Source organism: Triticum aestivum, chromosome 5B, assembly GCF_018294505.1.
Source record: "Triticum aestivum cultivar Chinese Spring chromosome 5B, IWGSC CS RefSeq v2.1, whole genome shotgun sequence".
NCBI lineage: Eukaryota > Viridiplantae > Streptophyta > Magnoliopsida > Poales > Poaceae > Triticum > Triticum aestivum.
In genome coordinates, this window is record NC_057807.1 from 389,341,056 (window position 1) to 389,413,144 (window position 72,089).

The 72,089-nt window shown below is 45.8% G+C and overlaps 1 protein-coding gene across 1 annotated transcript; it reads right to left on the reverse strand.

The window, feature by feature from the left end:
* Window positions 1–23,369: 23,369 nt before the first annotated feature.
* On the reverse strand, window positions 23,370–33,668 carry LOC123112005 (uncharacterized). The gene is made up of 12 exons (XM_044532900.1): window positions 32,611–33,668; window positions 31,370–31,646; window positions 31,014–31,199; window positions 30,685–30,837; window positions 29,681–30,268; window positions 27,319–29,457; window positions 26,851–27,020; window positions 26,606–26,761; window positions 25,801–26,035; window positions 25,415–25,716; window positions 24,275–24,896; window positions 23,370–24,188 (listed from the first exon to the last, which is right to left on the reverse strand). The coding sequence occupies exons 1-11, from the start codon at window positions 33,375–33,377 to the stop codon at window positions 24,602–24,604; spliced, it is 5,268 nt and encodes a 1,755-aa protein (XP_044388835.1). The 5' UTR covers window positions 33,378–33,668; the 3' UTR covers window positions 23,370–24,188; window positions 24,275–24,601.
* Window positions 33,669–72,089: the final 38,421 nt, after the last annotated feature.

Here is a 72,089-nt window from a genome sequence, read left to right on the forward strand (position 1 = left end):
TCCGTCTCACGTGATGATCGGACACGGGCTAGTCGACTCGGATCGTGTAACACTTAGATGACTAAAGGGATGTCTAATCTAAGTGGGAGTTCATAATTTGATTAGAACTTTATTATCATGAACATAGTCTAAAACCTTTGCAAATATGTCTTGTAGATCAATGGCCAACGCTAATGTCAACATGAACTTCAACGCGTTCCTAGAGAAAACCAAGCTGAAAGATGATGGCAGCAACTATACGGACTGGGTCCGGAACCTGAGGATCATCCTCATAGCTGCCAGGAAACAATATGTCCTAGAAGGACCGCTAGGTGACGCTCCCGTCCCAGAGAACCAAGACATTATGAATGCTTGGCAAACTCGCGCTGATGATTACTCCCTCGTTCAGTGCGGCATGCTTTACAGCTTAGAACCGGGGCTCCAAAAGCGTTTTGAGCATCACGGAGCATATGAGATGTTCGAAGAGCTGAAACTAGTTTTTCAAGCTCATGCCCGGGTCGAGAGATATGATGTCTCCGACAAGTTCTACAGTTGTAAGATGGAGGAAAACAGTTCTGTCAGTGAGCACATCCTGAAGATGTCTGGGTTGCACAACCGTATGACCCAGCTAAACATTAACCTCCCAGATGAGGCGGTCATTGACAGAATCCTCCAGTCGCTCCCACCAAGCTACAAGAGCTTTGTGATGAACTACAACATGCAAGGAATGGAAAAGACCATTCCTGAATTGTTCTCGATGCTGAAGTCAGCAGAGGCTGAAATCAAGAAAGAACATCAAGTGTTGATGGTCAATAAGACCACTAAGTTCAAGAAGGGCAAGGGTAAGAAGAACTTCAAGAAGGACGGCAAAGATGTTGCCGCGCCTGGTAAGCCAGTTACCGGGAAGAAGTCAAAGAATGGACCCAAGCCTGAGACTGAGTGCTTTTATTGCAAGGGGAAGGGTCACTGGAAGCGGAACTGCCCCAAATACTTAGCGGATAAGAAGACCGGCAACACCAAAGGTATATTTGATATACATGTGATTGATGTGTACCTTACCAGTAATCGTAGTAACTCCTGGGTATTTGATACCGGTGCCGTTGCTCATATTTGTAACTCACAGCAGGAGCTGCGGAATAAACGGAGACTGGCAAAGGACGAGGTGACGATGCGCGTCGGGAATGGTTCCAAAGTCGATGTGATCGCCGTCGGCACGCTGCCTCTACATTTACCTACGGGATTAGTTTTGAACCTTAATAATTGTTATTTAGTGCCAAGTTTGAGCATGAACATTGTATCTGGATCTCGTTTAATACGAGATGGCTACTCATTTAAGTCTGAGAATAATGGTTGTTCGATTTATATGAGAGATATGTTTTATGGTCATGCTCCGATGGTCAATGGTTTATTCTTAATGAATCTCGAGCGTAATATTACACATGTTCATAGTGTAGATGCCAAAAGATTTAAAGTTGATAACGATAGTCCCACATACTTGTGGCACTGCCGCCTTGGTCACATTGGTGTCAAGCGCATGAAGAAGCTCCATGCTGATGGACTTTTAGAGTCTCTTGATTATGAATCGTTTGACACGTGCGAACCATGCCTCTTAGGTAAAATGACCAAGACTCCGTTCTCCGGAACAATGGAGCGAGCAACCAACTTATTGGAAATCATACATACCGATGTGTGCGGTCCAATGAGCGTTGAGGCTCGCGGAGGATATCGTTATGTTCTCACTCTCACAGATGACTTGAGTAGATATGGGTATGTCTACTTAATGAAACACAAGTCTGAGACCTTTGAAAAGTTCAAGGAATTTCAGAATGAGGTGGAGAATCAACGTGACCGAAAGATAAAATTCTTACGATCAGATCGTGGAGGAGAATACTTAAGTCACGAATTTGGTACACACTTAAAGAAATGTGGAATCGTTTCACAGCTCACGCCGCCTGGAACACCTCAGCGAAACGGTGTGTCCGAACGTCGTAATCGCACTCTATTGGATATGGTGCGGTCTATGATGTCTCTTACCGATTTACCGCTATCATTTTGGGGATACGCTCTAGAGACAGCTACATTCACTTTAAATAGGGCACCGTCTAAATCCGTTGAGACGACACCGTATGAATTATGGTTTGGAAAGAAACCTAAGCTGTCGTTTCTAAAAGTTTGGGGATGCGAAGCTTATGTCAAGAAACTTCAACCTGAAAAGCTCGAACCCAAGTCGGAAAAATGCGTATTCATAGGATACCCTAAGGAAACTATAGGGTATACCTTCTACTTAAGATCCGAAGGCAAGATCTTTGTTGCCAAGAACGGATGCTTTCTGGAAAAAGAGTTTCTCTCGAAAGAAGTAAGTGGGAGGAAAGTAGAACTCGATGAAGTACTACCTCTTGAGCGGGATAGTGACGAAGCACAGGAAACCATTCCTGTGATGCCCACACCAACTGAAGAGGAAAACCATGATAATGATCAAGGTACTTCGGATCAAGTTACTACTGAACTTCGTAGGTCCACGAGGACACGTTCCGCACCAGAGTGGTACGGCAACCCTGTCCTGGAAATCATGTTGTTAGACAACAATGAACCTTCGAACTATGAAGAAGCAATGACGGGCCCGGATTCCAACAAATGGCTTGAAGCCATGAAATCCGAGATAGAATCCATGTATGAAAACAAAGTATGGACTTTGACAGACTTGCCCGATGATCGGCGAGCGATAGAAAACAAATGGATCTTTAAGAAGAAGACGGACGCGGATGGTAATGTTACCATCTATAAAGCTCGACTTGTCGCTAAGGGTTATCGACAGGTTCAAGGGATTGACTACGACGAGACATTCTCTCCCGTAGCGAAGCTAAAGTCCGTCCGAATCATGTTAGCAATTGCCGCATACTATGATTATGAGATATGGCAGATGGACGTCAAAACAGCATTCCTTAACGGGCATCTTAAGGAAGAACTGTATATGATGCAGCCGGAAGGTTTTGTCGATCCTCAGAACGCTAACAAAGTATGCAAGCTCCAGCGATCCATTTATGGACTGGTGCAAGCATCTCGGAGTTGGAACATTCGCTTTGATGAGATGATCAAAGCGTTTGGGTTTATGCAGACTTATGGAGAAGCCTGCGTTTACAAGAAAGTGAGTGGGAGCTCTGTAGCATTTCTCATATTATATGTAGATGACATACTCCTGATGGGAAATGATATAGAATTTCTGGACAGCATTAAGGCCTACTTGAATAAGTGTTTTTCAATGAAGGACCTTGGAGAAGCTGCTTATATATTAGGCATCAAGATCTATAGAGATAGATCGAGACGCCTCATAGGTCTTTCACAAAGTACATACCTTGAAAAGATTTTGAAGAGATTCAGAATGGATCAGTCCAAGAAGGGGTTCTTGCCTATGTTACAAGGTATGAGACTGAGCTCAGCTCAGTCACCGACCACGGCAAAAGATAAAGAAGAGATGAGTGTCATCCCCTATGCTTCAGCCATAGGATCTATTATGTATGCCATGCTATGTACCAGACCCGATGTAAACCTTGCCGTAAGTTTGGTAGCAAGATACCAAAGTAATCCCGGCAAGGAACACTGGACAGCGGTCAAGAATATCCTGAAGTACCTGAAAAGGACAAAGGACATGTTTCTCGTTTATGGAGGAGACGAAGAGCTCGTCGTAAAGGGTTACGTCGACGCTAGCTTTGACTCAGATCCGGATGACTCTAAGTCACAAACCGGATACGTGTATATGTTGAATGGTGGAGCAGTAAGCTGGTGCAGCTGCAAGCAGAGCGTCGTGGCGGGATCTACGTGTGAAGCGGAGTACATGGCAGCCTCGGAGGCAGCACATGAAGCGATTTGGGTGAAGGAGTTCATCACCGACCTAGGAGTCATACCCAATGCGTCGGGGCCGATCAAACTCTTCTGTGACAACACTGGAGCTATTGCCCTCGCAAAGGAGCCCAGGTTTCACAAGAAGACCAGGCACATCAAGCGTCGTTTCAACTCCATCCGTGAAAATGTTCAAGATGGAGACATAGAGATTTGCAAAGTGCACACGGATCTGAATGTCGCAGATCCGCTGACTAAACCTCTCTCGCGTGCAAAACATGATCAACACCAGAACTCTATGGGTGTTCGATTCATCACAATGTAACTAGATTAGTGACTCTAGTGCAAGTGGGAGACTGTTGGAAATATGCCCTAGAGGCAATAATAAAAGTATTATTATATTTCATTGTTCATGATAATTGTCTTGTATTCATGCTATAACTGTATTATCCGGAAATCGTAATACACGTGTGAATACTTAGACCACACTATGTCCCTGGTAAGCCTCTAGTTGACCAGCTCGTTGTGATCAACAGATAGTCATGGTTTCCTGACTATGGACATTGGATGTCGTTGATAACGGGATCACATCATTAGGAGAATGATGTGATGGACAAGACCCAATCCTAAGCATAGCATAAAAGATCGTGTAGTTCGTTTTGCTAGAGCTTTGCAAGTGTCAAGTATCTCTTCCTTCGACCATGAGATCGTGTAACTCCCGGATACCGTAAGAATGCCTTGGGTGTACCAAACGTCACAACGTAACTGGGTGACTATAAAGGTACATTACAGGTATCTCCGAAAGTAGCTGTTGGGTTGACACGGATCGAGACTGGGATTTGTCACTCCGTATGACGGAGAGGTATCTCTGGGCCCACTCGGTAATGCATCATCATAATGAGCTCAATGTGACCAAGGTGTTGGACACGGGATCATGCATTACGGTACGAGTAAAGTGACTTGCCGGTAACGAGACTGAACAAGGTATTGGGATACCGACGATCAAGTCTCGGGCAAGTAACGTACCGATTGACAAAGGGAATTGCATACAGGGTTTTGATCGAATCCTCGACATAGTGGTTCATCCGATGACAACATCGAGGAGCATGTGGGAGCCATCATGGGTATCCAGATCCCGCTGATGGTTATTGACTAAGAGAGTCTCGGTCATGTCTACATGTCTCCCGAACCCGTAGGGTCTACACACTTAAGGTTCAGTCACGCTAGGGTTGTAGGGATATGTATATGCAGTAACCCGAATGTTGTTCGGAGTCCCGGATGAGATCCCGGACGTCACGAGGAGTTCCGGAATGGTCCGGAGGTAAAGATTTATATATGGGAAGTCCTGTTTCGGGCATCGGGACAAGTTTCGGGGTTATCGGTATTGTACCGGGACCACCGGAGGGGTCCCGGGGGCCCACCGGGTGGGGCCACCCATCCCCGGGGGCCACATGGGCTGTAGGGGGTGCGCCTTGGCCTACATGGGCCAAGGGCACCAGCCCCACAAGGCCCATGCGCCTAGGGTTTCCAAGGGGGAGGAGTCCTACTAGTGGAAGGCACCTCCTAGGTGCCTTGGGGGGGAGGGAAACCTCCCTAGGCCGCCGCACCCCCTAGGAGATTGGATCTCCTAGGGCCGGCCACCCCCCTTGGCACCCCTATATATAGTGGGGGGAGAGGAGGGACTTCATACCTTGTGCCTTGGCCTTTGGTTGCCTCCTTCTCCCTCCCCAACACCTCCTCAACCCCATAGCGCTTAGCGAAGCTCTGCCGGAGTACTGCAGCTCCACCAACACCACGCCGTCGTGCTGCTGCTGGTGCCATCTCCCTCAACCTCTCCTCCCTTCCTTGCTGGATCAAGAAGGAGGAGACGTGGCTGTTCCGTACGTGTGTTGAACGCGGAGGTGCCGTCCGTTCGGCGCAGGTCATCGGTGATTTGGATCACGTCGAGTACGACTACATCATCACCTTGCAAGCTTCCGCACGCGATCTACAAGTGGTATGTAGATGCAAACTCTCTCCCTAGACTCGTTGCTTAGATGAACTCATAGATGGATCTTGGTGAAACCGTAGGAAAAATTTTAATTTTCTGCAACGTTCCCCAACATTAGGTCCTATAGATAAGTGGACACGTACAATTGACCCCAAGTTATCCGGAGAAGCAAGACTCAAGCAAATGAAGATTAACAAGGCAGCATGGGAGGAGAGATCACTTCGAGCACATGAGTACATTGCAAGATGGGTGTATACACATGGTAAGAGCTTGCTGCCCTGTTTTTTGCCAATTGAATTGTAGATTGTTTGCTGCCCTCCTATGGTAAGAGTGTCTCTCTTATATGCAATGCAACAATACCATTCAATGCAATTGACAATGATGAGTTTAGGCAGATGGTTCAGGCCATTGGTCAATTTGGTGCAGATCTAGATCCACCTAGTCAATATGATCTCCGGGAGACTTTGCTGAAATCTGAGTATGCAAGAACCAAGAGTGAACTGAAGGACCGAGAGGTTGAGAAAGGCAAGCATGGTTGCTCTCTCATGACTGATGCTTGGACTGACATGAAGAGGAGAAGCATTATGAATCTGGTCACACATTGCTCGGAAGGTGTTAGCTTCATCAAGTCAAAGGAAACATCAGACACACCACATACAAGTGAGATGATCTTCAATCTAGTTGACAAGACAATTGAAGAATTAGGTGTTGAACATGTGGTGCAGATTGTGACTGACAATGCTTCGAACAACATGGGAGCTAAGGATCTCTTGAAAGTGAAGAGGCCGAAGATATTTTGGAGCTCGTGTGCGACTCACACTGTCAATTTGATGCTCCAAGGGATTGGCAACTTAGCTAAGTTCAAGAAGATAATTGATCAAGCCAAGGCTTTCACAATATTTGTGTATGGGCACCATTGCACCTTAGAGTGCATGAGATCATTCACCAAGAAGAGAGAAATCATAAGGCCGGGAGTAACTAGATTTGCTTCCCAATTCCTCACTTTGCAAAGCCTTGCAGACAAGGCTGATTCACTAAGAAAGATGGTGGTTTCCTCTAAGTGGGATCAGATCAAAGATGTGCACTCAAAGAAAGGAAAGGATGCTACAGCCATAATTCTCAACAAGCCGTTCTGGAAGGGTCTGAATCTTTGCATCAAGGTGTTCGAGCCGTTGGTGAAGGTCCTCCGGTTGGTTGATGGTGATGCACGGTCCTCAATGGGCTTTGTGTATGGAGAGATTGTGAAGGAAAAGAAAGAAATCAAAGAGGCCTTTGGTAACGTCGAGGCGCGGTACAAAGATGTGTTAGCTATAGTTGAAAAGAAAATTAAAGATAGGCTTGATGCCCCACTGCAGTTGACTGCATATTTGTTGAATCCACACTATAGCTATGCAGATGACAGCATATTTGATTCTGTTGACATCAATACAGCCTTTTATTCTTGTGTGGAGACATTCTATCATGGTGATGAAAACATGCAAGACCAAGTTGTGAACTATGAAATAAGCAAGTTCCAAAGCAGAGAGGGTTCCTCTGCAAAGAAGCTTGCTAGGACTTGCCAAAACTTTGACTACAATCCTGGTTAGTCATTACTTGCAAAACTTTCACTTAGCTGCATATTTTGTCCAGTACTCAAGTTCCTATAGTATTATTAGTTCTTGACTATGAAAAATTCCTCTTCCTAGTGGCTTGGTGGAGAATGTATGGAGGTGAGACACCGGGGCTGAAGGACATGGCTATGAAGATCCTTTCTTTGACCTCAAGTTCTTCCGGTTGTGAGAGAAATTGGAGTTGTTTTGAGTTGGTTAGTTTCCAAAGCTGAATTTGTTCCAATGCTTTGTCAAGTTCATATTAACTAGTTCCTGACTAGTAGCATTGGCACTTGTAGATACATACCAAGAGGAGAAATAGACTTACAACAGATCGCCTCAATCAGCTTGTGTACATCCAGTTCAACTCAAGGCTGTTATCCAAGAAAAGAAAGATCAAGTAGAGGAAGAACATCGATGTTCTCCTCACTACTGATGCATCTGAAGCACAAGGCTTCTTGTTTGAGGGAGGAGATGATCATGCTTTCATGGTGTTTCCAGATGGAGATGAGGGAGCAGATGGCATACCTTGGAGTGTGGTTGGAGATGCTATGGGAACCAGTGAACAACTTGAGCTTCGTCGAAGTGCAAGGGTTAGAGATCTCCATGATGAAGAGTTTGATTCAGACGAAGAAGAAGTAGAGGAGACAGATTCAGAGGAGGAAGACATAGAGTACAAGGATGATGAAGATGAAGTGGTGACTGGGCGCACTTATGTGGATGTGGACTAATCCATGAAGTCATGAACTGCTACTTGCCTGCTGCTGTTCGTTTGCTGCTGTTGCTGCTTGGCTGTTGCTGCTGTTTGGCTGTTGCTGCTGCTGCTGCTGTTGCTTTGCTGCTGCTGCCTTTTATCTTATATGCTCTAAGACTATATTGTGCATTTATGCTTGTTGTGTGAACCACTGAACCTTGTCCTTATGTGTTATTTGGCTATTTGTTGTGGTTTGTGAACCACTGAACCTCAACCTTATATGCTATTTTAGATTTTCAGTTGCCTATGTGCTATATTTCCTATTTTCTTGTGCATATTATTCAAAAGCAGCCAAATTCTGGCCAATTTAAAAAAATGCTTAATCCCGGTTAAGCTGCGCTTAAGCGGCAATTGCTCTAAGCTGTGGCCTTCCGCTCCGCTTACGCTTACCGCTTTCTCAAACATTACAACCAATGAAAATAGTTTGTTGGATCTCGATCGTGGTAATACACATATTCATTATATTGATGCCAAAAGATGCAAAGTTGATAATGATAGTACAACATATTTGTGGCACTACCGTTTGGGTCATATCGGTGTAAAGCGCATGAAGAAACTCCATAAAGATGGACTTTTGGAATCACTTGATTATTAATCATTTGTTGCTTGCGAACCGTGCCTTATGGGCAAGATGACTAAAACTCCGTTCTCCGGAACAATGGAATGAGCTAGTGACTTATTGGAAATAATACATACCGATGTATGCAATCCAATGAGTGTTGGTGCTCGTGGCGAGTATCGTTATCTTCTGACCTTCACAGATGATTTGAGCAGATATGGGTGTATCTACTTAATGAAACACATGTCTGAAACATTTGAAAAGTTCAAAGAATTTCAGAGTGAAGTGGAGAATCATCATAATAAGAAAATAAAGTTTCTACGATCTGATCATGGAGGAGAATATTTGAGTTACGAGTTTGGCCTTCATATAAAACAATGTGGAATAGTTTCACAACTCACGCCATATGGAACACCACAACATAATGGTGTGTCCAAATGTCGTCACCACACTTTATTGGATATGGTGTGATCTATGATGTATCTTACCGATCTACCACTATCGTTTTGGGGTTATGCATTAAAGACAGATGCATTCACTTTTAAATAGGGCACCATCAAAATCCGTTGAGACGACGCCTTATGAACTGTGGTTTGGCAAGAAACCGAAGTTGTCGTTTCTTAAAGTTTGGGGCTGCGATGCTTATGTGAAAAAGTTTCAACCTGATAAGCTCGAACCCAAATCGGAGAAGTGCGTCTTCATAGAATACCCAAAGGAAACTGTTGGGTATACCTTCTATCGCAGATCCGAAGGCAAGATATTCGTTGCTAAGATAGATCCTTTCTAGAGAAGGAGTTTCTCTCGAAAGAAGTGAGTAGGAGGAAAGTAGAGCTTGATAAGGTAATTGTACCTTCTCCCAAATTGGAAAGTAGTTCATCACAGAAATTAGTTCCAGTGATTCCTACACCAATTAGTGAGGAAGCTAATGATGATGATCATGAAACTTCAGATCAAGTTACTTCAGAACCTCGTAGGTCTTCCAGAGTACGGTCCGCACTAGTGTGGTACGGTAAACCTGTTCTGGAAGTCATGTTACTAGACCATGATGAACCTATGAACTATGAGGAAGCGATGATGAGCCCAGATTCCGCAAAATGGCTTGAAGGCCATGAATCTGAGATAAGATCCATGTATGAGAACAAAGTGTGGACTTTGGTGGACTTGCCCGATGATCGGCAAGCCATAGAAAATAAATGGATCTTCAAGAGGAAGACAGACGCTGATAGTAGTGTTACTATCTACAAAGCTCAACTTGTTGAAAAAGGTTTTTGACAAAGTTCAAGGTGTTGACTACGATGAGATTTTCTCACTCGCAGCGATGCTTAAGTCTGTCCGAATCATGTTAGCAAATTGCCACATTTTATGAAATCTGGCAAATGGATGTCAAAACTACATTCCTTAATGGATTTCTTAAAGAAGAATTGTATATGATGCAACCAGAAGATTTTGTCGATCCTAAAGGTGCTAAAAAAATGTGCAAGCTCCAGCGATCCATCTATGGACTGGTGGAAGCATCTCGGAGTAGGAATATACGCTTTGATGAGTTGATCAAAGCATATAGTTTTATACAGACTTGCGGTGAAGCCTGTATTTACAAGAAAGTGGGTGGGAGCACTACAGAATTTCTGATAAGTATATGTGAATAACATATTGTTGACCAAAAATAATGTAGAATTCTCTGGAGAACATAAAGGAGTGTTTGAAAGGAGTTTTTAAAAGAAAAACCTCGGTGAAGCTGCTTACACATTGAGCATCAAGATCTATAGAGATAGATCAAGATGCTTGATAAGATTTTTTTGATGAGTACATACCTTGATAAGATTTTGAAGTAGTTCAAAATGGAACAGTCAAAGAAGGAGTTCTTGCCTGTGTTACAAAGGTGTGAAGTTGAGTAAGACTCAAAACCCGACCATGGCAGAAAATAAAACGAGAATGAAAAGTCATTCCCTATGCCTCAGTCGTAGGTTCTATAAAGTATGCAATGCTGTGTACCAGACCTATTCTATACCTTGCTCTGAGTTTGGCAAGTGAGTACAATTTTGATCTAGGAGTAGATCACTGGACAGCGGTCAAGAATATCCTTAGTAAGGACTAAGGAAATATTTCTCGATTATGGAAGTGATAAAAGAGCTCGTCGTAAAGAGTTACATCGATGCAAGCTTTTACACCGATCCAGATGAATCTAAATCTCAATCTGAATACATATTGAAAGTGGGAGCAATTAGCTAGAGTAGCTCCATGCAGAGCATTGTAGACATAGAATATTTGCAAAATACATACGGCTCTGAATTTGACAGACCCGTTGGCTAAACTTCTCTCACGAGCAAAACATGATCACACCTTAGTACTCTTTGGGTGTTAATCACATAGCGATGTGAACTAGAATATTGACTCTAGTAAACCCTTTGGGTGTTGGTCACATGACGATGTGAGCTATGGGTGTTAATCACATACAGATGTGAATATTTGTGTTAAACACATGGTGATGTGAACTAGATTATTGACTCTAGTGCAAGTGGGAGACTGAAGGAAATATGCCCTAGAGGCAATAATAAAGTTATTATTTATTTCCTTATCTCATGATAAATGTTTATTATTCATGCTAGAATTGTATTAACCAGAAACTTAGTACATGTGTGAATACATAGACAAACAGACTGTCACTAGTATGCCTCTACTTGACTAGCTCGTTGAATCAAAGATGGTTAAGTTTCCTAGCCATATACATGAGTTGTCATTTGATTAACGAGATCACATCATTAGGAGAATGATGTGATTGACTTGACCCATTCCGTTAGCTTAGCACTTGATCGTTTAGTATGTTGTTATTGCTTTCTTCATGACTTATACATGTTTCTATGACTATGAGATTATGCAACTCCCGTTTACCAGAGGAACACTTTGTGTGCTACCAAACGTCACAACGTAACTGGGTGTTTATAAAGGTTCTCTACAGGTTTATCCGAAGGTACTTGTTGAGTTGGCGTATTTCGAGATTAGGATTTGTCACTCCGATTGTCGGAGAGGTATCTCTGGGCCCTCTCGGTAATGCACATCACTATAAGCCTTGCAAGCAATGTGACTAATGAGTTAGTTGCGGGATGATGCATTATGTAACGAGTAAAGAGACTTGCCGGTAACGAGATTGAACTAGGTATTTAGATATCGACGATCAAATCTCGGGCAAGTAACATACCGATGACAAAGGGAACAACGTATGTTGTTATGCGGTTTGACCGATAAAGATCTTCGTAGAATATGTGGGATCCAATATGAGCATGAGGTTCCGCTATTGGTTATTTATCGGAGACATGTCTCGGTCATGTCTACATAGTTCTCAAACCCGTAGGGTCCGCATGCTTAAAGTTCGATGACGGTTGTATTATGAGTTTATGTGTTTTGATGTACCGAAGGTAGTTCGGAGTCCCGGATGTGATCACGGACATGACGAGGAGTCTCGAAATGGTCGAGACGTAAAGATCGATATATTGGACGACTATATTTGGACATCGGAATGGTTCCGGGTGAGATCGGGATAATACCGGAGCTCCGGGAGGTTATCGGAACCCCCTGGGAGGTATATGGGCCTTAATGGGCTTTAGTGGAAAGGAGGGGAAAGGAGCAAGGGATGGGGCGCCCCTCCCCCAAGCCCAATCCGAATTGGGAGGGGGGCCGGCCCCCCTTTCCTTCCTCCCTCCTTCCTCTTCCTTCCCTCTCCCTCTCCAAATAGGAAAAGGAGGAGTCCTTTCCCGGTGGGAGTAGGACTCCCCCCTTGGGCGCGCCTCCTCCCCCTGGCCGGCCCTCTCCTCCCCTCCTTTATATGCGGAGGAGGGGGCTCCCCAGAGACACAACAATTGATCCCTTGAATCTCTTAGCCGTGTGCGGTGCCCCCCTCCACCATATTCCACCTTGATCATATCGTAGCGGTGCTTAGGTGAAGCCCTGCGTCGGTAGCAACATCATCACCGTCACCACGCTGTCGTGCTGACGAAAATCTCCCTCAAAGCTCGGCTGGATCAGAGTTCGAGGGACGTCATCGAGCTGAACATGTGCTGAACTCGGAGGTGCCGTACGTTCGGTACTTGGATTGGTCGGATCGTGAAGACGTACGACTACATCAACCGCGTTGTGCTAACGCTTCCGCTTTCGGTCTACTAGGGTACGTGGACAACACTCTTCCCTCTCATTGCTATGCATCACCATGATCTTGCGTGTGCGTAGGATTTTTTTGAAATTACTACGTTCCCAACAATCATGATGATGTAGATCATGGTGTCATGCCGGTGACGAAGGTGATCATGCCGCGCCTCGAAGATGGAGATCAAAGGCGCAAGAGGATATTGGCCATATCATGTCACTTTATGATTTGCATGTGATGTTTGTCATGTTTACATATTATTTGCTTAGAATGACGGTAGCATAAATAAGATGACCCCTCACTAAAATTTCAAGAAAGTGTTCCCCCGAACTGTGCACCATTGCGAAAGTTTGTTGTTTTGAAGCACCACGTGATGATCGGGTGTGATAGATTCTAATGTTCGCATACAACGGGTGTAAGCCAGATTTACACACGCGAAACACTTAGGTTGACTTGACGAGCCTAGCATGTACAGACATGGCCACGGGAGACCGAAAGGTCGAACATGAGTCGTATGGTTGATACGATCAACATGGAGATGTTCACCATTGATAACTAGTCCATCTCATGGATCATGCATGTATCACTTGGATGACTAGAGGGATGTCTATCTAAGTGAAAGTTCATTAAATAATTTGATTAGATGAACTTAATTATCATGAACATAGTCAAAAGGTCTTTGCAAATTATGTCGTAGCTTGCGCTTTCGTTCTATTGTTTTAGATATGTTCCTAGAGAAAATTTAGTTGAAAGTTGATAATAGCAATTATGCGGACTAGGTCCATAAACTGAGAATTGTCCTCATTGCCACGCAGAAGGCTTATGTCCTTAATGCACCGCTCGGTGTGCTGAACCTCGAATGTCGTCTGTGGATGTTGTAAACATCTCACATACACATTTTGATGACTACGCGATAGTTCAGTGCGTAATGCTAAATAGTTTAGAATTGAGGCGCCGAAGACGTTTTGAAATGTCGCGGAACATATGAGATGTTCCAAGGGCTGAAATTGGGATTTCATGCTCGTGCCCATGTCAAGAGGTATGATACCTCCGACAAGTTTCTTAGCCTGCAAACTAAGGGAGAAAAGCTCAATCGTTGAGCATGTGCTCAGATTGTCTGAGTAGTACAATCGCTTGAATCGAGTGGGAGTTAATCTTCCAGACGAGATAGTGATGGTTCTCCAAAGTCACCGCCACCAAGCTACTAGAGCTTCGTGATGAACTATAACATATCACGGATAGATATGATGATCCTTGAGCTATTCGCAATGTTTGACACCGCGAAAGTAGAAATCAAGTAGGAGCATCAATTGTTGATGGTTAGTAAAACCACTAGTTTCAAAAGGGGCAAGGGCAAGAAGGGATACTTCATGAAACGACAAACCAGTTGCTGCTCTAGTGAAGAAACCCCAGGTTGAACCCAAACCCGAGGCTAAGTGCTTCTGTAACGAGGGGAACGGTCATTGAAGCAGAACTACCCTAGATACTTGGTAGATGAGAAGGCTGGTAAGGTCGACAAAAGTATATTGGATATACATTATATTAATGTGTTCTTTACTAGTACTCCTAGTAGCACCAGGGTAATAGATACCGGTTCGGTTGCTAAGTGTTAGTAACTCAAAATAAAAGGCTACAGAATAAACAGATACTGGCTAAAGGCGAGGTGACAATATGTGTTGGAAGTGGTTCCAAGGTTGATGTGATCAAACATCGCACGCTCCCTCTACCATCGGGATTGGTGTTAAACCTAAATAATTGTTATTTGGTGTTTGCATTGAGCATAGACATGATTGGATTATGTCTATCACAATACGGTTATTCATTTAAGGAGAATAATGGTTACTCTGTTTATTTGAATAATACCTTCAATGGTCTTGCACCTAAAATGAATGGTTTATTGAATCTCGATCGTAGTGATACACATGTTCATGCCAAAAGATATAAGATAGTAATGATAGTACCACATACTTGTGGCACTGCCATTTGAGTCATATTGGTATAAAACGCATGAAGAAGCTCCATGTTGATGGATCTTTGGACTCACTCGTTTTTGAAAAGATTGAGACATGCGAACCATGTCTATTGGTATATACGCATGAAGAAACTCCATGCAGATGGATCGTTTGGACTCACTTGATTTTGAATCACTTGAGACATGCAAATCATACCACATGGGCAAGATGACTGAAAGGCCTCGTTTTCAGTGAGATGGAACAAGAAAGCAACTTATTGGAAGTAATACATTTTGATGTGTGCAGTCCAATGAGTGCTAAGGCACGCAGTGGATATCATTATATTCTTACTTCACAGATGATTTGAGTAGATGCTAAGTATATTTACTTGATGAAACACAAGTCTGAATTATTGAAAGGTTTGAGTAATTTCAGAGTGAAGTTGAAGATCATCGTGACAAGAGGATAAAATGTCTATGATATGATCATAGAGATGAATATCTGAGTTACGAGTTTGGTAAAAAATTAAGACATTGTGGAAATTGTTTCAGAACTAATACTGCCTGGAACACCATAGTGTGATGGCGTGTTCAAACATAATAGCTACACCCTATTGGATATGGTGCATACCATGATGTCTCTTATCGAATTACCACTATCGTTTATGGGTTAGGCATTAGAGACAACCACATTCACTTTAAATAGGGCACCACGTAATTTCGTTGAGATGACACCGTATGAAATATGGTTTAGAGAAACCTAAGCTATCGTTTCTTAAAAGTTTGGGGCTGCGATGCTTATGTGGAAAAGTTTCATCCTGATAAGCTCGAACCCAAAGCGGATTAATGCATCTTCATAGGACACCCAAAACAGTTGGGTATACCTCCTATCTCAGATCCGGAAGCAAAAGTGATTGTTTCTAGAAATGGGTCCTTTCTCGAGGAAAAGTTTCTCTCGAAAGAATTGAGTGGGAGGATGGTGGAGACTTGATAAAGTTATTGAACCATCACCTCAACCAGTGTGTAGCAGGGCACATGAAGTTGTTCCTGTGGCGCCTACACCAGTTGAAGTGGAAGCCGATGATAGTGATCATGAAACTTCGGATCAAGTCACTACCAAACCTCATAGGTCAACAAGGATGCATACTGCTTCAGAGTGGTACGGTAATCCTGTCTTGGAAGTCATGTTTCTAGACAACAAGGAACCTACGAGCTATGGAGAAGCGATGGTGGGCCCGGATTCCGACAAATGGCTCGAGGCCATAAAATTCGAGAGAGGATCCATGTATGAAAACAAAGTGTAGACTTTGGAAGAACTATTTGATGGTCGTAAGGTTGTTGGGTACAGATGGATTTTAAAAGGAAGACGGACAATGATGGTAAGTGTCACCATTAAGAAAGCTCGACTTGTCGCTAAGATGTTTTCTGACAAGTTCAAGGAGTTGACTACGATGAGACTTTCTCACTCGTAGCGATGCTAAGAGTCTGTTGGAATTGTATTAGCAGTTACTGCATTATTTATGAAATCTTGCAGATAGGATGTCAAAACATTGTTTCCTCGACGAGTTGCTTGAGGAAAGGTTGTATGTGATAGAACCAGAAGGTTTTGTCAATCCTAAAAGATGCTAACAAGTATGCAAAGCTCCAACAATCCTTCTAAGGACTGGAGTAAGCATCTCGGAGTTGGAATATACACTTTGATAAGATGATCAAAGATTTTGGGTTTATACAAAGTTTATGAGAAACTTGTATTTCCAAAGAAGTGAGTGGGAGCACTATAGAATTTCTAATGAGTATATGTTGTTAACATATTGTTGATCAGAAATGATGTAGAATTTCTAGAAAGCATATAGGGTTGTTTGAAAAGTGTTTTGCAATGGAAAACCTGGATTAAGCTACTTGAACATTGAGCATCAAGATCTATAAGGATAGATAAAAATGCTTAATAGTACTTTCAAATGAATACATACCGTGACAAGATTTTGAAGGAGTTCAAAATAGATCGGCGAAGAAGGAGTTCTTAGCTGTGTTATAAGGTGTGAGTATTGATTAAGACTCGAGACCTGACCACGGAAGAAGAGAGAGAAAAGGACGAAAGTCGTCCCTTATGCTTAAGATGTAGGCTCTACAGTATAATGTGCTGTGTACCGCACCAGAAGTGTGCCTTGCCATGAGTCAGTCAAGGAGTACAAGTGTGATCCAGGAATGGATCACAGGACAGCGGTCAAGGGTATCCTTAGTAACTAGTGGACTAAGGAATTTTTCTCGATTATGGAGGTGGTAAAAGAGTTCGCCGTAAAGGGTTACGTCGATGCAAACTTTGACACTAATCCGGATAACTCTGAGTAGTAAACCGGATTTGTATAGTAGAGCAGTTATTTGGAATAGTTCCAACTGGCGCATGGTAGTTGCACCTATAAGATGACATAGAGATTTGTAAAGCACACACGGATCTGAAAGGTTCAGACCCGTTGGCTAATAACCTTTCTCACAAGCAAGATATGATCAAACCACATGGGTGTTGGATTCATTACAATCACGTAGTGATGTGAACTAGATTATTGACTCTAGTGCAAGTGGTAGACTGTTGGAAATATGCCCTAGAGGCAATAATAAATTGGTTAATATTATATTTCCTTGTTCATGATAATTGTCTATTGTTCATGCTATAATTGTATTAACCGGAAACCGTAATACATGTGTGAATACATAGACTACAACATGTCCCTAGTGAGCCTCTAGTTGACTAGCTCGTTGATCAATAGATGGTTGTGGTTTCCTAACCATGGACATTGGATGTCGTTGATAACGGGATCACATCATTAGGAGAATGATGTGATGGACAAGACCCAATCCTAAGCATAGCACAAGATCGTGTACTTCATTTGCTAAGAGCTTTCCTAATGTCAAGTATCATTTCCTTAGACCATGAGATTGTGCAACTCCCGGATACTGTAGGAATGCTTTGGGTGTACCAAACATCACAACGTAACTAGGTGGCTATAAAGGTGCATTACAGGTATCTCCAAAAGTGTTTGTTGGGTTGGCATGAATCGAGACTGGGATTTGTCACTCCGTATGATGGAGAGGTATCTCTGGGCCCACTCAGTAATGCATCATCATAATGAGCTCAATGTGACTAAGTAGTTAGTCACAGGACCATGCGTTACGGAACGAGTAAAGAGACTTGCCGGTAATGAGACTGAACGAGGTATTGGGATACCGACGATCGAATCTCGGGCAAGTAACATATCGGTTGACAAAGGGAATTGTATACGGGATTGATTGAATCCCCGACATCGTGGTTCATCCGATGAGATCATCGTGGAACATGTGGGAGCCAACATGGGTATCCAGATCCCGCTGTTGGTTATTGGCCGGAGAGATGTCTCGGTCATGTCTGCATGATTCTCGAACCCGTAGGGTCTACACACTTAAGGTTCGGTGACTCTAGGTTTGTTATGGGAAATTGTATGTGGTTACCGAATGTTGTTCGGAGTCCCGGGTGAGATCCCGGACGTCAGAGGAGTTCTGGAATGGTCCAGAGGTGAAGATTTATATATGGGAAGTCCAGTTTCAGTCGCTGGAATGGTTTCGGGGGTTATCGGTATTGTACCGCCGGGTGGGGCCACGTGCCCCGGGGGACTTAATGGGCTGAATATAGGAGGGAACCAGCCCCTAGTGGGTTGGTGCGCCCCCCAAGGCCCCAAGGCGCCTAGGGTTTAGAAACCCTAGGGGAGGGGGCGCCTCCACCTTGCTTGGGGGGCAAGTTTCCCCCTCCGGCCGCCCCCCCCTCTAGATGGGATCTAGAGGGGCCGGCCCCCTCTCCCCTTCACCCTATAAATAGAGGGGGGGTGGGAGGGCTGCAGCACCCCTTCCCAGGCGCAACCCCTCCCTCCTCCAATACCTCCTCCTCCTCCGTAGAGCTTGGCGAAGCCCTGCAGAAATACCACAAGCTCCACCACCACGCCATCGTGTTGCCGGAGCTCTCCCTCAACTTCTCCTCTCCCCTTGCTGGATCAACAAGGAGGAGACATCCCCGGGCTGTACGTGTGTTGAACGCGGAGGCGCCGTCCGTTTGGCGCTAGATCGGATCTTCCGCGATTTGAATCACCACGAGTACGACTCCATCAACCGCGTTCTTGTAACGCTTCCGCTTAGTGATCTTCAAAGGTATGAAGATGCACCCCCCTCTCTCTTGTTGCTAGAATCTCCTAGATTGATCTTGGTGATACATAGGAAAATTTTGAATTATTGCTACGTTCCCCAATAGTATATATGGCTGAAGTTTCAGGAACACGTAATCACCAACCTAAAAGACACGATCATATCTTTTTTTATCAGCCTGGTTCTTCATACGAAGCTTGATGCGTTCCAAATGCTGCTGCAACAAACGTAATGGCAGTGCTCTCTCTTTAAGCCATTCATCCAGTTCAAGCATAGAACATGCATCGGCTGTAGTAATGCCAAAGTGTCATGCCGTATGTCCATACAGAAGCTCGAACGGAGATTTACCATCCAGAGCAGAATGCAAACTGGTGTTATACCAAAATTCTGCCAGTGATAGCCATTGGGCCCATTTGACCAGACAAGCATGCGTAAAACACCGCAAGTAACCTTCCAAACATTGGTTCACACATTCAGTAGTTCCATCTGTTTGGGGGTGCTGCGAGGAACTCATACAAAGCTTAACTCCAGTGAGAGCAGCCAGTTCACGCCAGAAGCGACTGGTGAACACACGATCTCAATCAGGCACAATGGACTCTGGCATCCCATGTAGCTTATGCACATTATCCATGAAAGTTGTGGCTACCATAGAGACAGTGAATGGATGTGAAAGACCGATAAAGTGGGCATAACGAAAGAGTTTGTCCACTACCACCATGATACAATTGAAACGGCCAGAACGAGGAAAACCTTCGACAAAATCCATAGTGAGCTTTTGCCAATACTGTGAAGGAACAGGCAGAGGTGCCAGTAGGCCAGGATATTTAGCTCTGTCAGGCTTAGCGCGCTGACAGACAGTGCACTCCTGCATGTAGTGATGCACTGAAGCCCGTATCCCTTTCCAATAGAAATTCTGCTTAATTCTTCGTAATGTAACTGGAATACCAGAGTGGCCTCTGAGGGGTGAGTAATGAAGAGCTTCCAAGATTTTGGTACGCATAGGAATGTTATTGGGAATCCAGATACAATCCTTGTAGCGAATCAGGCCATCACGCAAAGAATAGTGATCTTCAGTCGGACTAGAGAGAGCCAAGCGAGTGAGCAATTCTTGAGCAATTGGATCAGTTGTATAGGCCTCCACAATATCCAACATCCATGTAGGGCGATACTGAGTAACGGTGAGTAAACAACTATCAGGGGCAGGTCGCCGCGATAAGGCGTCCGCGACTCTGTTATGAATTCCCTTCTTATACTTAATCTGAAATTGCAATCCAAATAGCTTAGTGAACACTTTTTGCTGCCAAGAAGTGTGCAAACACTGATCACCCAGATGTGCCAGACTGCAATGATCAGTAAGAATAAAAAATTCAGCGTGTTGCAAGTATGCACGCCACTGTTCAACAGCTAGTAGGACAGCCATATATTCCTTTTCATAAGTTGACAGGCCCCTCGTTCGCGGTCCCAATCCCTTGCTCACATATGCCAGAGGGTGTCCACGTTGCATCAGTATAGCGCCCACGCCAGTGTCACTTGCATCCGTCTCAATGACAAACTAAACTTTGAAATCTGGCAAGGCCAACACAGGAGCACTCACTAATGCTTGCTTTAGGGTGTCAAAGGCTAGTTGAGAGTCAGTTGTCCAGACAAAAGGAACGTTCTTACGGAGCAAGTGTGTCAGAGGTTGGCTGATGACGCCATATTGACGGACAAATTTACGGTAGTAGCCCGACAGTCCCAGAAATCCACGAAGTTCTTCGAGAGAAGTAGGAGTAGGCCAGTTCTGAACATCTGCCACTTTCTGAGGGTCAGTAGCAACACCTTCTTCTGAAACCACATAACCAAGATACTGCACAGATCGCTTGGCAAAAGTACACTTGGATCCTTTGACTTTCCATTGCTTCTCTACAAGTAATTGGAGCACCTGACGCAAGTGCTCGATATGCTCGGCATACGTCTTGCTGAAGATGAGAATGTCATCGAAAACACCACATCACAATGACGTAGAACAGGTGAGAGATCCATGTTCATGACAGATTGAAAAGTACAAGGGCCCTCAGTGAGCCCAAAAGTCAAGATAGAGAATTCAAAATGGCCATTGTGTGTGTGGAACGCCGTCTTGTACTCATCTCCAGGGGCCAAACGGATTTGATGATAACCTGCACGAAGGTCCAGTTTGGTAAACCAAGATGCACCGGATATCTCATCCAAAAGCTCATCGATAACAGGCATTGGATACTTGCTCTTCACTGTCAACAAGTTCAGATGGCGATAATCAACACAAAGGCGCCAGGTTCCATCCTTCTTCCGGACCATGATAATGGGTGAAGCAAAAGGGCTAGTACTGGGTTTGATGATCCCTGATTGCAACATCTCCGCAATTTGCTTCTCAATTTCAGTCTTGAGCTCAGGAGAATAGCGATACGGCCGGATGTTTACTGGTTGTGCGTCCGGAATCAACGGAATCTTGTGATCACAAGCACGGCAAGGTGGAAGTCTAGTAGGAGCATCAAAAACTACTGAGAAACCATCCAACAAGCATTGTATTTCCTCAGGAAGGTCAAGATTATGTTGCCCTTGAATTATCTGCAGCTCAACAATAGTAATATCAAACACGACAGGGGGATGCCCTTGGAAGAATATTCGTTGCGCAAGGTGCTCAAACGAAAGCCACTTTTGCTCCCAATTCACCTGCATAGTGCCTCTAGCAGCCAACCAATCCATACCAATGATCCCATCGTAAAACTGCAATGGCAAGATTTTGAAATCAGACTTGAATGTGTGTCCATCTGCTGACCAAGAACATTTTGGTATCATATGAGTGCACTCAAGATGACCCCCTCCTGCCACTCGAACTTGTTGCTTACGAGCTAGTAGCTTGTGCCCCGGAACAATTTCTGTTGCCTTAGCACTGAGGAAAGAATGGGAACTACCTGAGTCCAACAGAAACACAAACCATTGCCCTTGCAACTGACAACTGAGCTTGATAGCACTGGGTTCAGATTTATCAGACTGAGCTTCTGTCGACAACACCATCGAATCATGAGCACTGTCATCAGAGTCTGGAGAAGTAAGATCACAGAATTCCAACATCTCCTGCACCACATGTAATTGCACAGTTGTGTTGCATTTATGATCACGGCCCCAACATTCACCGCAGATATAATAGAGTCCTTTTGCACGACGATATGCTTTTAGGGTAGCTAATTTATCATCCGCCTGAGTTGGTTTGACATTGGGCTCACGAAGCTCATCGGGAGGTTTAGCCTTGTACTGACGGCTCGATGAAGAGGAACTTGGTCGTCGACTGTACCCCGAAGAATTAAGCTCGGTCTCGCCCTCGCCCACCTCTTCGTGCACAGATGCAATACAATACGCAATATCGAGATCTAGGGGGCGTTGAACAGCCACAATTACACGAGCAGCATGTTTTAAACCATCTATGAAATGAGTAGTATAGTGCATCATATCAGAATTAGGTTCATATGCAGAAAGTTGATCCATTAGAGCCGAGAATTCCAGGATGTAATCATCTACTGAATCAGTTTGGCGCAAGTGGTATAGGTGACGAATCAAGGTTTGGTGCTGAGTTCGCCCAAACCTATGCACTATTGCAGCACTAAATTCCTGCCAAGACGCATGCACAAACTTAGACTCAACCGATGCAAGCCAATGCGCTGCAGGCCCTTCAAACTACATCGCGGCGACTATCCATAGCGCAGGGTCAGTATCAAATAGAGCAAAGTAATCTTCACACCGGGCCTGCCAGAACTTAGGATTGTCGTCGTCGAAACGGGGAAAATCATACTTCGGTGTGCGGTTATGGTGAGATTGGGACTGAAACTGAGATGCGCGGCGCTCACGATGAATCAGACTGGCAAACGAGAAGGATGGGGCGGATCGGTGATACCTCGTGCCGGAGGCGGAACGTAGGGCAGCGAAGCCCCAGATCCCGACCCCCATGTAGTCGAATGTCCGCCGTGCCCATCGGGGCCGGTCTCCGCCGCTCCCCTGGACGAAGGCGGCCGCACTGTCGCCGTGCCCGAGTTGGAGGCGAGACCAATCGAGGCGCAGAGCTCGTAGATTTGCTTGTGTAGGTCCTGCTCAGCGCCATCGGTGTAGGCTTGCAAGTCCTCGACCACGGATCCCAACGCCTGGTCGACTGCAAGCGGAATAGACTTGGAGATCGCCGTGTCAACGGCGTGGCCGACCACCGCGATGATGAGCTCCTCAAGCTCTTTCTTCTGTTGCTGGTGGGCGATCGTCGCCGCAGACGTGAGCGTCTCATACAGCGCCTTGCCCTCCATAGAGAGGTTCTCCATCGGCTCTCACCGCCGGCCCACCGCCGCACGTGTGTCCTAGTGATGCTCCAGTGCAACGGGGGTGGAGAATTTTGGCTCTGAGTACCAATTGTTAGCAAAGGGCTAGGATCTCTCTCTACTGACGAACATCCCTCAGATCTGTAGCTCTAATTCGAAATTACAAGCCGGGAGGAAGGAGGAAGAGAGTTACAAGCAAACGGCAGACTGGCCAAATCCCTAATAACCATTTCCTTCCCTATTTAACAGAGCATGTGACCCACTCCTTGCCTGCGTAGCGAGTGGACGGGCATTGAATCCTCTTGCTCGTCGAATCCTCTTGCTTGGTCCACTATCAACGACAGAGCTCGAAGGGTTGACGTAGTCGTCGCTGACTTGGCTTGTGCCGTCCCTTGTAGTGGACTTGATGGACCGGCTGCTAACAGAGCCTACGTGAGAGAAGTTGAGGCAAAGTATTACATTATTATGGAAATATTACATATAGTACAAATGGCTATTTCTCTTTGCGGGTCTCGACGGATTCTTCTATACATACAGGCAACATTATACTTGCACTGAACCTTACAGTCAGTGAGATTCTGTCATCGAGGAAGATACACAACTGTGTATGATGTATCAGCTAACTCTGTCATGTGACTATCTTCTACATACAGTATGTGCTGTCAAAATTTTCCACCCCAAAACTTGGACATGCTTGTGTTCCAGAATATCAAAAGGAGGCTTAGTTAGATCTAAAGAACAAACCTATACACCAATTAGTCAGCATGAAGTATTTCTAAAAGAAGTTAAGACAGTCAGCACACATACTCCACCAAATGGCACAAGTATTGACTTCACATTATGATATCTGCTAGTTTCTCTCCAAGATATATCCAGCTTCCTGGGTAGTTTATACGATACTGCCCCACCTGCATTCGCAATAACATTGGACAGAGCCGAGTTAATAATTTAGCAGACAGGAAACAAAGTATAACTGCAGTTCAAACATACATACCCTATAATGATGAACGAAACAAATCATTCCTGCTCGGAGTTTATGTTGTTAGCACGACCGATAACAGAGTTCATCTGTCAAGAGCCCAGAAATGAGTAGCATACAAATTTGCCAAGGGTATGAACCCCCACAGCTCCATTCCATCGGCAGCACCCCTCGGTGTAATCAAGCTGCTAGCCGGGTGCTCTTTTTCGAGCAAGTTACAGTGCGTCAGTGTGAGCTAACATAGTATACACTGGAGAAGCCCTTCAGTGCTCACGTTTTGTGCAGACGTGATATCTTGTTGAAACTGGCCTCAAAGAGTACTTTTGTGGGTCCTCCCAATTCTCATGACACAGATGTATCCTTCTGAACAGGTCTCTGAGGGAAGAAAAGGATCGCAAGTAATGCACAAATACTTAACCCAATCGCACCATCAAACGGATGAAGATGATATGTACTAATCATCCAGAATGGAGTTTCAGGTTTGAATGCAATAATGCGACTGGTTTGTGTGAGATAACTAGCAGTCATAATTCCAGATCGCAGGCCAATCGGTGCAGCAAGATTCCCTTGTGTTCTTTGCTTAAGCCCAAAAAGCACCAGGGAAAGTAGCACAAAGCCTGGTACTGAAGGTAGAGACCTGCCATTCATTTGTAAAAATGTTAACACCTTTTGTTACTTGGTCTCACAACAGATCATGCTTGGTGCAAAAATATATATATATATATACATCAACCCTCACAACTGTTGGCCTTAATCATTTTATATTATAAATATTTTTCAAGGTTGCTACAGAAAGGTCCTAATCTGTTTGTTAAAAGCCGTGAAATCAAGCTTTATTTTGTAGGATTGCTAGGCACTTCTATGTTCGACTAACCATAGAAAACTGTACTCCATCCATCCCATTTTCTGCCACTCCCCTTCCCTGCTTGTGTCCTTCACCCAGTTCCCACACCCACCCCACCACAGTACCGTTTGCGGAACCACGCCGCTCAGTTGCTCACAGGTTTTAATGATTGCCCCCCAAATCACGCTCAGCTGCTCATGGGTTTTAGATCCCAAATTTAAGTCATGAGATCTACCAGTAGTAACATGAACCATGTGCTGAAAAATTAAGTAGTGAAATAACAGAAGGGATGGTGGCTCGACTGGATATACCGGTGAATCAGAGAAAAAGCAACTCCAGACATCAGAATAGCATTGTAGTAACCAAGATCAACTGCAACTTCTTCTGGAAGCCATGATCTGAAAACCACTTCTTCCACCACAGAAATGCTAGTTGCTGTGATAAACCCTCTAAGAGCTGGCAACAATACATTTCTTGAAGATTTGAGAAGATCAAATGGTAAGAATGAAGGCGTCCCTTCTCGAAAAGTTGCAAAGCCAAGTAAAATGCTTATCGAATGCACCAACCAAACGACAGACACGCCTCCGACAAGACCTTGGAAAAATTCTTGCAGCTGCAATCAAAGGTTTAGTTGTCATGTATATGTGCCAGGAACATTTGACAGATATTTGCACACGAGACTAAGCAATGATCATACCCTTGATGAAGATGCAAGATTCATTCCATATTGCTCAACTGGATCCTCATAGCCACGTATTCTTTTTCCCCATAGCATTACAAGTATCATTATAGAGACATACAGACCAACAATGCAAGCATCCCCAACAATTCCTGTTGAAGCGCTTATTGTCCAGCTTTGAACAAGAGTTGGCAGTAAAGGAATCACCACAGGAGACCATAGAACAAGTACCATGAAGGAAAATCCCACAATCCTAAGAATTTGAGAAGGGCGAGTTAAGCACAGCATGATTTTAGACATTACCATCAAAATGTATACTCCCTTTGTATCAAAATATAAGACGTTTTCTGACACTAGATACAGAGGGAGTAACTAATATGTATACTCAGCAGAGGTTCCACCACCGTAATATAAGAAGGGGTGGGTTCAGTATTCCTGATTTCATAGTACACTTGCAGTAAGAAAATAAAATCAATCAAACCGTTGTTCAAATAACCACTACACTACAGAACGAACCATTCATTGATAACACTCGTGATGCTTACAAAATAAGGCTATGCTGAAACTAATGGTGTTATCATATCATGTAGCAAACTGGCAACTAGTTCTACGAGGTGATTGATTTAGTGTAGCGCGCTAAAAACGACTGGAACTTATGGTTTGCTGATTCAAAATTCATTGCAACGCACGGGCATCCTGCCAGCCATTTTAATACTTTCATACCCTTCTAACATAATCTATGGACGAAGAAATGTCATTTGAATTATGTTTCTTCTCTATCTGGATATATTTCTGGAGAAAATTGTAAGTTGGAAGAACTAACCTCTGAAATAAGGGACGTTCGCTGATACGTAAGAACAAGATGAGCCTGTCAGTCAAGCTCATAGCACCACGAATACCTCCCCAGAGTAGAGCAATTTTCCCCACAAATTTCAAGATTCCACCTCTTTGCCCTAGTTCAGCTAGAACAGCAACAAGCCTGTTGCCAAAGACAGACATGGTAAGGGTATTCAAGAGACAACAAAGAGAGAATAAAGATGATAAATGCAATGGCAACATTAAACAGACCTATCGTGATCAAGTTCACCACCACCCTTCTTGGGTACCACCGGAGCTGCAACAGACATGGCTTTCTCAGCAAAGCTTCTCACTAAGTTGTTCTGGCCCTTTTCCAGTTCAGTGTCGTCAAAATTATGCTGAGTGCTATCCATGCTATCATGCTCTTCAGCATTCTTTCGCTGAGATATAAAAAAAACTGTATTGTTAGAATAAATAATTAAACAGAATATTTCAACAATAATAATTAGGAATCAAGAATAACTCAAATATGCAACATGGAACGCACTATAAGGAACAACCTTTGTGCACTGTTGAACTTGTGACAACTGATCAATGAGAACTAGTACCTAATAGTACTACAGATATTTGGACTATGTTAAAACAAAAGGCTGAGCCGGGCTCCAGCATCCATGTGTTTTATTTCCATCCAGCTTAATTATGAACAAAAAATGAAACAACATGACATTATTTGCTTACTTGATGATGTGCTACGAATGCAGAAGCACCTAGGGCAGCCGTTACAGCCCCAACCATCATGCCTTTACCATCTGACTTTGTTATCTCCTGTTGCTTGTGCTCACCGGGTTTTTCGTTATAATAATCTGTATTTGCTTCTTTTTGTGTGCAAAGATCAGCATTTGCTTCTTTCTGAGTGGAAAGATTATCTATATTTCCTTCGCCGGCATCCTGAATAATAAGATCCTCATCCAAAATTCCTGACTTGACCGCAGCTTTTGTAAGGTTGTCATGCTTAGAGACACCAACGTGGAAGTAGTTTCTCAAGGACGCTAAAGTTACACCAACTATTACACCCACTGGAAGAACCTTTCTCAGATCATGAGATTGCAGAACTGCAGTTGATACAGCTTCAACAACATTTTCGCCATGGACCACACCAAATTTCACAGTCGTTGGATTCCTCTGCACAGATGTTGCTCTGTATAACTCAGAGTCATGGACAATAGTTCTAGAAACTTGAGTAGCGAGTCGTTCTACATCATGTGCAAGACTTCTTTGAAGTTTCTCAGCTTTTGTTATCCCCAGTCTGCGACCAACTTCAGTTTTGAGGGTATTTGTTAACTCATCAGTAATAAAGTATGTGAGTGTCTGTCTCAAAGCAGTACCAGGCAACTTCTCAATTACCTTCCTTTTGGTTTCAGAATCTGCAAAATTTCGCAGAGCTGAGTATGGTGGCAAAATGACATTGCCTGTCCTAGGTGGAGCTTGCGAGGAATCTGCATGCTTGATCCCTTCATTGACGAAGCTATATTTTCCAGATATAGAAATGTCACCTTGCACATTGTCCATTTGATCTGCTAGTTTCCATTTACCCTCTTGCGGATCAAGGAAAAGATCAGTTGCCGAGTTCAAACCTGGTGACTGAAGTTGCAGTTGTCTTGTAAGATATTCATGAAGGTACAAAGCATACTGCACCTTCAAATAAGAACTGGCAGCTACATCCAACAAGTAATCAGGTGAGCCACTCACCATCTTCCCGACATCACCATCAACATCATTTCCAGGTATATTTCTTTGAGAATTTCTGATTTTTCCTTTCGAAGGTGGAACAGTGTTCAAATCAGATTTTTTCTCACTAAAATTATGATCTTCAGACATGATCGGACGATCTTTAACAGAAGTATTATGTTGTGATTCACCAGATGATGATGGATTTTTGTCCTTTCCACTTAACTCATTGTCCACATCCACCATCGCATCAGATTCTGTCTCATCCACAGGAGGCTTATCGGTGGCTCCATCAGAATTCTCCCTGTCCTCAGAGTCCTTGTGCTTTTGAAACTGGTCAATCATATTTTCAATAACTCCGAACACACTATTGACAGCCATTTGAGTCGAGTCATCAAAATCAGTTAAGGCATCTAATGCCTGTCTCACATTATTAACTGACGGATGTTTAGATTCTTCTGTTTTAGAGATTTGCGTGCTCTGATCAGCAACATTAAGTGCAACCTTATCTTCATTGGTGTGAACTGCATCAACTTCCTTGTCTACCATATTGGACTGTGGATTCTGCTCTGCTGTAGCATCTGCCGACTGCACTCGCTCTCTGGGAGTTCCGTTTGAATTGGCTGTTGATGGATCATCAGAAAGATGCTTTGGATCTGTTACACTGCCCTGATCGGCCTCTTGCTTCTCTTCACTGCTTTCATTCACTCCAGAGCTATCTCTCTCAGGTTTATCGAGTTGAATCTGATCACTTCCCGTTTCGATTCCAGTTCCGACAGGTCCAGAAGCTTGGTAAGGCTTTGATTGTGATAAATCAATACCTTCAGCAGGATTGTTGTCGTTTGAGGTCAGATTAGTATCTTTTTGGTCTCCCTCACCAATGGATGTAACACTCCTGTTCTGGTCAACAATTTTGGCATCCTTAACTCCACTCTCATGATCCGACTCTTTGACCTTTTCTTGGACCACTGTCTTGGTGGTTGATCTTGCATTAGCCCAGCCGCGCTTCAACGCATCCAAATTGAAATTGTGTCGTTTAGATTGTAAAATTTCAGTCACAGACGACGTAAGCTTTCCACGCACATCTTCAGGTACAGCTTCTTCTAGAGCTTTCACAAGGGATTCGCCTTGTTCTACTGCCACCATAACCTTATGACAAGAAAGAAACATGTAAGCAACTTGACGCACTCACAAGACTACAGCAAGAAAATTTGAGTTTTCCTATTATAAACTCAGTTTTTCTATAAACATCATAAATTACACGATGAACAGAAAAGAACGTGCCATGACTGGCCTATGACCTTGGAAATGGAATGCTATAAGGCATCGAGAAATCTGACTCAACAGAAAATATTATGTAGATCTACTATACCTTCTTCTTTTGATCATCATCCAGAGTGCCAGGCATTGTAGCATCCAGCATATTCATCACAAGACCTGCTGATTGTAGTACATGACCTTTTTCAACATCTTCAGGAATTTCTTCTGGCTCCTCTTCATCAGCCTCTTTGCTTATCCTGCCTACGTCACCATTATCTTTTAACAGCCCGTTTTCGCTGTTTTGAGCACCAGAATATCCATTTGCAGAATCAGCGAGCAGCCCATTTTTGCTGTTTTGGGCACCAGAATATCCATTTGCAGAATCAGTGAGCAGCCCATTTTCGCTGTTTTGAGCACCAGAATATCCATTTGCAGAATCAGTGAGCAGCCCATTTTCGCTGTTTTGAGCACCATAATATTCATTTGCAGAATCATTGAGCAGCCCATTTATTCCATGGGGAAAATTATTAGAGAGAAAAAACTGAGCTTGCTCATGAAAATTGTCCTCTTTGGGGACCTTCTTATCATTCGGTTGAGGTGCGGTGAATGCTAGACCTTTGGATGGGTTAACAGTGATATCCACATCTTTGATAAGCGGATGACGACCCTTAAGAAGAGCAAACTCCACTGCTGACAACCACTGCATAAACCCAAAGACCAATTTAACGTGACAGCTGAAATGAGCAACATGACAACATGAAATAAGTAATTGCAGAAGCGATCCATAAGAATGCTAACTACCATGGAGACTGCAAGCAACAGAGTTTGGTGCCATCACTTAAAATGGATCAACTCATGCATCTAAATAAGTAGTTAAATAAAAACCAGAGAAAAAGGATAAAGCAGTCTCAAGAGAGTCAGATAACACATTATGAGTAAGCATGCACGTGTGCGTGCCCACGCACATAACAATCACGTTTTGTTGTTTTTTATGTGGAAACCTTCAACAGCAGGGAGCTGGGGTAGAGATCACGTTGAAGATAAAATATAAACTCTTCTTTGAGGTGGTACAAAAATGTCTCTATTGGAGTCAAAATAAAAAATGGCAATATTTACCTCTAGGGTAAGATTCTGGCACCATAATTCAGTGTATCTCTCAAAGGTGAATCCAGTTGAGTGTACACAAGAACAAAGGAGAAGGCTGGTAAAAGGATTTTCTGATATTGAACTGCGCGGTACTGACAAAAGTGGCACAGTCCCATCATCACTCTGCAAGATATGGCTTCAAAGTTAGATAACCAGAAAGGCAGTATTGACAGAGCATGTAGCTGGATTTTAGCATAATCTGGGAGTTAATACATTCACATATCCTAACATTGGATTGATATAAAAAATTCAAAAAGAACATTAGACTGGTATGATGTGTAATTATTTTAGGCTTATACCTGTATAAAGAGTACAGGTATTTTCACGCCGGCAACTAAAGGCCTCACGCTATTTTCCGAATAGAAGTCATCAACATTAGCAAACGCATGTGAAACCATGGATATTGCTCCATCAAAGTCACGCAAACAGTTCGCCGATAAAGCCTTCTGGACATCAAAGTCTTTATCTTTTCCTTGAAAGAGTTCCTGAAACAATAAAACAGACTAAATGTCCTACTCTGGAGAAGAAAGACTGCTTGCAAATGCAGGCCATCTCAGGGGCAGCTGGCTGGTCAAGTTATTTAACATGCACAGCTTACGCTATTGCTCTGTTTACAAGATGTGGAAAGGAGATACTACTAGTGTGGGGTCACAACCTTATTGGCACGCAGAATATCAACCAAGCCAGCTGTGAGCTTTTGATCAAGAGCGATATTATGAGGAAATGTTCTTGTTGCTTCCTGTAGGTCAAAAGGATTGTCGATACAAACAGCAGCCGTAAGAGGAGTAGACTCTCCAGCTTCCACAAGGTACTTTGTCAGCATATTGGCACCATAACCCCACCCAACACCCATTATTGTTGTCCATGGCCTTTTGCTGTTTATAAAGCGGATCGTTGTGCAGATGTCATCACTGTCAGCCGCTGTAAATAACCTACAGAAGAAGTTTGTTTAGAAGAGCTACAATTTTAGGCAAGATATATATCATTGCAACCAGTGGCGGAGCTAGCCGAAAATCACTGGGGGTCGAAACGCAAATCATCGGTGTTTGGGGCGGCCAAATGTTAAAAACATTCTAATCTAAGTCTCCTTAAAAAAAATTCTTCAGAAATTCATCCAAGGCTGCCCCCCCCCCCCCCCCCAACATAGCTCCGCCACTGATTGCAACGCATCAAAACTTGTGTATAACCATCAACAGAGTACAATGTTGCAATGATGTTCCTCTATAGAAGGGGTGAATTAAGTCGATGGCATAGCAATCACTAGAGGTCCCTGATGTTTCCGGATTACAAGAATTCTCAGTATCACAAATGATTGCTTACGGCTCGATAAAATAACAGTAAAAGAAACTAGTACAGTAATACTACGCTTCGCTACACTGGCTGAACTTGACAATATCACATTGCAATAACAAAATACTCCCTCCATCCCATAATATAAGATCTTATTACATTCAATATACTCACATATTGGATGTAGTAACATCTTATATTATGGGACGGAGGGAGTACTTCCTACAGCTTCGAAGCTGCACTTACTGATCTGTTTTGGCTCTCATAAACTTAAATTTTCTATAGTACTACTATAGCCCTGGTCTCAGAGAGGGGAGTACCAAAATTCAAAATTATGTACAGACAGCAAGCATATGGCATTACCTGTTAGAATATATCTTGGTCAATTTAGTACTCAAGTTTGTAAATATGATCCAAGCAACAAATAATATAGCCATTTCCAGATACTTACAGTTCACTCTTAATCACTGTTTCTGCTCATAGCCCGAAAATTGGGCATACAGAAAATGTTTCTGACGCCTATTAATTTACTCCAACAATGATATGATATGTGTGCTAAATGTGCGGAATCGCAGACTGTAAAAGAGCTATAGTGACTAACTTCACCTTGGTGTAGTAACCGGTGATCCGCCGCACCCTCTGGGGTTCATGACAATGGGGAAGTAGCCATTCTTGAGCGCATCCAGCACGAACATCTCGATGCCCCTGTCCATGCTCCCCTCGGGGGTGCCGGGCACGACGAGCACCGTGGAATCAAGGCCATGCTCCTTGTCCAGATCCAGGTTAGCGGGCCAGTCAAGCGCGATCACCCCGCCGTCCTCCAGGGGGATGCAGAGCCGCTGGTAGGAGACCTCGCCGGCGCCCTGCCCGGCGGGCGCGGCGGGGATGCTGCCCCGGCTGAGGTTGACGTAGTGGCGGTCCTGGGTGAGCAGGCGCTCGTTGACGCCGTCGAGCAGCACGCCCCCGTCCTCGAAGGACACGGACGGGCAGCGCAGCAGCACGCAGCGGTTGAACGGCGTCGGGCTGGTGAAGAGGATCCACTCGCCGGCGGCCGCGGCGTCGGCGTCCTCGTGATCGGGGGAGCTGGGGGGAGGGAGGCCGCTCCGGAGGTAGGAGGACGGGGAGGCGATGGAGGAGACGACGGCGGCCGCGGCGGCCGCCGCCGCGGGCCCGACGAGCGCGAGCGAGCCCGGGAGGCTGGCAAGGAGGTCGGAGAGGGAGGCGCGGAGGCGGGCGTGCGGGCGGTGGCGGCGCCGCCGCTGCCGGCGGCGCAGCACGAGGAAGAAGGGCGCGGTGGCGGGGGCGGCGCTCCTGCGGGCCGCGGCGGCGGGGAAGCGGGGCGGCGGCGGGGAGGGGCCGGGGCGGAGAAGCATCAGCGGAGAGCGTTCGGGAAGCTGGTGGTGGAGTGGGGGGGCGGCGATGGAGGGAGGGAGGGAAGCGGTGGTGGGGAGAGGCGGAGCCGGATTGGCAAAAAGGGGAGGACGGGACGTCGACGGGAAGCAAAGGGCTCCTGGGCCTTTCGAGCGGAAAGCTCCGGCAGTTCGTCGTTATACCGGCGGGCGGGCGGGCCCACTGGTCTGTGTCGCTGGTCCGTGGGGCATGACCGCGGCTTGGAGCGCGTGCGGCCCCGTCGGCCGAGAGCTATGCGTACGGTGGCGGGGAAGGAGGCTTGCGTGGGCCACGAGGAGCGGCTTCTGGTGGGCGTGGGCGGGAGCGGGGAGGGATGTGGCGGTGGAGAGCAACGACCGCGTGGGCGTGGCGCCGAGCGCTGGCGGGCATGCATGCGGTGCCGTGCGGGGCTGACTGGCTGGACAAATGGGTGGAACGTTCCGGCGGCTAGCCGGGGTTTCTCGGCGCGTCTTTTGGTCTCTCTGTGTTTTAAAATCGAACCCAAAAGCCAAATGACCATGTCTGTACTACTGTATTATAAAGCGTGTGTGTTTTAAACTATCACTCCCTCTGTAAACTAATATAAAAGCGTTTAGATCATTAAAATACTACATTAGTTAACGGAGGGAGTAAATTTTATAGGATCAAAACGCAACTCAAACGGCTCAAAACGGTGGATTCGCAGCTACGATAGCTGCAACGAAGGCACTACTAATTTCTTTTTCTTTTTTGCGAGATAAAGGCACTGCTAATTTCTACAACAATCGTCATTTGCCATGGTCAGAAAAGTTACACATGTGTGTTGTTATTGAGGCACACTAATAGCAAAGCTCACGATACATCAAGATCATACCATTTCAAGAACACGAGAGAGATCAAACACATAGTTACTGTTACATACCCTCAGCCCCGAGGGTGAACTACTCCCTCCTCGTCATGAAGAGCGTCAGGATGATGAAGATGGCCACCGGTGAGGGATCCCCCCTCCGGCAGGGTGCCGGAACAGGGCCCCGATTGATTTTTGGTGGCTATAGAGGCTTGCGACGGCGGAACTCCCCATCTATTGTGCTCCCCGATGTTTTAGGGTATATGGACATATATGGGCGAAAGAAGTCGGTCAGGGAAGCCACGAGGGGGCCATGAGGGTGGGGGGCACGCCCAGGGGGGTAGGGCGCGCCTCCCTGCCTCGTGGCCACCTCGAAGCTTCCCTGACTTCAACTCCAAGTCTCATGGAATGCTTCCGTTTCAAAAATAACTCTCCCAAATGTTTCATTCCGTTTGGACTCCGTTTGATATTCCTTTTTCTTTGAAACACTGAAATAGGCAAAAAAAACAGCAATATGAGCTGGGCCTCCAGTTAGTAGGTTAGTCCCAAAAATGATATAAAAGTGTAAAATAAAGCCCATAAACATCCAAAACGGGTAATATAATAGCATGGAACAATAAAAAATTATAGATACTTTGAAGACGTATCAAGCATCCCCAAGCTTAATTCCTACTAGTCCTCGAGTAGGTAAATGATAAAAACAGAATTTTTGATGTGAAATGCTAATTAGCATATTTCTCAATGTAATTTTCATTATTGTGGCATAAATGTTCAGATCCAAATGATTCAAGATAAAAGTTCATATTGACATAAGAAATAGTAATACTTCAAGCATATTAACAAAGCAATCATGTCTTCTCAAAATAACATGACTAAAGAAAGATATCCCTACAAAATCATATAGTCTGGCTATCCTCTATCTTCATCACATAAAGTATTTAATCATGCACAACCCCGATGACAAGCCAAGCAATTATTTCATACTTTAGTATTCTCAAACTTTTTCAACTTTCATGCAATACATGAGCATGAGCCATGGACATAGCACTATATGTGGAATAGAATGGTGGTTGTGGAGAAGACAAAAATGGAGAAGATAGTCTCACGTCAACTAGACATATCAACGGGCTATGAAGATGCCCATTAATAGATATCAATGTGAGTGAGTAGGGATTGCCATGCAACGGATGCACTAGAGCTATAATGTATGAAAGCTCAACAAAAGAAACTAAGTGGGTGTGCATCCAACTTGCTTGCTCACGATGACCTAGGTCATTTTGAGGAAACCCATCATTGAAATATACAAGCCAAGTCCTATAATAAAAAATCCCACTAGTATATGAAAGTGACAGCATAGGAGACTCTCTATCATAAAGATCATGGTGCTACTTTGAAGCACAAGTGTGGTAAAACGATAGTAGCATTGTCCCTTCTCTCTTTTTCTCTCATTTTTTCTTCCCATTTTTCTTTTTTTTATTTTTTTATTTGGCCTTTCTCTTTTTTTTGGCCTTTTTTTATAAAGTCCGAAGTCTCATCCCGACTTATGGGGGAATCATAGTCTCCATTATTCTTTCCTCACTTGGGACAATGCTCTAATAATGAAGATCATCACACTTTTATTTACTTATAACTCAAGATTACAACTCGATACTTAGAACAAAATATGACCCTATATGAATGCCTCCGGCGGTATACCGGGATATGCAATGAATCAAGAGTGACATGTATGGAAGAATTATGAAGGTGGCTTTGCCACAAATACGATGTCAACTACATGATCATGCAAAAGCAATATGACAATGATGATGTGTGTCACTAAACAGAACGGTGGAAAGTTGCATGGCAATATATCTCGGAATGACTATGAAAATGCCATAATAGGTAGGTATGGTGGCTGTTTTGAGGAAGGTATATGGTGGGTGTATGGTACCGGCGAAAGTTGCGCGGCACAAGAGAGGCTAGCAATGATGGAAGGATGAGAGTGCGTATAATCCATGGACTCAACATTAGTCATAAAGAACTCATATACTTATTGCAAAAATCTACAAGTCATTGAAAACAAAGTACTATGCACATGATCCTAGGGGGATAGATTGGTAGGAAAAGACCATCGCTCGTCCCCGCCTGCCACTCATAAGGAAGACAATCAATAAATAAATTAGCTCCAACTTCATCACAAAGCGGTTCACCATACGTGCATGCTACGGGAATCACAAACTTCAACACAAGTATTCCTCAAATTCATAATTACTCCACTAGCATGACTCTAATATCACCATCCTCATATCTCAAAACAATTATCAAGCATCAAATTGATCATAGCATCCAATTCATTTTCTATGAAGTTTTTATTATACCCAATTTGGATGCCCATCATTCTAGGATCAATTTTATAACCATAGAAAATACCATGTTGTTCTATAAGACTCTCAAAATGAAATAAGTGAAGCATGAGAGATCAACAATTTCTATAAAATAAAACCACCGTCGTGCTCTAAAAGATATAAGTGAAGTGCTAGAGCAAAAGACAAACTACTCTGAAAGATATAAATGAAGATCAATGAGTAGTCGAATAATTATGCAACTATGTGAAGATTCTCTAGCATTTAAGAATTTCAGATCTTGGGAAATATTCAAACAACAAGCAAAACAAAATAAAACAAAATGACGCTTCAAGCAAATCACATATCATGTGGTGAATAAAAATATAGCTCCAAGTAAAGTTACCGATGAACGAAGACGAAAGAGGGGATGCCCCTGTCGGTGTTCTAGGAACGGGGGTCCCCAGACTTGCCTGCCAGCGGCCTGCGGCGTGGATCAAGTGGTGACCCAGTACGGCCCATCTTCATCAACTCAAGCTCAAGACCCTCGCGAGGGGCCAAGCCTCGCGGGGCGGACGACAAGAAGCTTCCTCAGGGGCGGCCTCGCCAGGCAGGCTCGCGAGGAGGCGGAGAGATCAAGGCAGGGTACCTCGTGAGGTGCTCACCATGCAAGCCATGACGATCGAGACCAGGCGAGCGCCGGCTGCGCAGTGTCCTTGTTTCCTCTTTGGTGCAAAGGGGGCAAGCGCAGACGCGCAGTACCGAGGCATCAGGCAAAGGTTGCCATTCCGGTGCAACGAGACCAAGACCAGCAGAGCGGTAGGATGGAGGTCATCGTGGATCCCAAGACGGCATCATCTCCAATGCTTTTGGCAGCCGAAGACCAACTTTAGTCAGGACAAGTGTACTAGATGTTCCCCTTCAAAATGGCCGTTGTTGGCGCCCTTCACGCTCAATATTTGAGAAGAGGACCAGGGTCTCTATAAATAGGACTAGCCACCACAGTAGAGGGGGAGGAGAATCGCATCCAGAGATCGGATAGACATCCAAGAGGCGATCGAACTCACCCAAGCAGTTCATCGCACCAGCTCAAGAATACCTCTCGCGAGGCTGTTCTTCCCCTGTATTGTTCATCATCAGCCCCTGAGGCAATCCACACACCACACACTGGAGTAGGGTATTACACCACAATGGTGGCCTGAACCAGTATAAACTCTGTGCCCCTTGTGTTGTTCATCTTGCTAGCCTAGATTCCGAGCGAGGCGTTGGGACGTGAGTTGGTAGGGGAGAGATCTTCGCGCGCACCCCAGAGTTCGAACCTCAAGGGTCTGCCGGAACCCGAAATCCGACATTTGGCGCGCTAGGTAGGGGTGCGCCGGAATCCTTCTTCCACCGCCTCGCGCTCCATCGCTTTGTCGTCTCCATGTTCGGCGACCCGACGGCCAACGCCGACCGCTGGGCGGCATGGCCTGCCCATGCCGTGCCGCCTGCCCAAGGTGACCTCAACCTTGCACCTCAGGCAGCCCGCGCCTCACAGAGCGTTGCGAGGTGCGGGCGACGCGGTCAGTCGTCACCTGGCGTCACCCCACGGCAGGTACAATCGGCAGCGAGGGCCTCAAACCATGCCGCGACCACGACACCGCACACCCGACGGGAGCAGGCGAACATGAAGGCCGCGCTCACGGTGGCGCGAGAACTGCTGCGATGCAGACTGCAAGAAAGCGGCCATGACGTCCTGCTGGAGCGCGTCGCCGAGCTCCTGGATGCCGCTGTGTCAGCCCCCCCTCCCCCCTGTTCTGTGTCCAGCTTTCATCCCAGGCTCCGGGCGGTTCCCAAGGAGGGCCAATCCGTGCCCGCGCCCCCCTGGGCACACCTCAAGGCTTCATCAACACCGGCCTGGCCATCAGCGCCGGGCAGCAAGCTGCGCCGGCACCGCCCCGGGTAAGCGAGGGCATGTGCATCGCTGCCTATGGTCCTAGCGGGCCGCTGCCCTACCGTCCCCAAGATGGATCCCTGAGTCGAACTACATGGCGCGCGGAGCACTACGGCGAGGCCTTTGGGGTGGCGGCCCCGGAGGCCTATGTGCCCCGCATGGTGGATCAAGGGTACAACCTGGAAGAAGATCATGGCTCATTCCTCGGGCCAGGCTGGGAGGAAGAGGCGACAGAAGCCGAGCTCTTTCAGGAGCCTCACGGAAGCCTCGACAGCCGTGCCGGCGGCGGCAACTACCGGGTACCGCTAATTCCTCAAGAGCAAGCTTATGCTAACCATGGGCTGCAGGAGGTTTAGGTCACGGCAGCAGATGGCTGCCCCAGTGTGGCAACCCCCCTCCCTTCGGGAGGAGGGCACTAGGGGCAGCAGGAGAGGGGCCGAGAGCCAGGCTCCTCCCCACAACATGCGGAGCAAGGCGTCCTCAGGAGGTAGGCCCTCTGCCGGGGAGGTATCCTAGGGCCTGCCCCCGGTAGAGGACCCGTGGTCGTCGGGGGAACCGCTGGCGACCGCTCTACCCCATCGGCATCGTCCTTGGTTTCCGGTCGCCGTCGGTGGTGGTAGAGTGTGGCGCAAGGCGGGGCCCTCGTCTGGCGATATGAAGCAAGGCCGGTACCTGTGAAGAAGGCTCAGTGCCTGTGAAGCTCGCCGCCCGTGACACTCTCACGTAATAATGAGTTGGGGCTGTACACGCCTCGGAGTCTCCGGAGAGCCGCCCTCAGGCCTCGGGGGCTCCCGCCCACGCCCAGTGGCAGCACTTAACTCCGCGCTGGTGAGAAGACGTCGAAGACTAGACTAGGTGCCGGACGCGGCCTTTTGCCTTTTGCCTCTTTCTTTGTTGTTGAGCTTCTTTGACTTGAATTTAAGTTGGATTTGAGCTTGAGACTTGCGTGTGTTTGGGGGAGGGGCGTTTAGTCTCGTTCGAGCAATTTCTCGCGTTCTAATTTCGGCTTTGTGTCCAAAGTTGGCATCTGTTGCCTCCCCCTCGCGAGCCCCTCGCGAGCCGGGCCGGGCCAAGCAAGCAAACACTCCGGACCGCTGTCACCACATCCTCTCCGGAGGCTCCCATCGCGAGATCGATGGGTTCACCCAGAAGACACTCAAGACACCGCGGCCCCCGCAGGCTCGCTCGAGGCCAATCAGGGGTCAAAGGTAAAACAGGTTAGCTGACCCGCCATAGGGTCAGTGGCCCCGCATAAGCACGCATCCGGCGTTATGCCTACAAGTGTACCAATTACAATCTTTTACACGAGGGGCTCCCCCTCCCAAAATGCTCTCACAACCTTCTGGGCCACACCCGAGCTTTTCCGCTCAGGTTAAGCAGCGGAGGTGGCATACAATCAGTCGGACATATCGCTCACCGCGTCCTTCGGGATGCCTCCGGAGGCATCGCTGGCGTCGCTGGCATCGTCGCCGTCATCACCATCGCCGTCGTCAGCGCCATGCTCATTCACAACCCCGCCTTCATCAGCAGCCACGACCACGCCGTCGTCATTAGAAGCGAAGGCCCTAACAAGGGCATCCACGTTGTCCTCTACCCACTGCGCCAGATCGCCCCGGATGGCTATGGGCACCGGTGCGATGACGACGTCGAAATCAAAGTGGGGATCTCTGTCCTAAAGATGGCTGAAGACACGGGAGAAGGCACGCCCAAGCAGGACTCGACTCCTCTCCTCAACAAGCCAGCGGGTCCTGTCAGAGCGACTCTCCAGCTGCGTCACCACATCTGTGAAGAACCGGAGATTGCCAGCATAGTTGATTACACGAGGCTCCGCAATAGCCGCCTCGCAGATGTTGCCCAGGGCCGCGTTGGCCCTTTCCTTGAGCGTCTGGAGCATGAGGCCATGCACATGCTCCAGAGTCTGCCGCTGACAGATCTCATCCTCGTTCCGCCGCGCGACGGCCTCGGCGTAATCAACCCTCTGTCAGAGAAGAAGCAGCTCGGCACGGGAGGAGGCCAGCTCAGCCTGCGCTGCGCCAAGGGCGGCTGCGGAGGAATCTGCACGCCGCGTCGCTTCAGCCAGCTTGGCTCTGAGGGCGGCGGTCCTGCCCTCAGCTTCGGCATTAACCAACTCCAACCTACCTTCATACTCGCGCTCAAGACCCAAGCGAGCTTTCGCCATGCGGTGGTCGATCTCTCCTTGGACTCGGGCCTCCCGCGCGCCGACGTCATCTTCAGCCTGGGTCACCAGGCGCTCCCTCGTCTCCAGCCGCTCAAGGTCGAGGTTGCGCTCGGCAGCCTCCAGCATCGGCGCCTCCTCGCGCCTCAGGAGTTCGGCCTCCTTGATGGGTGCCCCCTTCAGCGACGCAAGGGCAGCCTTGCGCAGCTCCACTTGCTGCTCCAGAGAGTTGCTCCAGGCCTGGAGCTCCCACGCACGCTCTTTTGCAGCCTCGCGTCGACGGTCTGCCTCCTGGGCCTCCTCGACGGCTTGGGAGCAGGCCTTCCGCGAATCCATCAGCGACGCCTCAGCATTGGCGTTGTCAAGATCACGCTGATGGCGCGCAAGGCTGACAGCTACCTTTAGCTTGCGCCTCTCCTCAGCGAGGCGCAGGCCTTCGGTCTTAAGACGCGCGTCCTAGCCAGCAAGCTCCATGCCAAGCTGGCTCACCGCGTTTGCTGCCTTCTGAAGAAACTCTTGGCGAAGGGCGCTGCGCTCTTGAGCGCGCCTGAGCACTCCTCCACGTCATTCTCCGTCATCGGCGTAGGCGGAGGGCCCCGAGGCGGCACGCCCCCTCCCGGCAGGGGGCTGGGGGCTGGCGCCCCAGTGATCGCCGGATGGGCCCTGCCAGGGACCCGGACCGGCGCCGGTCTATTTCCTGAAGTGGGGCCCAGGATCGACCTCAGCCAGTCGCCATCCACGATCAGAGGAGGAGTGCGGGGCAAGCTGGATGTGCACCAGGAGAGCTCGCGAAGGAGGGGTAACAGGCGCGCAGGCTCAAGGTACCCTACGGGACGGCCCGCCTCTCCAGACGGCCCCGCAGCGAGGGTGGTGCTCGAGCTCGGGGCGCTCAAAATCGGCGATGAAGATGAGGCTTGGGGGGATGGCTCATCGGCCGTCTCTGCAAACTCAGCAGGAAGGGCCCTGAAAGGCCACAATCAGCTGAAGGAACGGTAAAATAAGGAACTGAGAGAGAAAAGGACTTACTCGTCGATGGCAAAATACTTCCTACACTTAAACGGACGACAGGGGCGGTCATTGCCTCCTGAGGCCTCCTTCCTCTTGCGGAGGGCCTCGAGGTCTATGCGGAACCGGCCTAAGCCCCCGACGCGAGGGCCAGTGCGCGGCGTAGAAGGAACATCAGGATGATTTGCGCCAAGGGCGCCAGGCTGGGAGGCGCCGCAGGGCGCCACCTCTTGAAAATGAGTCCGGGCCTCGGGAGCCTCAGGTCGCGACTCCTCGTCTGCCACCACTCCAGGATGCACCTCGGAAGATGACGCCTCAGGAGCCCCTCGCAGCGTCAGCACCCCAACATCAGGCCCGCCGTCTCCCGGCGGTTCTCGCCTCCCTGCTCCATCACCTGAGGCAGGACCGCCGTGAGCAACCGGAAGAGCGACCACAGCAACGGGGTCTCGCGGGGCCCCATGAGGCCGACCGGGCGCAACCCCCATTCGTCGAAGCTGGGCATCTGCCTCACGAAGTCAACCCTGCCCGAGCAAAGGTACAAGAGGGCGGCCCCGTGCCGGATGCTGCCTGGAGAAGGGTCGCCAGCCAAGACCCTCAGCACCGTCCTCAACGCTTCGGGTGCCAGATCCTCTTCCTAGAGCCTCATACGGTCTCCATGCCCCGCGAAGGTCCACAACGGACGGGAGTGGCACTGGAGAGGGGCAATGCGGCATTGAAGGAACTCCCTCACCGCCTAAGGCACCGTTACACCGAGCGCCCTCAAGCTCTTGAAGCGGTGCCAAACGAAGGCAAGACGGGGGCTCGCGAGCTTCTCATGATCCCAGCCTGAGTTGGGAATAGCAGGCAGCATTGGGAATAGCAGGCAGTGTTGGGTGCGAGAGCAGGGGGCTGGGCACCCTGACATCCACGTACAGCCACCGCTCTCGGAACCCGCTCGTGGGAGGAGGAAGGCCGAAGTCGATCCCTAAGGTAGTCGTCTCTGGCACGGCGAGGAAGCTCACACACCCCAAGCATTGAGTTGGGTCACTCAGGCGCAAGGAGAAGAAGTGACGTAGAAGGGCAACAGAGGGAGGGATGCCCACCATGGCCTCGCAAACAAAGGCGAAGACAGCAAGGAGAGTAATGGACTTGGGACCAAGGTGCATCATGTGGATCTGGTAATGGGAGAGCACCGCATTGAAGAAAGCAGAAAAGGGGGGAACCAGACCCGCCCACAAGGCATCGGTGAAAAATCGGACCTCCGTGACGACCCTATCAAAGAAGGCGTGGGACGCGGGCCAAACCGTCGTCCTCCCGCATTTGTTGAAGATAGAAGCAAGGGTGGAGCGGATCTTGTCCACGACTTCGATGTTGAGTATGATCGACTGATCGACGGCGGGAGCAACTACCGGAGGCGAGCAAGGCGAAGGTACAGGCTTCTTCCCCTTTCCCTTCTTCTTTGGCACCATGGCAATGGGAAGAGGGGGAAAGCTCGAGTTGGAATTGGAAGCAAGAGGCTGGAGCTCGAGGAAGAAGGAAGGACAGGGAGCGCGCGAACGGCGAAAGAGGGATAACTGTGTGCAACCACGGGTCCGTCTAGCCGGGCGCGTAATGAGGAGCGTTGGGAAACGGAGACGCCCACGTCCAATCAATCACCACACGGCGCCCAAGGCCGCAGGCTGTTGGGGCTCGCGGCACTTCGCACTTGCCCCTTCGCTTCTGTGCTAAGCCAAGTCCGGGCGTGCCTTGGGCCCGTGGGCTACTGTCGGTGTTCTGGGAACGGGGGTCCCTAGACTTGCCTGCCTGCGGCCTGCGGCGTGGCTCAAGTGGTGCCCCAGTACGGCCCATCTTCATCAACCCAAGCTCAAGACCCTCGCAGGGCAGACGACAGGAAGCTTCCTTAGGGGTGGCCTCACCAGGCAGGCTCGCGAGGAGGCGGAGATCAAGGCAGGGTACCTCGTGAGGTGCTCATGTCGCAAGCCATGACGATTGAGACCAGGCGGGCGCCGGCCTGCGTAGTGTCCTTGTTTCCTCTTTGGTGCAAAGGGGGCAAGCGCAGACGCGGAGTACCGAGGCATCAGGCAAAGGTTGCCATTCCGGTGCAACGAGACCAAGACCAGCAGAGCGGCAGGATGGAGGTCATCGTGGAGCCCAAGACGGCGTCATCGCCAGTGCTTTTGGCAGCCGAAGACCAACTTTAGTCAGGACAAGTGTACTAGATGTTCCCCTCCAAAATGGCCGTTGTTGGCGCCCTTTCCGCTCAATATTTGAGAAGAGGACCAGGGTCTCTATAAATAGGACTAGCCACCATAGTAGAGGGGAAGGAGAATCGCATCCAGAGATTGAATAGACATCCAAGAGGCGATCAAACTCACCCAAGCAGTTCATCGCAACAGCTCAAGAACACCTCTCGCGAGGCTGTTCTTCCCCTGTATTGTTCATCATCAGCCCTTGAGGCAATCCACACACCACACACTGGAGTAGGGTATTACACCATAATGGTGGCCTGAACCAGTATAAACTTTGTTCCCCTTGTGTTGTTCATCTTGCTAGCCTAGATTCCGAGTGAGGTGTTGGGACGTGAGTTGGTAGGGGAGAGATCTTCGCGCGCACCCCAGAGTTCGAACCTCAAGGGTCTGCCGGAACCCGAAATCCGACAGCCCCGGAAGGCATCCCCAAGCTTAGGCTCTTGGTTGTCCTTGAATATTACCTTGGGGTGATTTGGGCATCCCCAAGCTTAGGCTCTTGCCACTCCTTATTCCATAGTCCATCCTTCACAACACAAAACTTAACAGAAAACTCGTAAGCTCCGTTAGTATAAGAAAAATAAATCACCAGTTTAAGGTACTGTAGTGAACTCATTCTAAATTCATATTGGTGTAATATCTACTGTATTCCAACTTCTTTATGGTTCATACCCTCCGATACTACTCATAGATTCATCAAAATAAGCAAACAACACATAGAAAACAGAATCTGTCAAAAACAGAACAGTCTGTAGTAATCTGTAACTCTCGAATACTTCTGTAACTCCAAAAATCATACCTAAATAGGAAAACCTGAGCAATTTGTGTACAAATCCAGAGCAAAAGGAATAAGATCCAAAGCACGTTTCTGTGAATTATCAAAACTAATTTACTAGGTGCAAAAGTTTCTGATTTTCAGCAGGATCAACACAACTATCACCGTAAGCTATCCTAAAGGTCTTACTTGGCACTTTATTGAAACAAAAGCTATAAAACATGATTACTAAAGTAGCATAATCATGTGGACACACAAAAATAGTAAAGGTAAATATTGGGTTGTCTCCCAACAAGCGCTTTTCTTTAATGCCTTTTAGCTAGGCATCATGATTTCAATGATGCTCGCATAAAAGATAAGAATTGAAACATAAAGAGAGCATCATGAAGCATATGACTAGTACATTTAAGTCTAACCCACTTCCTATGCATAGGGATTTTGTGAGAAAACAACTTATGAGAACAATAATCAACTAGCATAGGAAGGCAAAAACAAGCATAACTTCAAGATTTTAAGCACATAGAGAGGAAACTTGATATTATTGCAATTCCTACAAGCATATGTTCCTCCCTCATAATAATTTTCAGTAGCATCATGAATGAATTCAACAATATAATAATCACATAAAGCATTCTTCTCATGATCTATTTGCATAGAAAATTTACTACTCTCCACATAAGCAACTTCTTCTCATTTATAGTAGTGGGAGCAAACTCAACAAAATAACTATCATGTGAAGCATAATCCAATTGAAAATTAAAATCATGATGACAAGTTTCATGGTTATGTTTATTCTTTATGGCATACATGTCATCACAATAATCATCTTAAATAGGAGGCATGCTTTATCATAATTAATTTGCTCATCAAAACTTGGGGGACAAAAAATATCATATTCATCGAACATAGCATCCCCAAGCTTGTGGCTTTGCATATCATTAGTATCATGGGTATTCAAAGAATTCATACTAACAACATTGCCATCATGCTCATCATACAAAGATTTAGTGCCAAACATTTTAATGCACTCTTCCTCTAGCAATTGAGCACAATTTTCCTTTCCATCATTCTCACGAAAGATAATTAAAAGATGAAGCGTATGAGGCAAATTCAATTCCATTTTTTGTAGTTTTCTTTTATAAACTAAACTATTGATAAAACAAGAAACTAAAAGATTCGATTGCAAGATCTAAAGATATACCTTCAAGCACTCACCTCCCCGGCAACGGCGCCAGAAAAGAGCTTGATGTCTACTACACAACCTTCTTCTTGTAGATGTTGTTGGGCCTCCAAGTGCAGAGGTTTGTAGGACAGTAGCAAATTTCCCTCAAGTGGATGACCTAAGGTTTATCAATCCGTGGGAGGCTAGGATGAAGATGGTCTCTCTCAAGCAACCCTGCAACCAAATAACTAAGAGTCTCTTGTGTCCCCAACACACCCAATACAATGGTAAATTGTATAGGTGCACTACTTCAGCGAAGAGATGGTGATACAAGTACAATATGGATGGTAGATATAGGTTTTTGTAATCTAAAAATATAAAAACAATAAGGTAACTAATGATAAAAGTGAGTGTAAATGGTATTGCAATGATAGGAAACAAGGCCTAAGGTTCATACTTTCACTAGTGCAAGTTCTCTCAACAATAATAACATAACTGGATCATATAACTATCCCTCAACATGCAACAAAGAGTCACTCCAAAGTCACTAATAGCAGAGAACAAACGAATATATTATTGTAGGGTACGAAACCACCTCAAAGTTATTCTTTCTGATCGATCTATTCAAGAGCCCGTAGTAAAATAACACAAAGCTATTCTTTCCGTTCGATCTATCCTAGAGTTTGTACTAGAATAACACCTTAAGACACAAGTCAACCAAAACCCTAATGTCACCTAGATACTCCAATGTCACATCAAGTATCCGTGGGCATGACTATACGATATGCATCACACAATCTCAGATTCATCTATTCAACCAACACAAAGTACTTCAAAGAGTGCCCCAAAGTTTCTACCGGAGAGTCAAGACGAAAACGTGTGCCAACCCCTATGCATAAGTTCATTGAACCCGCAAGTTGATCACCAAAACATACATCAAGTAGATCACGTGAATATCCCATTGTCACCACAGATAAGCACGGCAAGACATACATCAAGTGTTCTTAAATCCTTAAAGACTCAATCCAATAAGATAACTTCAAAGGGAAAACTCAATCCATCACAAGAGAGTAGAGGGGGAGAAATATCATAAGATCCAACTATAATAGCAAAGCTCGCGATACATGAAGAGCGTACCACCTCAAGAACATGAGATAGAGAAATCAAACACATAGCTACTGGTACATACCCTCGGCCCCGAGGGTGAACTACTCCCTCCTCGTAATGGAGAGCACCGGGATGATGAAGATGGCCACCGGTGAGGGATCCCCCCTCCGGCAGGGTGCCGAAACAGGGTCCCGGTTGGTTTTTGGTTGCTATAGAGGCTTGCAGCGGCGGAACTCCCGATCTATTGTGCTCCCCGATGTTTTTAGGGTATATGGACATATATAGGTAAAAGAAGCCGATCAGGAGAGCCACGAGGGGCCCACGAGGGTGGGAGCGCGCCCGGGGGGTAGGGCGCGCCTCCCTGCCTCGTGGCCACCTCTAAGCTTCCCTGACTTCAACTTCAAGTCTCCTGGATTGCTTCCGTTCCAAAAATAACTCTCCCGATGGTTTCATTCCGTTTGGACTCCGTTTGATATTCCTTTTCTTCGAAACACTGAAATAGGCAAAAAAACAGCAATATGGGCTGGGCCTCCGATTAGTAGGTTAGTCCCAAAAATGATATAAAAATGTAAAGTAAAGCCCATGAACATCCAAAACGGGTAATATAATAGCATGGAACAATAAAAAATTATAGATATGTTGGAGACGTATCACACATGCACTGGCAGACAGACTGTGAGCGTTCGCGGCGTGTGCACTAATCTCGGCAGCCGGGATTAGAAGCTCCAGATGAAGCTTCTTTTTTAGTTACCTGTGGTGCAAGATACTAAGGGCCAGTTCGGTCTCCCTTCGCTATGCAACTCTGTTCCGGAACGAAGTGAGCAGTTATATTTTAGGGAGCTTCAATTATTATAAAAAATTTAGACAACTATAAGTCGATCGATGTATGATCGATGTGTGGTACAAGAATTACGAAATTTGGCACGTTTAACTGCCATGAGAAAAACCATGTTACAGTAGACACGATTTTTTTTGAATAAGGTATATTTTCGTTCTAAAATATTTGTAATAAATGGGCCTAACAAGTAGCAAATTGCGGTCAGAAAAATGTTTACGGTCATTTTATAAAAAAAATTAATCGACTAAAAGATCGATCCATGTGTGGTACATGAATTATAAAATATGACACTTTTATGCGCCACAGGAAAATCCATGTTCATGTAAACCAGAGTTTTTAAATAAATATTACTACTAAAACTGGCATGTTGGCGCACTTGCGGATTAATTGCACCATCCATGCTCTGATTATACAAGACTGGTACATATTGCGGCCCAAGTTAGAAACCTGTTTCAAGATGATGGATCCAAACTGAACCAGACAAAATCTGTATCGGCACTAAATATTTTGTCAATGGGCTGGAACTCGCTCGAGATGATGAGCCAGTCCAACAGGGATAGTACGTACAATACGTCTTGTTTATTCTGCTGACAAATGATATACATATAATGGTTAAATGCACAAATGATGATCCACAAGGCATTCAACGCCGCTGCGTAAGAAGTAGCATTCGCAGCAAAGTTCCAATACACTCAAACATATGACAAGGTATCAACGGTTTCTGGCTGAACCAGACCCAAAACCATAGCCCTCCCCATACTCGAAGCCGTCAAACTTTGGTAACTATGATTGGTCGTGAAAATTTTGCTTTATTTACTTAGAATATGATATGAAGGCCGCTCCAGGCGCAGCTCATCTCCCTCCTCTCCGGTCCTCCATGGTCCATGCATGCTCGACGGCTCCCTGCGCCCTACATTCAGATAAAAACATGATCAGCAATAACGGAATGGCATGGTTCTTTAGCTGCATTACAGTATTACACGATAGGGTACCTCAAATCCTAGACAATTGCCCGCGGTATTAGGTCCTTCTGTTGCTCATCCTCATCGCGTCGCCGTGGGAAGCCATGCCTTCTTCCATAGCATGTAGAACAGTATCGAATATGGTGCCCCTGCCCTCCTCCATCGCGACGATGATGGCCTCTTGCACCGCCCGCTGATTCACGACCGCCATTGCACGGGTGACGGCTCCTTTGAGCTTGCTCGAGGCAATGAACCAACCTCTTAGGCGTCGGATATTGTCTCCGAAAACAACGGCGCAGCTATGTACACCCTCTGTAAACTAATATAAGAGCATTTAGATCAGTCATATCTAAACACTCTTATATTAGTTTACAGAGGAAGTAGAAGGCTAGGGGGGCCGTGCAATTTTTTTACTAGGTATGTAATCGCGTGCCCTACAGCTTTTGGATGGCACATACATATATACATAGAAGGCCTCTGGTTGATTTCTTGGCTAGGTAAGACTCGACCAAACATGTATGTGCAAAGGTAAGACTCAACCAAGCAGCTAAGCAGCTTAATCGATTTCTTGGCTAGCTAATAGTATGTCCACGTCCTGCGCTGCAGTACTTTAATAAAATGGTTATTATCATATTACGGGGAGCTTCAATTATTATAAAAAATTCAGACGACTATAAGTTCGATCGGTGTGTGGTACAGGAATTGCAAAATTTGGCACGTTTAAGTGCCACGAGAAAAACCACGTTGCAGTAGACAAGATTTTTTTTAAATAAGGTATATTTTTGTTCTAAAATATTTATAATAAATGGCCCTAACAAGTAGCAAATTGTGGCCAGAAAAATGTGTACGGCCATATTATAAAAAAAATGATCGACTAAAAGATGATCCATGTGTAGTACACGAAGTATAAAATATGACACTTTTATGCGCCACAGGAAAATCCATGTTTCATGTAAACCAGGGTTTTTAAATCGATATTATTACTGAAACTGGCATGTTGGCGCACTTGTGGATTAATTGCACGACCCATGCTCTGATTATACAAGACTGGTACATATTGCGGCCCAAGTTAGGAACCTGCGTAAGAAATAGAATGATATAAATAGAATGGTTAAATGCACAAATGATGATCCACGAGGCATTCGACGCCACTGCGTAAGAAGTAGCATTCGCAACAAAGTTCCAATACACTCAAACATATGACAAGGTATCAAGGGTTTCTGGCTGAACCAGACCCAAAACCATAGCCCTCCCCATACCCGAAGCTGTCAAACTTTGCTAACTATGATTGGCCGTGAAATTTTGCTTTATTTACTTAGAATATGATATAAGGCCGCTCCCGGCGCAGCCCATCTCCCTCCCCTCCGGTCCTCCATGGTCCATGCATGCTCGGCGGCTCCCTGCGTCCTACATTCAGATGAAAAACATGATCAACAATGACGGAATGGCATGGTTCTTTAGATGCATTATAGTATTACACGATAGCGGACCTCAAATCCTAGGCGATTGCCCGCGACATTAGGTCCTTTTGTTGCTCATCCTCATCGGATCATCGTGGGAAGCCATGCCTTCTTCCATAGCATGTAGAACAGTATCGAAGATGGTGTACTAGGAAAAGGCCTACTAATGGCACACCTGTTTTGGCTACTAATGGCGCACTACAGGTGCGCCATTAGTACCACGCCACTAGTATATTTTAGTAATGGCGCACCACAGGTGCGCCATTAGTATCTGGTATACTAATGGCGCACCACATGGAAGTGCGCCATTAGTAACAATTTTTTTAATTTTTGTTTTCGTTTTTTCTTAATCTCGTGTCACTATTTCACATATGAGATATCAAACACATATATATACAACAAGCATCCATATAACAATCATATCCAACACACAAGTTTCATCATATATACATACATAGCCAACACATAGTTCCATCGTTACATATTACAAAAGTTTCACATTGTTCATCCAGCACTGTTATCTATCAATTCACAAAAGTTTCACATTGATACAAAATAAAAACACAAATGGAAAAGAAGCACTCCATCCATGCAAGCTTCCGTGAATTAAATCAAATCTGCAAAATGATAAACAAGAAGTTAGAAGAAGAAGAAGAAGAAGAAGAAGAAGAAGAAGAAGAAGAAGAAGAAGACTAGAAGAATACTAGAAGAAGAAGAACACTAGAAGAATACTAGAAGAAGAAGAAGAAGAAGAAGAAGAAGACTATAAGCTTATTATGTAAACTTGATCATTTTGTGCTAACATAAGTTATTTTGGAGCTAACCTATAGGAAACTAAGCATATAAGCTCTCTAAGTTAGCATATTAGAGTCAACTTAGGTAAAATGAAGCTAACCTATGTCATTTTGGAAAAGAAGAAGAATAAGAAGAAGACTATAAGCTTATTATGTAAACTTGATCATTTTGTGCTAACATAAGTAATTTTGGAGCTAACCTATAGGAAACTAAGCATATTAGAGATAACATAGGTAACTAAGTATATATATATATATATATCATTTTGGAGATCTGACATACCTGACATAGTGCAGTTCTCATTATTCTTCTCCTTCTCCTTCCTCAGCCTGATGCGCCAAGAGTGGCGAGGCGGTGGAGGCAGTTGTGGGATGTAGTCTTCTACCACAATTGGCGTGGTCATGTCGCCCAGCTTTGGGATCGCCGGCGCCACCACCGGTGTGTGGTCATTGTCAGGCACCACCACCATCGCGAGGCCACCTTCAGGCAGGACGGGCACGGCCATCGCTAGGTCATCCTCAGCCACCACCATCTCTTGCCCATGGTCAACCACCACCATCTCTTGCCCATGGTCAGCCACCACCATCTCTTGCCCTTGGTCAGCCACCACCAGCGCTAGGTCATCCTCAGCCTGATGCCCATCGTCATCCTGCAGCTCGTCATCCCCACTCTGCTCCTCTTCTCCCCCACTCCAGTCCGGATCATCCTTCTTGTTGTCTTTGCTGCTGCCAGAATCGCTGCTGCTTTCGCTAAAGCCAGAATCGCTGTTGCTTTTGCTACAGCCATAATCGCTGCTGCTTTGGCTGTAGCCAATGTCGCTGCTGCTGCTCCCATTGCCTGTCCAAATGCAACAATGACCGTTAACAATCGATGTGAGACAAAGCCAAATGTAGAGGAATAAGAAGAGGCAGAACGCACTAGCATCTTCGTCGTAAGCGTAGCGCATGCGACACATAGTCGTGTTGAAAACCTTCACGATGAGCATTGTGGCGTCATCGTCGTACCTGAAGAGAAGAAAGTACCCGGTCCGCAGGTCGTAGGCACTGTAGAACTTCTCCCAGCCACGGCACAGGTACATGTGGCCCTCCTCGATCACCAACTCCACGTCCCACAGCCTGCGAACCCCGCTGCCGGCCTGTCGGAGCTTCACATTATCTGGCGGATCTTCACCCAGCATGTTCATAAAAGTGTCAGGCAGCCTCTGCAATTTGGGACAAGGAGTGATGTAGCAAACAACAGAGTTATCATAATGAGATGGGTGAAGGGGAGATCTCTCGTTTTATATACCTGCCTCGTGGCTGATACTGAAGTCCCAAGTATGATACTGAAGAACTCGAAAGCATCCAACTCGTACTCCGGTGAGGCAGAGCGGCGGTGGCTGCTTCCCCCCATCTCTGATAAGCAGCAGAAGAGACCAATTAGTACCCTTACAACATTATCATACAACATTATAGCAGCATAAATTTTGAGCAGAAGATAATCAACTACACCAATGCACTTCCGAAGTTCCCGCTTCCCACCCATGATGTTGTTAAGCGAGGACTAGTGCCAAATGCATTTTCGGTACGAAAATACATCACAGGCCACTATGTTATTTAATATCATTCTTCTCGAAGACTAATGATTGTTACATCCTACTAAAATGATGTTCTGTCCTCAGAGATGTCTCGTTGCTTATGAGGAAGCAGCAAATAAACACTTGAAAAAAGCTCTCGTCCTCGAAGATGCAATATCTGATTTACCCAAGGTTGGCCCTGACAATTTCCTCCCCATGTTCAATTAATTCTGGAGTGCTGCTTGAGCCTTTTTTTATGTCTGTATGAATTATATTGCTTTCTACAGGTTCAGAACCATCAGCCTAATGATGTCATGGAGTATGGCACTGAACCCAAAACAGAGTTCCAACGCTATATCCGGCTCAGCAGTAAAGGTGTGACCTATTGAATGTGCAAGCTTAATGTCAGCAACTAGTTTCTTTATAATGATTTTTTTCTCTGTTATGCCTTCTGTCTTTGCATATGCAGAGTTATGTTTTTTTATTTCAATCATGTGGGTGGGTTTAATGATGTCAAAACCTTGCCGTAGTTTCCACTGTTTTAATGTTTTGTATGATTTCTTGGTTATATTACCGTTCTAAGTTATGTTGTTCTGTTATTTTATTTGAAGACATGAAGGGTTACTTATTTGAAGATGCTACTACTAAGAAAGGTCAACTTTTCAATCATCAGCCTCTACAATTAAACAATGATGCATTCTTCCTTTTCCTTTCCATCTTCTTCTTCTCCACCTCTCTTCTTTTCTTGTTCTCCTTTTTCTTTCTTCTCCTTCCTCCTCCTCCTCTTCTCCTTCTTCCTTTCTTGTTCTATTTTTGAACTTTCTTCTTATTCTTCTTCCTTTTTTCCTTTTTCCTCTTCTTCTACTTCTTCTTCTTTTTTCCAACTTTCTTCTTCTTCTAATTATCTAAACCTAAATCTAGCACTAACCTAAACCAACCACTAACTTAAACCTATCAATAACCTAATTAAACCTAAACAACAAAGAAAAATAGTAGAAAAAAACAAAAAAATGCTCACCTTGGCTCCGGGGGCAGGGGGTGGTGGTGGACGGCCGCGGTTAGGGCAGCGGCTACGGGCCTGGCTCCGGGGGGGGGGGGGCGAGGAGGACGCAGGGGGGCCGCGGCGAGCCTGGCTCCGGGGGCGGCGCGGGCGCAGGGGCGGCGGCGAGCCTGGCTCCGAGGGCGGCGCGGGCATATGGGCCGACGAGCAGGTGGTGGAGGCGGCGGGGCACCAGGGGGGCGCCGTTCGGGCGACGGGGCGCCGGGGCGGGCGCCGTTCGGGCGACGGTGCGCCGGGGCGGGGCGCCGTTCGGGCGATGGGGTGCCGGGGCGGTGGCGGGTGGTGGGGGCGACGGGGCGAGGGCGGTGGGGCCAGGGGGCGATGGCGGGTGGCGGCGGCGGCGGGTGGTTGGGATGATGGGGCGACGGGGCGAGGGGAGGTGGGGCAAGGGGGCGGCGAGGGGAGGGGGGCGACGGGGCGAGGGGAGGTGGGCCTCGGCATTACTAACATTTTTTTTCAAAACTACTAATGGCGCACGGCGGGTGTGGTGCGCCATTACTATGTCAACTAGTAATGGCGCACTATACCATGGTGCGCCATTAGTAACAAATTTTTTTATTTTTTTTTTCAAAACTAGTAATGGCGCACCACACACCAGGTGCGCCATTAGTATATAGTAATGGCGCACCACATGTCTGGTGCGCCATTAGTGGCCATATCATCTATAGCCCTTTTCCTAGTAGTGTGCCCCTGTCCTCTTCCATCGTGATGATGATGGCCTCATGCACTGCCCGCTGATTCACGGTCGCCATTGCACGGGTGACAGCTCCTTCCACTACAAAAAAGTACACTTCCGTGATGATACGTGTTTATCACAGTAGGTCGCATTTTTTGTCATGCATGTACATCCATGACGATTTTATGACAGAATCAAGATAGTCATACCTGTGCTGTCGTAGAAGTGTTCCATGACATTACCAAAATTATCATCACAGAAGTGTTCACTTCCATGACGATAAATCGCGCGTCACAGAAGTGCTTTCGTCAAGGGTGACCGGCACGTGGCATCCACTGTAACGGAACGCCATTAAGCTATCGGGTCAGGTTTTGGATCCGATAACCCGTTAACATCCCCGACCAATGGGGATTTTCCACGTGTAAAATCATCATTGGCTGGAGAAAACACGTGTCGGCTCATCGTTGGGACAGATGTCATCCACTCATTGGACAGAAGGCGCCTATGATAGGTCGACACGGGGCACGACCCAACTGTGGCCCATTCCTGTGAAAAGGCCATCCCGTTTGACTTGGTCAAAAGGTGGCGGGCCGGCCCATGGAAAGCCTGTTAACGGCATGTTCGCATATAGCCCATTTATAGCCCGCTAACCCAAGGCCCGTTACGCCCTATCCGAATTAGGCCCAGTAGCGTCATCTGGGCCATCCAATATGATTCCAGCCCGTTTTCACTTCTGGCCCATGACGTCCTTCGGCCCATATGAGGCCCTTTGTAACTATTGGCCCATTAACGGCCCGTGGTGAAACTGGCCCATAATGAACAGTGTATCACTTTACACCCATAAAGGGCCCGTGGTGAAATTAGCCCGTAATGAACAGTGTATCACTTTATACCCATTAACGGCCCGTTATTCCATTGGGCCGTTTCTAGCCCAGGTTATCTTTCGGCCTTCTGAGGGCCCATTTATTCTTGGGCTCATTTGCAGCATTCGGTTACTTACGGCCCGTTACTGTCATTTTCTGCTTGTGGGCCAAATTCAGCCCGTCGTTACAGTCGGCCCGTTTGTGGACCGTTAATCTGTTGGGCCATTTTCATAGCATCACCAAATACGACCTATTAATGGCCCATTATGGTCAGCCCATAAAACGTACGATTTCCATTAAAGGCCCGTCTACGGCCCATTAAAGGCCCGTATAATACCCATAAATGAGTCGGCCCTTACAAGGCCCATGGATCCTACGAGACGTAGAAGGCCCATGGATCCTACGAGACATAGAAGGCCCATGGATCCTACGAGACGTAGAAGGCCCATGGATCCGACGGCCCATTGAAGGCACATGGATCCGACGGCCCATTGAAGGCACATGGATCCGAAGGCCCATTGAAGGCCCATGGATCCGACGGCCCGTACATGGCCCATGGATCGTACGGCCCGTGAAGAGCCATGGTCGGGCGAGTTGTCCCCCGTTTGAACGATATAGCATATTCAAAGAATTGTCCTACTCAATACTATCACCTCTAAAAAGCATACACTGTACAACAAAGAGATCAAGGCATAGAAAGGTAGAATAATCCTACACTATACAATAAAGAAATTACAGCCGATTATACCCACTGGGCATTATGATTCGGCACAGGTGTTAATAAAGCATACACAAACAACAAATTACATACACTGGGCAAATACAGCTCATACATCATGGACGCGCATCAACTTAACTCCATTTGAACTATAATCGATTGGCCGGATTCAGGTAGCACAAATTTCAGTCTGCAAAATCTCTAATTCCTTCATGGTTACATCAGTGTCTTGTTTCATTTTTTGACTCCTGCATCTAATACCTGCATGTCCAGTCTCAACTTGTTGATTAAATGTTGACAATCATGTACACGTTGTCTTGCCACCTCTAGTTGATGCTCGAGAACATCAGCACATTCCAATTCCAATCCATAATCATTCGGTAACGGCCATGCTGCACTGCTCGCAGATCTTTGTGTTGATGTCACTTCATCCTGAAATGTTTCTGTAAGTACACATGACTAGGGCAAAAATATAGTTACAACAGTGAAGCGAGCAAGACACTATTTTGTACTACATGGCAAAACAGGACTAACAATAATGTTACATGTCACTTTAAAAAAATGTTACACGTCATGAAGCATAAGCAGGTGATATTTTAAAAATTATAAAAAAGATAGTTTGTGCAGCCTGCATACAGAAATCCTTCTTAGTTCACCAGAGGAGCATGATGTTGGGGCCCAATCAAAAACACAGACAAGTTACAAATTTAGACAACACGTTGCGTATAAGCAAGCAGTTGGCCATTCTGTATCTCAATTAAAGTCTTAGGGAGCATAATGAACAACAGAGGGTTTCATAGAAACATACTACAACAGGCAAAACTATGCAATCATTAGCGTAGTATAAACTAGATTGTGAGCCTCATGCAATAATAGTTGGTTAATAGACTTCAAAGCTTCAGGCACACTTCGGCAGAGTAATTAAATGGTAAGGCCTTTAATTATGTCAACTAATAGTTATACAAGTACCAAACATTAGGCATGATTATTTGGGCATCTCATTAACCGAGGACAAATAAAGCAATTGAAAAGAGCAAATTAACTATGCCTGAAACAAACAAGGAATTGAACTGTTGAGTTGCATACAGTGACTTACCTTAGCAGGTTGAAGAGGCTCAGCGCAGCTCCTACTTCTCTTGCAAGGCTCCTTCCTAACATCTTCTACTTGGAAATCCTCAATCTTATCTTCATTGCACCCCCTCTGCAAGGTGACACAAACTAGTTACTCGTCTCCTTGGAAGATAAATATGCATACTTTCCAGTCTGTGAACACAAAAGGATGAGATTATAACAAAACAACACCACATAATGAAACATGCCGCATCTCTTGCACTTGCACACAATGAAATGAGCATTTACTATGTTTGCACTATGTAAAAACTAGGCATATCTTCGAACTGGATCTCCAGGTACTCTTGGAGAGCCTACCGTAGTGTACAGCCAAACCTTTATGTCACCTATGAGTTAGACCAAGGCCCCACTACAGCAGCCCTTAGTGTTTAAATCATTGACAAGCTCTATTAGAGTGTTAGGTCAAGAACAACAAGTAATCAAAGCAAAAAGTCCTAGTATGGCTGGCTGATGCAAACAAGCAATTGAAAAGATGTGTGAGCAAATCTTACATATCAAGAAAAGAAGCAAAGAAGGAGGCTTAAAGACCATCTTGACTGACCAGATTTAAGGGGCATTTAAACATCATGTGCAACGTATGAACTAACATAAACATTGCATATTCCAGATTCTACAATGGAATGCACATGTATTAGGTTATGCCATGTATGATAATGCCTAAATGTACAGATAGCAGGCAGGAGTGATTCATCATTGCACGCACAATTGAATTGCAGGTTAAGGGCCAGTTCGATTCCGCCTTTTCAGGGCATATTGTCAAAATAAGCCATAAAAGATGTAAAGAAGTCATTTTTGAGTTATGGGCTTGGGCTTAACTAATTTCGATTTGAAGGGGGGTGTTTCGGGTAGAACCTCACTAAAAATTGAAGGGAAGGGGAATAATGAAATGACTCTGTTGTCTGCCTATATTACACTCAAAATGCAACTGTTGTTGCCCGTGTCACACCTGACCCTCAAGTAAAAACAAACACATAACCATTCATTGCCTGCCCGCTTGCATCTCCTCTCCCCTTTCCCTCTACCTCGATCCCATGCCTGCAGCACTAGGGTTCCTCCAGCGAGCCGTCGTCACTGGTCCCATCTGGCCTGGTCCTCGATGATGCTATGTCTAGCTAGGCTACATGGCCGGCAGATAGGGGCAAATTGTTGGGGAACATAGTAATTTCAAAAAATTTCCTACGTACATGCAAGATCATGGTGATGGCATAGCAACGAGAGGAGAGAGTGTTGTCCACGTACCCTCGTAGACCATAAGCGGAAGTGTTATGACAACACGATTGATGTAGTCGTACATCTTCACGATCTGACCAATCCAAGTACCGAACGTACGGCACCTCCGAGTTCAGCACACGTTCAGCTCGATGACGATCCCCGGGCTCCGATCCAGCAAAGCTTCGGGGATGAGTTCCATCAGCACGACGGCGTGGTGACGATGATGATGCTCTACCGGCGCAGGGCTTCGCCTAAACTCCGCGACGATATGACCGAGGTGGAATATGGTGGAGGGGGGCACCGCACATGGCTAAGGAACGATCCGTAGATCAACTTGTGTGTCTATGGGGTGCCCCCCGCCCCCATATATAAAGGAGCCAGGGGGAGGAGGCGGCCGGCCAAGGAGGGCGCGCCAAGGGGGGAGTCCTACTCCCACCGGGAGTAGGACTCCCTTCTTTCCTAGTTGGAATAGGAGAAGGGGGGAAAGAGGAGGAAGAGGGGAAGGAAAGGGGGGGCGCCGCCCCCTTCCCTTGTCCTATTCGGACTAGGAAGGGGAGGGGCGCGTGGCCCCTCCTGCCTCCTTACCTCTTCTCCCTCGAGACCCATGTAGGCCCAATAACCCCCCGGGGGGTTCCGGTAACCTCCCGGTACTCCGGTAAAATGCCGATTTCACCCGGAACGATTCCGATGTCCAAATATAGGCTTCCAATATATCGATCTTTATGTCTCGACCATTTCGAGACTCCTCGTTACGTCCGTGATCACATCCGGGACTCCGAACAATCTTCGGTACATCAAAACTTATAAACTCATAATAAAACTGTCATTGTAACGTTAAGCGTGCGGACCCTACGGGTTCGAGAACTATGTAGACATGACCTAGAACTATTCTCGGTCAATAACCAATAGCGGAACCTGGATGCCCGTATTGGTTCCTACATATTCTACGAAGATCTTTATCGGTCAAACCGCATAACAACATACGTTGTTCCCTTTGTCATCGGTATGTTACTTGCCCGAGATTTGATCGTCGGTATCCAATACCTAGTTCAATCTCATTACCGGAAAGTCTCTTTACTCGTTCCATAATGCATCATTCCGTAACAAACTCATTTGGTCACATTGCTTGCAAGGCTTATAAAGATGTGCATTACCGAGAGGGCCCAGAGATACCTCTCCGACAATCGGAGTGACAAAACCTAATCTTGAAATACGCCAACTCAACATGTACCTTCGGAGACACCTGTAGTACTCCTTTATAATCACCCAGTTACGTTGTGACGTTTGGTAGTACCCAAAGTGTTCCTCCGGTAAACGGGAGTTGCATATTTTCTCATAGTTACAGGAACATGTATAAGTCATGAAGAAAGCAATAGCAATATACTAAACGATCAAGTGCTAGGCTAACGGAATGGGTCATGTCAATCACATCATTCTTCTAATGATGTGATCCCATTAATCAAATGACAACACATGTCTATGGTTAGGAAAGATAACCATCTTTGATTAATGAGCTAGTCAAGTAGAGGCATACTAGTGACTATATGTTTGTCTATGTATTCACACATGTATCATGTTTCCGGTTAATACAATTCTTGCATGAATAATAAACATTTATCATGATATGAGGAAATAAATAATAACTTAATTATTGCCTCTAGGGCATATTTCCTTCAGTCTCCCACTTGCACTAGAGTCAATAATCTAGATTACATAGTAATGATTCTAACACCCATGGAGTCTTGGTGCTGATCATGTTTTGCCCGTGAGAGTGGCTTAGTCAACGGGTCTGCAACATTCAGATCCGTATGTATCTTGCAAATCTCTATGTCTCCCACTTGGACTTGGTCCCAAATGGAATTGAAGCGTCTCTTGATGTGCTTGGTCCTCTTGTGAAATCTGGATTCCTTTGCCAAGGCAATTGCACCAGTATTTTCACAGAAGATTTTCATTGGCCCCGATGCACTAGGTATGACACCTAGATCGGAAATGAACTCCTTCATCCAGACTCCTTCATTTGCTGCTTCCGAAGCAGCTATGTACTCCGCTTCACATGTAGATCCCGCCACGACGCTTTGTTTAGAACTGCACCAACTTACAGCTCCAACGTTTAATAAAAACACGTATCCGGTTTGCGATTTAGAATCGTCCGGATCAGTGTCAAAGCTTGCAACGACGTAACCATTTACGACTAGCTCTTTGTCACCTCCATATATGAGAAACATATCCTTAGTCCTTTTCAGGTATTTCAGGATGTTCTTGACCTCTGTCCAGTGATCCACTCCTGGATTACTTTGGTACCTTCCCGCCAAGCTTATTGCTAAGCATACGTCAGGTCTGGTACACAACATTGCGTACATGATAGAGCCTATGGCTGAAGCATAGGGAACATCTTTCATTTTCTCTCTATCTTCTGCTGTGGTCGGGCATTGAGTTTGACTCAACTTCACACCTTGTAGTACGGGCAAGAACCCTTTCTTTGCCTGATCCATTTTGAACTTTTTCAAAATTTTATCAAGGTATGTGCTTTGTGAAAGTCCTATTAAGCGTCTTGATCTATCTCTATAGATCTTGATGCCCAATATGTAAGCAGCTTCACCGAGGTCTTTCATTAAAAAACTTTTATTCAAGTATCCCTTTATGCTATCCAGAAATTCTATATCGTTTCCAATTAATAATATGTCATCTACATATAATATCAGAAATGCTACAGAGCTCCCACTCACTTTCTTGTAAATACAGGCTTCTCCAAAAGTCTGTATAAAACCATATGCTTTGATCACACTATCAAAGCGTTTATTCCAACTCCGAGATGCTTGCACCAGTCCATAAATGGAACGCTGGAGCTTGCACACTTTGTTACCACTTTTTGGATCTACAAAACCTTCTGGCTGCATCATATACAACTCTTCTTCCAGAAATCCATTCAAGAATGCAGTTTTGACATCCATTTGCCAAATTTCATTATTAGGAAATGCAGCAATAGCTAACATGATTCAGACAGACTTAAGCATCGCTACGGGTGAGAAATTCTCATCGTAGTCAACTCCTTGAATTTGTCGAAAACCTTTCGCAACAAGTCGAGCTTTATAGACAGTTACATTACCATCAGCGTCAGTCTTCTTCTTAAAGATCCATTTATTCTCAATTGCTTGCCGATCATCGGGCAAGTCAACCGAAGTCCATACTTTGTTTTCATACATGGATTCCATCTCAGATTTCATGGCCTCTAGCCATTTTGCGGAATCTGGGCTCATCATCGCTTCCTCATAGTTCATAGGTTCATCATGGTCAAGCAACATGACTTCCAGAATTGGATTACCATACCACTCTGGTGCGGATCTTACTCTGGTAGACCTACGAGGTTCAGTAGAAACTTGATCTGAAGTTTCATGATCAATATCACCAGCTTCCTCACTAATTGGTGTAGTTGTCACAGGAACCGGTTCTTGTGATGAACTACTTTCCAATAAGGGAGTAGATACAGTTATCTCATCAAGTTCTACTTTCCTCCCACTCACTTCTTTCGAGAGAAACTCCTTCTCTAGAAAAGATCCGATTTTAGCAACGAAAATCTTGCCCTCAGATCTGTGATAGAAGGTGTACCCAATAGTCTCTTTTGGGTATCCTATGAAGATACATTTCTCCGATTTGGGTTCGAGCTTATCTGGTTGAAGTTTCTTCACATAAGCATCGCAGCCCCAAACTTTAAGAAACGACAACTTTGGTTTCTTGCCAAACCACAGTTCATAAGGCATCGTATCAACGGTTTTTGATGGTGCCCTATTTAACGTGAATGCGGCCGTCTCTAAAGCATAACCCCAAAAAGATAGCGGTAAATCAGTAAGAGACATCATATATCGCACCATATCTAGTAAAGTACGATTACGACGTTCGGACACACCATTTCGTTGTGGTGTTCCGGGTGGCGTGAGTTGCAAAACTATTTCGCATTGTTTCAAGTGTAGACCAAACTCGTAACTCAAATATTCTCCTCCACGATCAGATCGTAGAAATTTTATTTTCTTGTTACGATGATTGTCCACTTCACTCTGAAATTCTTTGAACTTTTCAAATGTTTCAGACTTGTGTTTCATCAAGTAGATATACCCATATCTGCTCAAATCATCTGTGAAGGTGAGAAAATAACGATACCCGCCGCGAGCCTCAACATTCATTGGACCACAAACATTAGTATGTATGATTTCCAACAAATCAGTTGCTCGCTCCATAGTTCCGGAGAACGGCGTTTTAGTCATCTTGCCCATGAGGCACGGTTTGCAAGTACCAAGTGATTCATAATCAAGTGATTCCAAAAGCCCATCAGTATGGAGTTTCTTCATGCGCTTTACACCGATATGACCTAAACGGCAGTGCCACAAATAAGTTGCACTGTCGTTATCAACTCTGCATCTTTTGGTTTCAACACTATGAATATGTGTATCACTACTATCGAGATTCAATAAAAATAGACCACTTTTCAAGGGTGCATGACCATAAAAGATATTACTCATATAAATAGAACAACCATTATTCTCTGATTTAAATGAATAACCATCTTGCATCAAACAAGATCCAGATATAATGTTCATGCTCAACGCTGGCACCAAATAACAATTATTTAGGTCTAAAACTAATCCCGATGGTAGATGTAGAGGTAGCGTGCCGACCGCGATCACATCGACTTTGGAACCATTTCCCACATGCATCGTCACCTCGTCCTTAGCCAATCTTCGCTTAATTCATAGTCCCTGTTTCGAGTTCCAAATATTAGCAATAGAACCAGTATCAAATACCCAGGTGCTACTGCGAGCATTAGTAAGGTACACATCAATAACATGTATATCACATATACCTTTGTTCACTTTGCCATCCTTCTTATCCGCCAAATACTTGGGGCAGTTCCGCTTCCAGTGTCCAGTCTGCTTGTAGTAGAAGCACTCAGTTTCAGGCTTAGGTCCAGACTTGGGTTTCTTCTCTTGAGCAGCAACTTGCTTGTTGTTCTTTTTGAAGTTCCCCTTCTTCTTCCCTTTGCCCTTTTTCTTGAAACTGGTGGTCTTGTTAACCATCAACACTTGATGCTCCTTCTTGATTTCTACCTCCGCGGCTTTTAGCATTGCGAAGAGCTCGGGAATAGTCTTGTTCATCCCTTGCATATTATAGTTCATCACGAAGCTCTTGTAGCTTGGTGGCAGTGATTGAAGAATTCTGTCAATGACACTATCATCAGGAAGATTAACTCCCAGTTGAATCAAGTGATTATTATACCCAGACATTTTGAGTATATGTTCACTGACAGAACTATTCTCCTTCATCTTGCAGCTATAGAACTTATTGGAGACTTCATATCTCTCAATCCGGGCATTTGCTTGAAATATTAACTTCAACTCCTGGAACATCTCATATGCTCCATGACGTTCAAAACGTCGTTGAAGACCCAGTTCTAAGCCGTAAAGCATGGCACACTGAACTATCGAGTAGTCATCAGCTTTGCTCTGCCAGACGTTCTTAACGTCGTCAGTTGCATCAGCAGCAGGCCTGGCACCCAGCGGTGCTTCCAGGACGTAACTTTTCTGTGCAACAATGAGGATAATCCTCAGGTTACGGACCCAGTCCGTGTAATTGCTACCATCATCTTTCAACTTTGCTTTCTCAAGGAACGCATTAAAATTCAACGGAACAACAGCACGAGCCATCTATCTACAAACAAACATAGATAAGCAAAATACTATCAGGTACTAAGTTCATGATAAATTTAAGTTCAATTAATCATATTACTTAAGAACTCCCACTTAGACAGACATCTCTCTAGTCATCTAAGTTATTACGTGATCCAAATCAACTAAACCATGTCCGATCATCACGTGAGATGGAGTAGTTTCAATGGTGAACATCACTATGTTGATCATATCTACTATATGATTCATGTTCGACCTTTCGGTCTCCGTGTTCCGAGGCCATATCTATATATGCTAGGCTCGTCAAGTATGACCTGAGTATTCCGCGTGTGCAACTGTTTTGCACCCGTTGTATTTGAACGTAAAGCCTATCACACCCGATCATCACGTGGTGTCTCAGCACGAAGAACTTTCGCAATGGTGCATACTCAGGGAGAACACTTCTTGATTATTAGTGAGAGATCATCTTAAAATGCTACCGTCAATCAAAGCAAGATAAGATACATAAAGGATAAACATCACATGCAATCAATATAAGTGATATGATATGGCCATCATCATCTTGTGCTTGTGATCTCCATCTTCGAAGCACCGTCGTGATCACCATCGTCACCGGCGCGACACCTTGATCTCCATCGTAGCATCGTTGTCGTTACGCCATCTATTGCTTGTACGACTATCGCTACCGCTTAGAGATAAAGTAAAGCAATTACAGGGCGTTTGCATTTCATACAATAAAGCGACAACCATATGGCTCCTGCCAGTTGCCGATAACTTCGGTTACAAAACATGATCATCTCATACAATAAAATATAGCATCACGTCTTGACCATATCACATCACAACATGCCCTGCAAAAACAAGTTAGACGTCCTCTACTTTGTTGTTGCAAATTTTACGTGGCTGCTATGGGCTTTAGCAAGAACCGTTCTTACCTACGCATAAAAACCACAACGATAGTTCGTCAAGTTGGTGCTGTTTTAACCTTCGCAAGGACCGGGCGTAGCCACACTCGATTCAGCTAAAGTGAGAGAGACAGACACCCGCCAGCCACCTTTAAGCACGAGTGCTCGCAACGGTGAAACCAGTCTTGCGTAAGCGTACGCGTAATGTCGGTCCGGGCCGCTTCATCTCACAATACCGCCGAACCAAAGTATGACATGCCGGTAAGCAGTATGACTTGTATCGCCCACAACTCACTTGTGTTCTACTCGTGCATATAACATCAACGCATAAAACCTAGGCTCGGATGCCACTATTGGGGAACATAGTAATTTCAAAAAATTTCCTACGTACACGCAAGATCATGGTGATGGCATAGCAACGAGAGGAGAGAGTGTTGTCCACGTACCCTCGTAGACCGTAAGTGGAAGCGCTATGACAACACGGTTGATGTAGTCGTACGTCTTCACGATCTGACCGATCCAAGTACCGAACGTACGGCACCTCCGAGTTCAGCACACGTTTAGCTCGATGACGATCCCCGGGCTCCGATCCAGCAAAGCTTCGGGGATGAGTTCCGTCAGCACGACGGCGTGGTGACGATGATGATGCTCTACTGGCGCAGGGCTTTGCCTAAACTCCGTGACGATATGACCGAGGTGGAATATGGTGGAGGGGGGCACCGCACATGGCTAAGGAACGATCCGTACATCAACTTGTGTGTCTATGGGGTGCCCCCCGCCCCCATATATAAAGGAGCCAGGCGGAGGAGGCGGCCGGCCAAGGAGGGCGCGCCAAGGGGGGAGTCCTACTCCCACCGGGAGTAGGACTCCCTTCTTTCCTAGTTGGAATAGGAGAAGGGGGGAAAGAGGAGGAAGAGGGGAAGGAAAGGGGGGGCGCCGCCCCCCTTCCCTTGTCCTATTCGGACTAGGAAGGGGAGGGGCACGTGGCCCCCTCCTGCCTCCTTACCTCTTCTCCCTCGAGACCCATGTAGGCCCAATAACCCCCCCGGGGGGTTCCGGTAACCTCCCGGTACTCCGGTAAAATGCCGATTTCACCCAGAACGATTCCGATGTCCAAATATAGGCTTCCAATATATCGATCTTTATGTCTCGACCATTTCGAGACTCCTCGTTACGTCCTTGATCACATCCGGGACTCCGAACAATCTTCGGTACATCAAAACTTATAAACTCATAATAAAACTGTCATTGTAACGTTAAGCGTGCGGACCCTACGGGTTCGAGAACTATGTAGACATGACCTAGAACTATTCTCGGTCAATAACCAATAGCGGAACTTGGATGCCCATATTGGTTCCTACATATTCTACGAAGATCTTTATCAGTCAAACCGCATAACAACATACGTTGTTCCCTTTGTCATCGGTATGTTACTTGCCCGAGATTTGATCGTCGGTATCCAATACCTAGTTCAATCTCGTTACCGGCAAGTCTCTTTACTCGGTCCGTAATGCATCATTCCGTAACCAACTCATTTGGTCACATTGCTTGCAAGGCTTATAAAGATGTGCATTACCGAGAGGGCCCAGAGATACCTCTCCGACAATCGGAGTGACAAAACCTAATCTCGAAATACGCCAACTCAACATGTACCTTCGAAGACACCTGTAGTACTCCTTTATAATCACCCAGTTACGTTGTGACGTTTGGTAGTACCCAAAGTGTTCCTCCGGTAAACGGGAGTTGCATATTTCTCATAGTTACAGGAACATGTATAAGTCATGAAGAAAGCAATAGCAATGTACTAAACGATCAAGTGCTAGGCTAACGGAATGGGTCATGTCAATCACATCATTCTGCTAATGATGTGATCCCATTAATCAAATGACAACACATGTCTATGGTTAGGAAACATAACCATCTTTGATTAATGAGCTAGTCAAGTAGAGGCATACTAGTGACTATATGTTTGTCTATGTATTCACACATGTATCATGTTTCCGGTTAATACAATTCTAGCATGAGTAATAAACATTTATCATGATATGAGGAAATAAATAATAACTTTATTATTGCCTCTAGGGCATATTTCCTTCACAAATCTCCCTGTCTACTCGTCCCTCTGGCGCCGCCCCTCATTCTCATGGTCTCCAGCAGCTGCTCCACTGTGGTTCGTCCAACGCACTACTCCAGCGGGCGCTGCACAACTACGGCTGATGCCACACTGCGGCAGAAGGCACCCTATTCCCCCTCCTCCTCCCAGGCAATGGCTTTGAGGTGTTGTTGAAGGATGAGCTCATCCAACAAGGTGAGGATCTCCTCTGATTTTTTGCCAAATTTTCATTCTGATCCACTATACAATGAATTGCTATGAGCTGCTTCTGCTGCTGCTATATGATGCATTGCTATGAGCTGCTCCTGCTGCTGCTATATGATGAATTGCTATGAGCTGCTGCTATTGTATGATGAGTTGCTATGAGTTGCTGCTGCTGCTGCTATATGATGAATTGCTATGAGCTGCTGCTGCTGCTATATGATGAGTTGCTATAAGCTACTCCTCCTGCTGCTATATGATGAATTGATATGAGCTGCTCCTGCTGCTGCTATATGATGAATTGCTATGAGCTACTCCCGCTGCTGCTATATGATGAATTGCTATGAGTTGCTGCTGGTATATGATGAATTACGGACTGCTGCTGCTATATGATGAGTTGCTATGAGCTGCTGCTGCTGCTATATGATGCTTTCAGGTGGTGCTGCTATATGATAATAACCAGCCACTTGGACCATCGAATTTCAATAAATAATTGTTCTTCATTTAAATGTGGGTCATGCGTTCTTTGTTTAAATTAGGCAATGGGATCTCTATGGAAAACATTGACCAAAGTAGATTGTGCCAACTAGATGGTATGTTTGTATTTGCATTTTGAGCAAACAGTGATGGTCTGTTTTCCCATCATATTAATTAATGCATTGGGTTCAATTTGTGATGTTTGCTAGTCAAATTAATTTCCATATGGGAAGCAAAATGAAAAAAAATATAATGCAATCTAGACTTTCCACTGATCATACCAAAGATAAGCTGAAAACACAATGAAAAGAACTGGTTGGCTTATTACACGGAGCTTATATTCACATGTGATTATTTTCTTACGATAACTCATAATAACTATCCCTATGAAACTTGGCTAATAGAACCGGCGTACCATAGCACACTGTATAGGCTCACCGCTGCCTCTCCTTTTTTTTGCGATGTTCCATGAAATTGCCACATACATCTTGTACTTTTTCATTGTGTAACCCTATCTGCAAGTTGACACGGCTAATTTCAGACATCTCTACATGATACTACATTGCATATCCCTTGCGCATGTTTAAACCACCAATTAACGATTGTGTGCGTACCATAAACTAGCCATGACTCTGTATGCTGGACTAGCAGGCACTCTAAGGGAGCCTAATGTAGTGCACTGGAATTCCTACATGCCACCTACGATTTTTTGTAATGTACTATCCCTATTCCTAAATATATGTCTTTGTAGAGATTCCAGTATGGACCACATACAAATGTATATAGATGCATTTTCGAATGTAGATTCACTCATTTTACTCCGTATGTAGCCTATAGTGGAATCTCTAGAAAGACTTATATTTAAAAACGGAGGTACGAGGTAGTATCATGTATGACATCTACATATCTAATTTAACAGCCAGTAGTAGAAATCATTGTCTGCACAAAGGGATTACTGGTCGAAAATCCTAGCAAAGCACGCTGGCAGGCACAGAACAATACAAGAGAGAGAGACGCGCTTACAAGATCATAGCAATGCCTCAGTCCAGGATCTTGGTTGGCCAAGCTATTAGATCTAGAAGAAACATCATCCTAGTAGTTTTTGCCAGCTGCATAACAGGTAACAGCGACCGGTTAGTATATTTGAAGTACATCGGGCAGGTGATGCTGGACGGGTTTAAAGGTGACAAGTGCCTAGGCTGTGGCGGGTGCTTGGCATCTCTCCAGACGGTGGGAATCAGGTTAGAAACATCAAGGGTGATGACGCTGTGCTGGCTGTCGGGGTCCGATAAGGAGATCTAGAACCGTCGAGTAGGGTGTTTGTGGAGCGGCTCCGGTAGGGTGGACTACGGTGTGGGCAAAGCGGATCTGTGGCCGTGGACGAGGGCGTAGGTGAAGCTGCTCCGGTGGTTGGGTTAAGGATGGTGTCGACGATGCGGATTTGCGGCCGTGGACGGGGCGTTAGAAGCTGCTCCGCTGGTTGGGTTAAGGATGGTGTCGACGACGCGGATCTGCGGCCATGGACGGGGCGTCAGAAGCTGCTCTGGTGGTTGGGTTAAGGGTGGTGTCGACTATGCGGATCTGCGACCATGGATGTGGCGTCATAAGCTGCTCCGGTAGGTTGGATGAGGGTGCGAGGAAGCGGATCTGAGGCCGTGGACTTGTGAGTTGGCAAAGCGGCCCCACTAGGGTTGAGAATGGTATAGGCCAAGCTACTCCGGTAGGGTTGACGATGGTGTCGGCGAAGCGGCTCCGGTAGGGTTGAGGAAGGTGTTGGCGAAGCGGCTCCGTTAGGGTTGAGGAAGGTGTCGGCGAAGAGGATCAGAGGCCGTCGACACGGGCGTCGGTGGGGCAGCTCCGGGGGGTGTGGACGAAGCATCTCTGGTGGGGAGTACGAATGAGCCGCTACAGATGCGCGGCGGTTGACGAGAGTACTGGTGAAGTAGATTCGGCACCATGGACAAGGCCAACATTGAATGGGCTGTGGTACAGTGCTGGATGAGCAGTCTACTTGTTTCTAGGGGAGGTGGGAGGGGTAGATGCGGCCGTAGAAGGAGATCCAGCGAGGTGGACGCCGCTGGCAATGAATGGGCTATGGTACGCCAGTGGATGAGCAGTCTAGGGTTTCGAGAGGGGAGGGGAGAAAGGGTGGTGAAGTACGGATGACGTGATGTAAGATGCTCTGGTGTTGTGGAGTTAGTCATTTTTGCGGGAGGGGGAGAGGAAACGGGGGTGCCATGTAGTGGGGGGGGACCGGAAGTTACCAAAGCAGCCCCGACCTATCATGTAGATGAGGGCGGTATTGTAACTGTTGGTCTCCGTGCACCAAAGACAAAAGAGGGATTTCGCATGCTAAAGACTAAGGTGGCGGAAATTTTAGAAGGAGGCGGCAGATTTTGCCGCCCGCGGGATCGTTCGTATCCAGTTTCAACTAATTTTGGACCGTGCTAGCGGGAAGGTCATGCTAGACTGTGTACACGGGGCACGTGTCAGCAGTTAATAACTGGTGTGAAGTCCACACCAGAAAAAAGACAATAACTCGGGATGATGCGCCGATAACTTGGACGTTCACACGGGCGCGGCCAATCGTACGGGTGTAGTGGCGCGTTCATAAAAAAGGGATCAAACGCTCAGCCTATGTATTTCTCATGTAAATAGATAATTTAGTGCCATTGGTTATTTACTTTAAACATAATGCATTGACGTGTTAGTGTAGAGGCGCGCAAAAAGAAATGGATATTGTAGTCAGCTACTTAAAAGTGTTACCTCATATTATTACATAGCCTCCATTTCATAAATTGCGTACCCGTTGAATTCATATATGAATATTTCATAAATTACTTCAAAATAGAAACTTAAATCATCCAAGACTAATGAATTTGAATGCAAGAGTAACAATGGTGCATGTACATGATAGCTACATTGGTTATTTGAAGAAACATCACTGTAACTTTGGCATGCACAATTGAAAAGGTTTATTTAAATAGAAAAAAATGTGATATGTGAGTGTCCAATCTTTATAGCGTTGAATCGATATTGTACCTTTGGCCACGATACGAAGTAGATATTGACTTATGTTCAAGCGATGCACGTCCACGATCGCTAGATAGTGATACGTGAATGAATTGTGCAATCTCTCTCACACGCATACATATCTCATTTCCCTGTGGGCATCGGAATCACACACGCGCACTTTGTGTATTTCTCTCCCTCCGTCAGGGTTAAATTCGTCTTTCTACCCCGTCCTACAAGTCTCTCACATAGAAACACACACGCTCTCTATGTCTAACACGCCCACCCCTTTAATTCCGCCCACCCACAACCACTAATGTCTCAAAGTATAATAATGTCTCTCACACATATGCTATCTACCTATCCCTTAATATAGCTAGATATGTGTCACACAAACTCCTTCTCCCTACTAGCAAGATGCCCATGCGTTGCACGGAACATCAAGATGCATTTGTATGAGAAGTTTATCTTGTGGGACAAAAGGATGAGCGACAGAATGCCTTATTTGCAAATGCGGAGAGAGGTGTGGGTATCTTTTTGCAAAATTGCCATAGTTTCCTTCCTATCCGTCGGATATAATTCGGATGGCCTATATTGCAGGATGGCAGGAAAACCATCATCACCAACTCTGTTTTTTATAAGAGTAGAGATATGTGAGTGTCACTGCCCCCCCCACACACACCCACACACCCACACTTCCTAACACCGAAGGAGTAGGGTGACACCTCGATCTTGATACTAATCTATCGACTGGCTTCTCTCTCAAACATACACACACACACACACACTACCCGGCACCGAAGGAGTAGGGTCGCACATCGATCTTGATAATAATGTATCTACTCCTCTTTCAAACACACACACACACACACACACTCGCTAGTTGTGCCTCTGTGCCTACCGCGCACACTCTCGATACGTCTTTCTCTCCCCCCCCAACAATGACAGCAGAAGGGTGACAACTCGATCTGATCATAATCTGTCAATTGGTTTCTCTCTCAAACATTGTGTCTCGGTGCCTCGCTCAATGGCCCCCTCGATATGTAGACTTCTCGCACGCGCACAACTGTAGTGACGATGACGCTGAACCCAGTGTGCCTTATTTTTACCAGCCTCATGTGATAGTTTTCACCCTGTTTTCTGTTAATTAACAAGGCAACCTTTTCTTTGTTACTACTAGTGAATCTGAAATCATTCGGGGCAGACATAAAATATATCTCTTCAACCCAATTATCGCAACAACTATTTTAAAAGAAATTAGCTAGCTGCCTGTGCGTTGCACGGAACATCAAGATGCATTTGTATGAGTAGTTTATCTTGTGAGAGAAAAGGCTGAACGAGGGAAGGCCTTATTTGCGAACGTGGAGAGACGTGTGGGTATATTTTTGCAAAATTGCCATAGTTTCTTTCCTATCCGTTAGATATAAATCCGATGGCCTATATTGCAGGATGGCACGCACACCATCATCACCAACTCTGTTTTCTACCCCCTCCTTTCGAAAATACTTGT

What these genes read in the sequence shown, in the direction of transcription:
- LOC123112005 (XM_044532900.1), bottom strand. Translation starts at nt 33,377, where the DNA reads ATGCTTCTCCGCCCCGGCCCCTCCCCGCCGCCGCCCCGCTTCCCCGCC. An exon ending in ATGATGATCAAAAGAAGAAG is followed by an intron (nt 29,458 to 29,680) that starts GTATAGTAGATC and finishes TCTTGTCATAAG; the next exon opens with GTTATGGTGGCAGTAGAACA. An exon ending in GGTGAACTTGATCACGATAG is followed by an intron (nt 26,762 to 26,850) that starts GTCTGTTTAATG and finishes CTTTGGCAACAG; the next exon opens with GCTTGTTGCTGTTCTAGCTG.